Source organism: Neomonachus schauinslandi, chromosome 3 (assembly GCF_002201575.2).
Source record: "Neomonachus schauinslandi chromosome 3, ASM220157v2, whole genome shotgun sequence".
NCBI classification, from domain to species: Eukaryota; Metazoa; Chordata; class Mammalia; order Carnivora; family Phocidae; genus Neomonachus; species Neomonachus schauinslandi.
In genome coordinates, this window is record NC_058405.1 from 124,624,223 (window position 1) to 124,696,311 (window position 72,089).

Consider the following 72,089-nt stretch of genomic DNA (forward strand, 5'->3'; position numbering starts at 1 on the left):
ATCTCTTTGCTTCTGTGTCATTTGGCTTCTATTTATTCCCTTTTTACCTTCATTTTATCTTCTTTTTCCTCTCCTGCATGGAACACAGCATTCTACATGGAATGACATGTTTTGGTTTGTTTCTTGCAGTTATTTGAGTTTTGCATTTTGTCCCAAAATAAATGAGTGATAAAGATAAAACATCGAACTAAGTTGTCCACTAAAAAATTCAGGGCCTTAACTGATCTTTCTTCTCCACGAGGTTAGTAGCTTTCAATAGAAAAAACCATATAGTCTAATTAAACACAAGAAACATCACTCTTAGAGAAAGATTTGGGATATGCTTGTCAAATGAGATAAATCCCTTAAAAGTTGCAATTTTGAGCTCAACAGGTTATCACAATTACTAGCATAAATTGTGCAAAGTACAGTCATGAAATTATAAACCTGGGTAAAATGCTAAGAAAAAAAAGAAACATTGGTGTGGTATTGAATTGTTATTAATCTCAGGTGGGCAACCTTGTCCAAGATAACATAACACTATATCAGTTGTTTTGGTTCTTTTAGTACTATACAAATCCTTTCAGCTTGATGAATTATGATCATTTTATGGCCTGTTAAGGATTCAAAATTAAGGAACTAACCATCCAATAGTCCACTCATCCTATGTGTTTATACAATAAAATACAAGCATATTCATAAGAGACAGCAGAAGACAGGGTTTGAAGGAAATACTTAAGTTGAAAAAATGCTCATCTTTGGTTCACTATTATTTTATATACACAACCAAATTAAACACTTAAATTTCTCTCGTGTCAATATCATGCCCATTTATGAAATTAGTATGTAAAAAAATAATATGCTTCATCAAATATATTCAACTTAAATAGTGGTCCAAACGTATTCTAACAACTGCATGGTTAAACACTACTTCCTACAAAGTCTGTTTCTCTTCCCATGGCCCCATTTAGGATCTGGCCTTTAATTTGGATTTAAAAATTATGAACAAATAGGGCTCACAGCCAATTTCATCTTCAAATGAGATACTTACGGGATGACTAATTTCATGTAAAGAGGAACTTGGTAATACTCTGTGTGGAAAATATCTAAAAATTACAAAAAACATCTGTAATGCTTTCCATCTGTATTTCCTGTTTTATAACCTATGACCTAAGTAAAAGGTTTAAGGATTTAGAAACAAATAAAATCACCATTTGTGTTGGACAAAAATTACTGTTGACATGCTACAGCCCAATCTCTCTTTCTCATTCTTTTTCATTGCTGACCAGTTCAGTACAACAACATTGTCACATTATTCTTGAAGGTAAAGACAGAACCTAATTAAAATTATAACTACATAATTCACCTCTCTTACAGTGTTTTATGCTTTCAACATCTGCTTGTGACCTGCCCTCACGGTCCTTTGGAAAACCACTTCTTACTCATTTAGGTGCTGCCTCAATGCTTTACAGGCAAGATGTTTGTATAAACTGTAAACTATTGTATTTTAATTTCATATGGCCTGAAATGATCTCAAACTTTTGGTATAAAACCTTTACAGTCTTCTATCCACAAGGTTGGCCAATGATCTACTGGCTTGGAAATGCCTCTTGTTCTAAAATTTCCTGACACTTCCAGGCTTTTCTTTTCTTTTTTTTTTTTTTTTTAAGATTTATTTATTTATTTATTTGAGAGAGAGAGACAGAGAGAGAGCATGAGAGAGGGGAGGGTCGGGAGGGTCAGAGGGAGAAGCAGACTCCCTGCCGAGCAGGGAGCCTGATGCGGGACTCGATCCAGGGACTCCAGGATCATGACCTGAGCCGAAGGCAGTCGCTTAACCAACTGAGCCACCCAGGCGCCCCACTTCCAGGCTTTTCAAACCTGCCTTGAAACGCATGACTCCAGCCAATATACCTGTCCTGTGAGACCCCTGCGATGCCCTTTAGCAGATACGAGCTACCTTCGAATGTGTAATGTGCTTGCCAGGTATTTAGTTCACAGCTGATATTGCCACAAGTCATTAGACAAGTTCTCCAAATGAAAGCAGCCAGGGAGCCAGAAGCATAGACTAGGGCAATGCCAGAGTTGTAAGGAATCTTTGACACCACTTAATCCAGTTGCTCATTTTCTAGGAGAGGAAACACAGGACCTGTGTGAGATGAGGTTGCCCAAAGTGCGCCAGCCAACTTAAGGTTTTGTGGGGATGAAAACTAGACCTTAGAACTCCAGGTTGATGTCTATATGTCATGAGCATATTCTGTAAATCATCCCCGAATATTCAAAGTATTAAACTGTTCAGTAACGTTCGATCAAAATGCTGCAATTATTACCTGCACCATAGTTTGAGCTTTCAGGTATCATCACATGTTAAGTTTTATACTATTTGAAACACGTATTTTAAAACTTTGAGGTAGAAGTAACACTTCTTTATTGAAAAAGAAATTACTGGAAAACACAGATGAAAAAACCTGATATTTGTTGACACCTCAAAAACAGTCTACATATGTTACAGTAGTACATTTAGCTATTTTATGCATTTGGTTTCCTGCATAGTTTCCAAAATGTTCTAGAAGACAGCAATACTTTAAATGGAGTCAGCTGGAGTTTTTAAAAAGTATTTTAAGAAAACCACAATCTTCTTTTGTCCTCTTGCATTCCCAAGAGTTCTGATTGGTTGATATCCATCTTTGTTTGGTTCTTATCGACAAGAGCTAACGTTAGACTGAATGTTAATGAATCCATCAAAACCACAGAAGAATTTTCTTTTCACTCCCTCCAACATTTTGTTTCTCCTTAGTCATAGGAGGTAACACTTTCCATGCAGCAGACCATCCGAATAAGTGTGGGTTAAAATGGTCAGTTGTGGCTCTGTGTCAGTCATGTGGGTCTTCATGCTAAAAGCGGCTACTTGTCTGCTGGGAGAATGTCTTGAAGGCTGGGCCCTGTGTCCGTCTCCAAGTGGTCGTACTTAGTTGGGAAACACTGAAAATATCACAGTCACAGAGTGGTTACCCTTCTACCTGGGGTTAGGGACAAGAGGAGGTAGACACTCTCTCTTTATTCTCTAGTAAAATCCAGCATCTGCTCCCTGCTAAATCCTGGGTGAGCCCTAGACATCTCCACTGACAGGTAATCTTCCTTGAGCACAGTTTTATGTTCATGGAGGGAAAGCTGAAAAATAAGCCTTGAGTTACCTGATGCTGCTGCTTCATAATACCTCACCTTTGAGGGTGCTTCATATTTTTCAAAGTGGTTTCATATGTACACATATATCATCACTTACTCACAAAAGCTGGACAAGTGGTGGGAGAGGCAGAATTCTAAGATGGCCTCCAAGATTTCTGCCTGCTGGTGTATATGCCCTCAAAATCCCCTCACTTTGAGTGTGGGCAGAACCTATAAGTATAATGAGATAGTCACTCCTGTGATTCCAGTCAGGATTTTCTTAGCACACAAAAGAGAGATTGTGCTGCTGGTTTTGAAGAAGAAAGCAGCTGTGAGCAGGCCACATGGTGAGCGCAGCCCTCGTTGCTCAGAGTGATCCCCAGTGGACAGCTAGCAAGAAAACTGGAATCCTCATCTTCAGCTACAAGGAGATGACAGCCAACAGCCTGAGAGAGTTTGGAAGTCATTCTTGGCCCAGTGCATCCAGATGAAAACATCACCTGCTCCACAACTTGATTTCAGCCTTCTGAGACCCCGTGCAGAGGCCCCCATCCAGGCCTCTGACCTACAGAACATGTGTAATAATAAAGGGCTGTTGTTTTAAGCCACTGAGTTTGTGGTAATTTGTTGTGTAGCAATAGAAAACTAATGAAAGCCAAGGCAAATAATAATACAACCATTTCACCAATAAGGACACTGGTTCAAAAAGATGAACTGATTTGGTTAATTTTATTTTGAAGATTGGTGACAGGACTGATAGCGATACCTTGGATCCTCATTTATACTCCAGCATTCTTTCCACATACCGTAATGCTCCACACTAATTATTATTGGTGAGTATTCTTTATCCCTGCCCACCAACAAGATAGATTCTTGAAAGCATATTATATTATCTTCCTACGTGCAGCTCAACAGAGAGCAAAGCAATGATTTTATTAATCCTCACATCAGTTCTGGAGTATAGTAAAAATGTTATATCAGTATCCTATTAAATGTTAAGTTGATAATATTTTTAAAGGTTCTCAAATCAAATGTCAATCTTCATCACTACACAAACAATATTGTGAATAGTCAAGATCGGGAAATGTGATAGGTAATTCTACCCACTTTTTGTATTGTTTCTTTGGTGTATTATTTTTGAAAACCACTACAAAATTCTTTATTTTGAGACAAGGAAAATCTAAGCCTTTGTGCACCATCATCGTCCCCCAAGCCTGAAAAACAGAAGGGAGTGAGAGGAAAAATTAAATGCACATTCAATTAAGGATTCCTTTTGGCCAAAGTGAAAATAAGCACACAGCAATTTACTCACTTGGCCACATTTTTTGCAGATAATCTCGCCATTTGTTTGATAGTCTACAAATTTCTTTCGTAGTGCTTTGTTTTCTCTCACAATGTAGAGTTCCCTAAAATTATCAAGAAGTAAAAAAAAAAATCTCTGAGAATTTGCAATGGACAAATACGCAGCCTATGGGTATATGCTGTTGGATCTGAAGCTCATCTGTAGGCGTGCCCATCCCACATCTTATTCCTTCTCTCCTTTCACCCCTGCGGATCATCAGGCAGATGTCCCCTTTCCACACACACCTCCCAAGGGTCATGTTGCCTTTGGTGGCTTCTTCCAAGTCTGCCTATTATTTTAATGAGACTTAAGTTGTCCAAAACTCTGAGAGCACATATGAGTATACACCAAACTAATGTGCCTTGGATCAAAATGGCTTTGGGTCTTAACACTTCTCCCTCCCTGCCCCCGTGCAGTATTTGAAAAAAAAAAAATGACACTTGAAATGGGGATATGATGTGGGGGCTAAAGGAGGGGAAGTTCTGAAAAATGATGAGTCTCATTTGTACTATTTTCAAAGAACATTCACAATACAAGCTACTTCACCTCCTATAAAGAAACTTAAAATTGAGTCTTCCTGGACTTACTTGAATACTGGTGTCATGTTGACGTGGTGCATCCTCTCAATAACGTGGATATCTTCTCCAGAGCAGGCTAGCACACTGCAGTTTTTGCAGAGGAAATTTATTAATGATGGGTTTTCCTTGCAGTGCTTTGCAATACTTCTCTTGATTTTCATTTTCTTTTCCATTATACTTTGCATCTGTAATTCCAAAATCTGCATTGAGAAAAAAAACAAACAACGTTTCTTTTTTTCCCCATAGTTTGACTGAAGTAATTCTCCCGGAATTCAGAGATCTTAGATAGTTACGAAAATGTACACTTGGCCGTAGTCTAGAAATAAATATAATGAGGTGATCTCCCCCAAAGAATTTAGCATATAATCCTTCCTTATGATAAGAAAATGTGGAACCCTCTGGTGTTCTGAAAACAACCTACCCCATTTTAGACAAGTTCTATTGTGAGAAAGTCCTTAGCAATATTCCACAAAAAACTCACCCTCTAAACTCTCTACCTTACCATTACTTTTAATTCTGTCTCATAAAACAAGTCTAAACCTTCTTTTACATGGAATATCTTGGAAGAACAAACAGTGCTATTACATTATCAATCATCTTCTCTTACCTGAGATAAGCTCCCCAGTTTCTTTACGCTTTACTCACACATAATTTCTAGACCCTTCGCTATCTTAGTCAATCTCCTCTTTACACATCTGTGGCAGAAACTACTGGCTTCCCACCCAGTTTCCATTCTTACTGGGAACAGAACTATAATCGCATCCTGGGTGGGAATATACTAGCTAAATGACTACATTTCCAAGCCAGTGGTCAGTGAGACATAAGAATAGAATTTCCAGAAAGACTCCTTAAGTATCAGATAGCTGCCATATGCACTTTTTGCCTTTTCCATCTTCTTCTTCCTGCCTGAAATGAGCATGTGACAGCAGAATTTCAAAAAACTATCTTTGACCTGGATAATGAAAACCAAATATTAGGAGGGCAAAAAAGAGAGACAGAGAAGAGTCTTGGCTTCCTCACGACATCATGGAGCTATCATATGGGTCTAGATTGCCCACATTTCTTATGAGAGAATAAGTCCTTAAACCCCTGTATTCCGGGCCCTGTGGTTAGTGGCATAATTTATTTCATAACAGAAACAATGTAGAGACACAAAACTTGAGATAGGCACTGGCCAGTTCTCACACTATATCAATTAACAGTAGGAAAACCTGGTTCTTAAGTAATTTACCTCTAAACTGAACCTCTCTCAGATGGCAAATTTATATTAAATTGTGGAGGAAGTCATTGTTTTCCTGAAGGCTAAGGGGAAGTTTTAGTAAATGCAAACTATCCGTGCTGATGAACAAAGCCGAATGGTCCAACTTTGACTCTCATCTCTGTTTTGGGCTTTGATTCAAGATAGCCATATTTAGTACAAAAAAGAAAATTAAACCTTGTGAGCAACCCATGGGCCATATAATAATCTAATCGGACAAGTACAAAGACTGTCATGTAAATGATAACAGTTAGGTTGTTCTTGCAAGATATTTATAATTCAGTGAGCTGATAAAAGATGATTTGGCATAGGACCACATACATGGCGGGCAATCAAGGAACACCTCTAGGTTTGACAGGAAAAATAAAAATAAATCTAAGGTTAGTGTATGGGTATGTATCCAGGACACCAGGAACTAAAGGATTAGTTCCAAAATAGTAAAGAATATGAAACAATTACAGGGGCAAAAAAATAAAACAAAGCATAAGAAATATATGGGAGGCACAGCTGCAGTGAGTCAAAGTCTAAATAAAATGTAATGATGTGGGAAAAGTTGTTGAGTCATTGTTAGGGAAAATGCTTCAAATCTTCACATTGTTTCTAGAAGTTTGATTTAAAGGCTTTCAGTTAGGTACAAATTCTGTATAAGGCATGGAAAACAGACCTCACCTTCTGTGTCAGTGCTCACCATTTATTAGCGGCTGCCTGAAAATTGTGTTGAAAAGGATTAACTCAGAAGAAGGGAGTGCTGGGACCTAGTAGCGATGTCTGCTGTAGAGATGTCTGCCAAGGGAGCCAAACAGAACAGTAGTGGAATGTGCCCCTGCATCATTGCCGTCCCTGCTCTGAGTTTGTCAGCCTGGAGTAGCTTTAGGAAGGCAGGTCTCTTAGCCAAAGGAAACCTAAAAGGTAGTTGATTCTGGGGCCCCCAAAGAGACTGTATCTTACTGTAGGCATAATCTGGAAAATTTCGACTCATAAACTCTGGAAATGGCCTAGAGTTTACCCAAAATACCTCGTCTTGAAACATCAATCTTTGAAAATATTCACTGGATTAACTTTCCAGTGACATTATTTGGCCACAGATGTTTGATTTGACATTACCAAATGTTTGGTTTGCCTTACATTTAAAGGGGTTTTAAAATATAAGTTTGTGTAGAAACCTGGCCAGGAAACCTTGGAGTTGGTTATAGCAATGCACACCAATTTAAAAGCATCCCTTTCGTGAAACTCTATTTAGGGTAGAGCCAATTCCAATGTTAAGAAACTAACATTCACACCCATATGCAAGGGTGTGAATTTTCTTCTAAATGGATTGTTTGCTATTATAGTAGTTACAGTCTTTAATTCAGTGGTATGGGGGATTTCCTGAAATATTGTAGAAATGCATTCTTCCTTCACTGCATTCCTCTTGCAGCTCAAATGACTCTACGCTAGTAAATTGAGATGAAGCCGATGACATATTATGTATCTAGCCTCAATGTCGCTCCTTCTAAGAGACTTTCCCCAAATACCCAATCTATACAGTATTCATCTAATGACTTGTTTCATATTGTCTTATTCTAATTCTGTAGCATTTATCCTTGTGGGATGCATTTCTTGCTTCATTTCTGTTTCTTGTTTCTCCTCCTCAAATCTCATTATGTATACTCTATAAGCCTCATGCAGCAGGGATCTGTCTGTGTTATTTGCTACCATGTTCTCTCTTTCTAGAACATTGCCTGGCACACAGAAGGCACTTCATAAAGATTTCTGGAATGAAAAACTTGTGCCTGTACAAACAGATTGAACCAAACCAAAATTACCAGGTTGCCTTGAGTGGGTGAGACATACTAGTCTTTCTGATCAAGGGCAGACTAAATTTATATCATCAAAGTTTATGGTTGGTTTCACTGGAACAGCAGCCTGACAATTTCTGCCCATCACAGATCTTGATTCTTTGTATGTGAATCTGGACTAAGCATAGCTCATCCCAACTGGAACTTAAAATTCAGCACAATTTCTGTCTTGAGACTTAGCCACTTAGCTATCAAAGGCAACCACATGCAGCCACTTTAAAGTGAAAAATAAATTCAAAGGGCCAAAAACAATACCTTACGAGCATACTCCTCTGGGTTCATATTTTGAACATGGTCTATAGCTTTATACATCATTTTCTCTCGGAAATCGTTAACTATCTCACGTTCAATAACTCCTGAGTTACTGTGGGCAACCAGGACGTAGGTGCTCTCATCAGCTCTGGCTCGACCACGGGCCTGAGAATATAAAGAAATCAAGTAAAGGAAGGGTTATGCCTTTCTGTGAACTCTCTCATTTTTGGCCTGGAATGGTATTCATTGCTCAGTGTCCCAGCCTTCAAGTAATTTCTCTATTCTCTGTAAAGTTAGTTATTATCCATTTTTTGTAGGTCGGTTATTTGAAATTCAAAATGCACTTTAATGAACAATGTTTGAGAGCAATGATGTTTAGGTTACCACCCCAACCCTCAAGACCCTCAATTACACAAGACCATCCTGTCAACCCTTTTTGTTCCCAGTAACCTGCTCTCAACCCTGGGAACCAGCGTCATTGACTTGGACTGGGGAGGCACTCCTCCAGCCTGGTAGGAGAGATGGATGGCAAGAAGGAGCGTCTCTGACCTTGACACCAGGGCTGGTGAGAAGGCATTCTGCTCCTGGTAGCAACATTGGATTTTGAGAACATTTCCCCATGAAAACATGCTCAACATGGTGATAAATTTCTATAGTCCCCTTTAGAAATTGATCTTTAGGTACATTTTGAGTAACAGAAAAAATGTTGTGACCTGGCCCAGGAACCTAACTACCAACTATAATATGATCTGTATAAAAATGCATTCAGTGTTATTTATAAACTGCTAACAGACTAACTCTTGAAATATAATTACTTCTTAATTTGGTGGTTATCTGGTTATCTTGGTCTTCCATGACTTCCATGCAAGGATGCAATTTAATGCATTTAAAAAAGAGATTTAGGGGCGCCTGGGTGGCTCAGTTGGTTAAGCGACTGCCTTCGGCTCAGGTCATGATCCTGGAGTCCCGGGATCGAGTCCCGCATCAGGCTCCCTGCTCGGCGGGGAGCCTGCTTCTCCCTCTGACCCTCCTCCCTCTCATGCTCTCTGTCTCTCATTCTCTCTCTCTCAAATAAATAAATAAAATCTTAAAAAAAAAAGAGATTTAGTTAATATTATAGGAAGAATATTATTTATATTAACCAGCACGACTCCCATACATACTCAATGAAAGGTAACAATTATATTGTTAAGAAAGTGTGGGTGGGGGGTCGCCTGGGTGGCTCAGTTGTTAAGCGTCTGCCTTCAGCTCAGGTCATGGTCCCAGGGTCCTGGGATCGAGCCCCGCATCGGGCTCCCTGCTCAACGGGAAGCCTGCTTCTCCCTCTCCCACTCCCCCTGCTTGTGTTCCCTCTCTCGCTGTGTCTCTCTCTGTCAAATAAATAAAATCTTAAAAAAAAAAAAAGATACTGTGGGTAAGAGATAAAGTGAAATTAAATGGAAATTAGGACATTTCGTTTTTGTTTTGCATGTATAATTCTGCCTCCCCCAACATATTATTATGAAAAATTCCAAACACACAGAAAAATCTCAAAAATAGGGAGGAAAATGCAGAAATAGTAGTGCTCGCTAAGGTGTGGGCATATTACTTTGTCAGACATTTTAGGGACACTGCACTTCAAATTCCTGGTCCAGCTAGGAGCTCACAGACATCCTAGGGATGAGGAGGCCTCTTTTGACTCTTACAGATGGGCCACTGTCCTGTTTCTAAAGAGTTTTGGGACACAGAAATAACAAACAAAGAAGGGTTGTTTAGAAATACAACAGTTATCTGTTGTCATATGAATTAAGCGACACCATAAAAGGCAGTAGTATGCAGCTCTTCAAGATTTCTTTTTCTTTTAACTGAGGTATAATTGACATATAACATTGTATTAGTTTCAGGTGTGCAATATAATAATTTGATATTTGTATATGGCGCGAAATGATTTCTCTTTTAGAAGGAGAATATATTTTTAAAACTATTTGTGCTGTTTTGCTAAAAGAAAACAAACTGATACCACAAAATCAAAGATTCACATATTAGAGGTATTAAATGTACCTGGACCATGGCTATTTCATTAGTGACGAGGCCGTAACGAATAACGATATTACATTCTTTAATATCCAGACCTTCTTCTGCCACTGTGGTAGCGATGAGCAGATTTATTTTTCCTGTGCGGAATTTACTAATGACTTCTTTTTGTTCATTCTGTAGAAACAGTTTAATAAATTAAATTTTGTAAAGCTAAACACATTAAAATCTTCTAATTAGCAGAAGAAATAATAAATTGCAACTGGTCAGTGCAAATCAAAGGATTAGATCATACACGGATCCACTGCCATCTGTTTTTGGCATTGAACAAAGACATGATAGTGAGACAACATTTGATTTCCAATCTGGGATTACCACACAATAACAAAAATATTTCCATCATCCAGTCTGGAAGTGGGAAGACCATTATTTATGCCAAGGAAACAAATTGATGGGTGACTTGGGAGGGAGGAAAAAGGAGATGCTTTCAGTGGAGAGGAGGATAAGGCAATGAGAGACTAGAATGGGCTTTGCTTTTCACTACATTAACTTTAGAATATTTAATATTCAGAAAATAAGATTCAGTGACACTTTTAAAGATCATTGAATTCTGAGTCACAGAGAAAATAACACACTCGATGCCACGTCTGGTCACCGTAAGAGTCATTCAAGCAGGAAACCTATGGAATATGTCTGGAAGGACATGTGAGAAACAGAAAACGTTGGCTGCCTCCAGGGAGGGAGCAAGAAGACTGGAGAGCCGTGCCCTGAACCTTATTAATTCGGAAAGAGGTAAATATATTATGTGTTCAAAGAGAAGTTCAATAAAATGAAATAATAAATTATTAAAAACATAATCTTAAAAACTATAATTAAATGAAAAAAAGCTCTGAATTTTGAAACTTAATATAAGTAAAGAAATTAAAGAAGCACTCTGGCCCTTGCATAGGAGGAGTGGGTAAGCATAAACCTAGCCTGATAGGGTCAGGGCAGTTTTGTTCTCAGACTCATCCAAGCTGTTGGTCCAGTTGGCCTCTGGTGCACATTTATGCTATCTTTTACCCCCAAACATTAAACAAAAACATTAAGCATTAGACAAAAATAAACACGTCAGACCAACGGTGTGTTCTCCCACCCTCTTTTTCTTCTTAGAGGCAGTGTGTGTCTTTTTTTGACTACTAAATGCTGGACAATTGTGCAGAAAAGCCTCTCTCCAGTCTTCTCTGATAATTTCTCCCTCTCACACTCATGTCCACTAATAAAAGCTTACATGTCTTTGGATTTTAGCAGAAGATGTCTGTGCTATTCAAAAGAGTAACTTAAGGGGCGCCTGGGTGGCTCAGTCAGTTACGCATCTGCCTTCAGCTCAGGTCATGATCCCAGGATCCCAGCTCCCTGCTCAGCGGGGAGCCTGCTTCTCCCTCTCCCTCTGCCCCTCCCCCCACTCGTGCGTGCTTGCTTTTTCTCTCTCTCAAATAAATAAATAAAATCTTTTTAAAAAAGTAACTTTAATAATGAGAATTTCAGACAGGGTTAGACCCTCAAATCACATCAAATAAATGCTGACTCCCTCTCCCAGTGAATAAGTCCAACTCTGTTCATAAGGGGAGGGTGTGGGGCGTAAGGAAGGGGTGTGTTCTGTATTTTGGCATATAGCCCCCAAATCTGAAACGGCTAAGGAGCAAAAAGTAGCTTGACAACATACTTTCCTTTTGTACGTCACCTCTTTTCAGAAAAGGAGCTGAGGCCACATATAACCAAAGTGAAAATACTAAAGTTAATATAACAGAAACTTAAAAACAGGAGTGGAAGAATACAGATGTACTATTTGTAAGGATTAACATAGAGGCAGTGAGACTGAACTTTAATTTTGCTTGTGAGCTTCCTGAAAGCTAGGGCAAAAAGGAAACTAAGTAAACTAGCTCTCATCACAAAGGAGGAAGTAAGCTCCTTACCCAAGGAAAGCAATGCTTTCTTTTTCTGGCATAAATTTTAAAGGCAACTTTAACTGCGTACAGGCAGTTAGTATATTGAGCATTATAGTGTAAAATTTCAAGAACTATTTTTTTTAGCAAACGTTAAAACAGATTTAATTTGCTCCATTGCACTGAATTCTGATGACCATGACAGAATTGAAGTGTCCCCTTGTCCAGCAAGACTCAAGGTCAATATGACTTCAGAAGAACAATTTTATTCGAACAAGCCATGCTTGTAATGTCTACAAGTGCCTTTTTTCTCTTCCATGGGTTTTACTGTGCACACGATAAGTAGTATAATGAAATGAAAACAAAGCAAAAATAATCTTAAAAAGGAAAAGAAAATCACTCATAGTCCCAAATCTCTAACACATGAAATGTCTTCATTTTTCCAAGTTGCCTTACAGATCCCATCCTATGCAAACGTATTCTACATTTTTTCTAATTGTAATGCACATATTTTTGTGGGGGTTTGATTTTTCCACTTGATATTATGTCGCAACCATTTTTCCACTTAGTTACTAAGTTTAAATGTCAATTATTTTTGCAAAGGAAACTCAATTTTGAAAGTTCCTCCAAGTATGTGAAAAAAGTGACTCCCAACAATGCTTAGCTTATCAGACACCACAGATTAGATTGCTACTCAACTCACATTTTATTTTAAGAACAAGCATTCCATAAAATTATTTGTGGAGTGGCAAGAGAATTGATGGAAAAAAAAAAACTACAACTAATTTGGGAACAGTAATAACAGGATAAGGAAAGCAATTTAGAAGGATGTTTTCACCTGTGTCATGGGCTTGAACTCACTGCTGTGTCCAGCTCCAATCAGATGATGGGCTTTGACTCCTACTTCTGCAAATTTTTTATTTTCAGTAATCCACTGAGAAAGGGCATATGCACTCTGTCGTGTTTTTGTGAAAATTATTCCTCGGGCCGATTCCTCAGTCCTTGTATATTGTTCCATTATGGTGTTTCTTAATTTGGTCAGCTTTTCATTTTCATGTTTTGGGTTTTCAGCCAGCTTTTTCAACAGTCTCCTGTTTTCTTTAAGAAAGAATTAGTTTGAATTATAAAACATGTGAATAAATTACACTGGGAGATTTTATGTAATGAGATACCAAGATGTAGTTGAACTACAGTTGATCTTGTGCTATCTAATGATCAGGCTAGCTTAATAAATAAATGTATTGCACTCTTGTTGACAATAAAACCAGATGACCAAATGACTGTGATTATACAATTTATGGCTAATCTGAGCCCATCAATTGGAAAAAGCCCCAATATGAATGGGATTTCTTCTTTCAAAATGAAAGATGATTTTAAGAGGGACTTTTGGAAGCAGCAAGCTCACGCCAAGAGGCAAATGCATGAAGTACGCAATCAACATAACATTGATTCTTACCAAAAAATAAATCCATGAGAAATCTATCTGTCCTATCCAGGCTCAAAGGTTTCTTTTCATCATCTTCATCTTCATCACCATCACCATCACCATCCTCACCACTCTCATCACTATCATCTTCTTGGACTGCATACTTCTTCTCTTTCTCATCATTATAGAAAGCTTCAAGGTGATTATATGCATCAATTGTTCGAATTGTATCATTAATTTGTAGGGCCTCATTATACTTCCTCAAATGCTCTGCACAAACACGTTCTTTGCGATTTCCTTCTCGTGCAGCTATGAAAGAATATGTTACGTACAGTGAAATCATGGTAGAACACACCCCTTAAAATTGTGCTGTGGACTTGAATATGTCTATGATACTGACTCCAAAATCGGCTTCACGTTGTTTTTGAGATGGGCAAGGTAAGGATCAAAATGTGCCTTGAGCTCTAAAAGTTTTCCAAACCCTAGACTGGCTACCTGAGCTCTGGATCAGCAAGAACACAGACCTGATTCATGCCGACTCAGAGGAATGGCATGAAAAACATTTCAGTTGAGTTTGCACTTGGAGACAGAAACATAATATTTATCTTAATATGTTAAACATACAATAAGTGAAAGACTCTGGAAATAAAGAGAAAAATGGATGGATTGGTGCTTCTTTCCTTAGGTAAGGGATTAGAACATGTTCATCCTTATACTACTTCGAACACAGAAATTCCATTTGATATTCTATTTGCTTTCAGTTTGGTTGAGAATATATGACATATCATCTGAAATCTTGGCATAAACATGGAATAAACTAAATGTTGGGTCAAAACCCAAATTACCTTTCTTTTCCATTTGAGTGGTCCATTGTTCATAGGGTTGAGTTCCAAAATCTGACATTGGACTCATTTGGCAAAAACTTTGAATCTTGTTCATTACTTCTAAAAGCTTATCTTTAAATGGATCCTAAAAATAAATTATACACTTATTCTTACATGCTTGTATTGTTAAAGAAATAACATTATCTTTGTTAAAAATAAGTTCCATGTTATAATAAATTTGATTCAGAATCTTTGTCTGGACAAAGTAACAAGTTAATCTCTGACCACCTCTTTGTACATTTATTTTTTATCAGTAATCCACCCTTAAGCCACACACACACCAACACCATGTACCGCTGCTGGAATTTCCATTTTAAAAGTTTTACAAAAATAAAATTAATGGATAATATGCACCTTGAATGCTAATTGTAATTTAAAAATATATGTATTGGGGCACCCAGGTGGCTCAGTCGTTAAGCTTCTGCCTTCGGCTCAGGTCATGATCTCAGGGTCCTGGGATCGAGCCCCGCATCGGGCTCCATGCTCGGCGGGGAGCCTGCTTCTCCCTCTCCCACTCCCCCTGCTTGTGTTCCTGCTCTCCTTGTCTCTCTCTCTGTCAAATGAATAAATAAAATCTTTAAAAATAATAATAAATAAAATATATGTATTAAAGCAATGCCCCCATTATTTAGAAAGCCTGTAATGTAATTTAAGAAACATTCCCTTTTGAAGAACTGGTTTCAGTATTATTTCTACCAAAATAAAAAGTTAAAAGTTAGACTTGTAATGAGCACCAGGTGATGTATGGAAGTGTTGAATCACTATATTGTACACCTGTAACTAATATAACACTGTATGTTAAAACACACACACACACACACACTGTATGTTAACTAACTGGAACTTAAAAAAAAAAGTTAAGAGATAGAGTTTAAAAAAAAAAAAAAACAAAAACCCAGACACATAAGAGTGCATACTATATGATTTCATTTATATAAAGTCCAAAGTCAGTTAAAACCCACTTTTGGATTAGAAGTCAGGATAGTAGTTATCCTTGGGGGATGAGTGACTGGAAGGAAGAATAGGGGTTTTTGGGGTGCTGAAAATATTCTGTCTCTTAATCTGGATTTTGATTATACAGGTGTGTTCATTTTATAACAATTCAGCAATCTGTACACCTATGAAGTTGCACTTTTCTGCATGTCTGTTATACTTCAATAAAAAGTGTACCAAAATTAAGTAAGTTAAAAAGTAAGATGGTAACTTCTTTTAAAAATATATCCTGAGGATTTTGTGGGGTTTTTAAAAATGATTATGAGTAGAAATATGCATTTAAAGTTATTAAGTATAACTGAATAAGGAACAAGAAGTGAATGAAAATAAAGTATATTCAAATGTTCTGGTTCAGCTGGAATAGATAGTAGTCATCTTCAGAATTTCCAAAAAATTGATCTATGGAGATTAGTCAGTAACATTGGGTTAGTACCTACTACATTTCAAATACAATATTGCCTATTATACATATTTCATGTTATTTAATCCTAATATCCTATGAGGTAGATTTTCAATGATTATAATTATTATCAAGTACATAGAGCTAAAATTTATCATGCTTTTTATATTTTACAAAAGAAAGTATTGACATAATATACTGGTCATAATGTCCAAACTAACATAGTTGGTTTTTATAATCAGTGAAAATACTCATTGCAAAAGCATCATTAAAGTAAATATTTTACTTCTTTACCATGTCAGTGTTCTCTTAAGGAAGTAAATATGCAAATTAAGTAAGATTTCCATTATCATTACCAACTGTAATCTGGTAGCAACAAAATGGCTCTGCAAAATGTCAGAAAACCAGTGCTGAAATTCACCAAGAAAGTAAAAAGAATAAAATGAATTACAGTAATCACTCTAGTTTAGCTATACAACCTCTCTACCCTCACCTCCATGCTCACATGTAGTCAAGCTACTCTTCATATAAACTGGAAAACTAAAAGAAGGCTGGAAGAGAGAATTCACAGCAGTGCTTTGTTGTCTAACAATTAAAAAAAAGAATAAACCTGTAACTTATTTTGCTAAAAATTTAAGATAATATTCTTCAGATGGTTGGTATAACATAATCTTTGCATCTTTCAGTTGAGTATGGTATTATAATGAATTGTTGAACACTACATCAAAAATTAATGATGTACTGTATGTTGGATAAATGAACATAATGAAAAAAAACAAAAGAACAAAAAAATCTAATAAATATAAAATTTTAAGCACATACTTCTCTGGTGTCATCTGCAATTGCAAACTTTTTGCATGGCTCTTTTATTTGGTCTTTGAGTTGATCAATATTTTCTTTCACAGTTTTAATGGTACATGCATCGAGATTGGCACATATCTGGAAAAGAGATTTTTTTCAATATTCAAATATTTACTTTTCCTTTTCAACTGATTCAATGTAGAATTATTTTTCATATAACAAATAAGGACCATGACTAACTAAATATAGCATTTTAGTATTGCTCTACTGTGGATCTGATTAACCAATACGTTTATCTCTATGGACTAAAAAGAAGCTTCTAAATCTTGTTGGTGGATAATTCCAGAAAAAGAAGTGTATTTATTTTCATTCCTTAAATTCCATTTGCCGGCTGGAAAAACTGACATGGAAACAATGCAGCAAATTACAGAGATTGGCAGAGAATGGTAATGAGATAACCCTATCACATAAGAGATTTTAAAGGTCATCTTGACATCCCTGGATTAGATTACCACCCTCTTCTACACATAACGAGGACAATGTAAAGCTAGGAGCAGCCAAAGCCTGGATGTGCCTGGATCTAGACTGGTATTAGTTCTTAATCCCATAACAAATTATATCTTGGAACAAATAATTGTGCCTCTGTCTGTTCTACATGATTTTTACTGAATTCAACTTAAAAGTAAGGGACTTAAAATATAAATGCAATTGCCTTAGTGGCAACATACTTCTTGCGTTACTCTGAATTCACTGAACAATTGAAATCAACAATAGTACTTTATGTGGTGTTACCACTTGGGGTCAGCTGACAAGTAGTACAACCGCAACTAAAGATTCTCGTATCTCCATTTTCTCATTTAATTTGAATTACCCAGAATCTGAGAATCACACAGAACAAAAAAGGCACAGAAAAAAATACGCAATTTTGAAACTCATGGAGTATTATGAAAATTAGAAATTTTCATAGTTTGTGCATATTTCTATATCAAATGGATCATCAGGTTTAACAACAGGAGTAGATATTTAAAATAAGGTATTTCATTTGTCCCAATTTTTCATTGATTCTATCCATACTCCATAATTTTTGTGATATTTTTCTGTACCATAGTAATTTATTAGGGCATGTTACTGTTTTGTAGAAGATTGAATATGTTTAACTAAAACATATTGATTTCACTTAACTGATGATCATAGAATACCTTCTTTTATGGACTCCATGGCACTTGGACCTAATCTTACTCAAGAAGCCCAAGAAGCTCTGGCATTTGCTTTTAGGGTTTTTTGTTGTTGTTGCTATTGTTGTTTTACACAAAGTTAATGGCTTACTTTTAAAATGTGTTCCTTGGCTTCAGCTTGCCTTTTGGCTCCTCCAACACCTGGTGAAGCTGTTAGTCCTAGTATCTGAGGTAGAGGAATCACTGGTTTGCATTCTTTCTTGAGTTTATTGTTTTTCAACTTCTGTTTCAAGTAACGCCTCATGATGTTATTATAGACTGCTTCTTTGTTGGTGTGATGGCATTCATCAATGACGATGAGGGAAAAGTCTTAAAAGAAAATCCAAGTGGTTCATTTGTCCATACCAGCAAGGTAGAGTGAAAAAAAGTACCTTAAAGGTAGTAAACTGCGCTGTGACGGGGATATCTTTTCTTGAGCAGAATCCTGGCACAGACCTCTCACTTTTTAAGAGGGCAATAGGACTATGTTAGTCATCTGTACATCCAGAGGTCCAGGTATATTAATTATGAAACTATTATTGTTAGTTATTATCCTTACTTAAGAGATTAATTTCAGAAAGTTTATAAAGGTAAAAAGTGTTACGGGATGGAATTCAATCCCTGCCTTATTCCCCACAATTAATCAGGATTACATTTTTGTTCTTTAATAAAACAATTTAATTTTAAGTTGATGAGGGTTTATTTTTATGTCAAATAAGAACCATACCATTTAAACAGAGATCATTTTGCCTTGTTTTAACACTGCATTTAATTATTACAATTATTATAATGATTATTTATACTTCCTTCCCTTTCTCTCACTTTCTCTTCCCTTCCCCTACAAAATAGAAAGGATTATATTTCATTCTATGGAAAAGATGGCATATCTAACAGTAGCCATTAGCATATGAAAATATCCTGTTGGTACCTAGAAATAAAAAGTAAATGGAAAGTCCAGTGAGTGCTTGATTTAATACCATGTTCTTATGTAAATAAAGTGATCTAATTGAAAATGTATCATAATTTTTGTGTTTCCCCAAGAAAGTAGAAGAGTTTTAATGAAAACTTAAGCAATGGAAGACAATCTAAATCAGAGATAATCTTTTTATTTTTATTTTTATTTTCTTTAAGTAGGCTCCACACACAGCGTGGAGTCCAACACAGGGCTTGAACTCACGACCCTGAGACCAAGACCTGAGCTGAGATCAAGAGTCAGACACTTAACTGACTGAGCCACCCAAGCGCCCCTAAATCAGAGATAATCTTTTTAAATCAGCATTTTAAAAATATATAACTAATACAGCCTCTGTGCTATCATCAATATCACTAATTCTTCTTTTTCCAAAAATAAACACTTCGACCAACCTGAAAGCTGGACACCATCATCTTCTCCTTTTTCTGAATTTAAAAGGGAGTTTTCAAGGATTTGAGCTGTACTGATGATAACATCATAGGTTTTGACAACTTCTGGAAATGATATTTTTAATTGGGTATCTCCACTTAATCCAATTGTATGATACCATTTCTTCAAAAATGGTTCAAACTCTTTGCGGAAGAGCTGTTCAACTAGTGGCACCTTTAAAAATGACAAAATTAAAAACAGAGAGAGAGCATGGTCAAAGAAAAAGGAGTATTGATCAAAGGCCTACTACGTGGCAAGCATTATCAGAGGTGTTTACATTATCAGTTAATTAAGCATAACAACCTATCCATCATTACATTCATTAATTTGTCAATAAGCATTTACTGAATGCCTGTTAGGTGTAGACATTGTATCTGAGACATAAACATGTTTAAGATATGGGTGACAACTTTGAGGAACTCAGTCTAGCTGAGCACATAGACTAAGACTAAGCAACAAAAAACCAGAAATTAGTAAAACACAGTGTAATAATTCTCCCATAGAAATATATACAAAGTGACAGCAAAAAGGCAGAAGTAACTGAGTACTCAAAAGAAGGGTTGAGAAAGAATTTTAATTTGTAAATCATGAGTCAATGACAAGATAAATTAAAACCAAGGCTGGATAAGAAATAAATTCTGAATTCACAGATCAGGGCCAGGCTATAAAGGGCTGTGAATAACATGCAGAATATTTTAAATTTAGTATAATAGTTATAGGACCCTCGTGAGTTGTTGATTTATTCCTGCTGTTTGTTTTGGGATGGGGCCAGAGGCAACATGCCTAAAAAACTGAAAGGAGCAGAGAACCAAAAGTGAGGAGGTAAGACACTGCCTAGGAGAGCAGATGTGAGATGAAGGGGTAGACCACTAAAATAGCTTTGGTGCCTGAGAAAGAACAAAAGAGCAAACAGATTGGCAAAGTAAGTGGAAATCTTTCAGAGGTGACTGGCATTACCGAAGGGAGTAGTTGGCATTGAGGTTACTCGATGTAATTGGCAAGTCACAGTATCTTTGCATTCACTAGCAAGTCAAAATGCAGGTCTTCATGAAGATCCTGACCTGTAAGACCATCACCCTGGAGGTGGAACCCAGTGATACCATGAAGAACGTGAAGGCCAAGACCCAGGATAAAGAAGGCATCCCCCGTGGCCAGCAGAGGCTCATCTTTGCAGGCAAGCAGCTGGAAGATGGCCACATTCTTTCTGACTACAACATCCGGAAAGTGTCAACCCTGTACTTGGTTCTCTGTCTGAAGGGTGGCTATTAATTCTTCAGTGTTGCATTTACACTCCCCAGTGATGGCATTACCCTGCATTATGGCCATTTGTCCCAATTTAAGTTTAAAAATTAAATTACCTTATTTCGCTCAGCATAAAAAAAAATTAAATTACCACTTTCAGTTATAGCTGAACCTGTTGAAAATTTTAATAAAGGTTTTGTTGCATGGTAGCAAAAAAAAGTCCTTTCAGCTGGCTCTCTGTATGTCACAGTGCCTGCTGAAGGTGGTTCAGTTGACCCATCAATGCTACACATTACCAGTCATTTTGAATACCTCCTAGATTAGGGAAAGGAATGACCAGGCCATCTTGAATGTTATATCCTCAGAGAATTTTTCCCACGGGAGCCTAGGGCTGTATAGTGTGGCAAACACAGTTGGCAGGAGGAGTTTCAAGGGCCAGCATCAAAGAGTAAGCATTATACTCCTCATAATATAATTACCAGATAATGTGATCAATGGTTATCTTTCCACTGGTCTGTAGAACATGTGTTATTCATCTTTTTACTTGAGGTGAGCCCCACTTATGTGTACAATGAGGGCTGGCTGACACCCCTGGCTGAAAATAGTGTACAAAGAACAATGCTTTGTATCATTGTTCAGTATAAATAATGAAGTTATTTAAGAGTGAATGTGGAAAAGAAAGGGGTAAAGTGGAATCTATGAATTTCAACGAAACAGTGCAGACCCAAAATCAATAAGCAAGTTTGGTTAAGTGGGAGAAAATAATACAAGGTGAGAAAAATAAGAAGAGAAACTTTCCATTAGTGTTTTTGTTTTTTGTTTTGTTCTGGTTTTGTTTGTTTTTTGTCAAAGTCAAGTTTCTGGTCCATCTGCCACACAATCACTTGAGAGATTTGGAAAATGCAGACTCCTGGGCCCCACCAAAGGGTCACTGAACCTAGGGACCATCTTTGGGGACACAATTCTGTGTGCATAACCTGCATTTAACATGAAACCTCTCATGTGACAGTAAGTCTTTAGAATGTGAGAACCGCAGCTCTTCTCTCTCTTACACAAAGTCATTTCTGACATATTTTTCTAGAACTATTCTTTTCATTCTACTTACACGAGACAGAGGAAATAATCTGAGGAAGAAGTAAGAAAGACTCTGAAGTAGAGAATGAAAATTAAGCTTAGTGGGAAGAGATAGCAAGATCCAGGGGAGAGAAAGTCAGCCCTGAAAACGACTCCAGCCACTTACTTATTATGTGACCTTGGACAAGTTACCGAATCATTTCAATCATTTCAATTTCTACATCAATAAAATGAAGATAATGTTAACCTATGGTAGCACTGTTGTGAAAATTAAATGAAATAGAGGCTGTCATTTTTCTGGTCCTCAGAAAACTTCCCTGATATTTTGCTGATCCTTTTATTCCAGCAGTATAGTGAAAAAAGAAGGCCAGTTAGCTTCAGAAGATAAGGGTTCAAGTTTCAGCTCTGCTGCTTATTGGCAGGATGAGCCCCGACAGACCAATTAAAGCCTCAGAGCCCCAGTTTTCTGATGGGTAAAATGAGGATAATTACGGTTACCTCATAAAGTGCCTGTGTGGATTTAATGAGATACAATAAAAATAATTAATATTGTATAATAAAGTGCAATACAATATTATCATATTATTAATAAACATCTCTCATTTCTTAGAGTGTAGATTCCTGAGAATAGGATCTGCCTTTGATTTGTCTTTAAATCCCCTCATGCTGCTGAATGATTTAAGAATCTCTATACCATGGAGTGACATAGCAATCTGGGGTTCTGCCCATAAAGGATGAGTCAAGACCTTCCAAAGAAGCAGTATCTTCTGGTCTACAGAACAAAAATAAGTTTTCACAGGAGGTAGCAGGTGTTGGAAATCCTGATACTCACTCTGGGTGGCGTTGACTTCCTACTGAAGGACACAGAGAAAGCCAGATGCAAGTCTGACATGGCTAATTGGGAGGTGTGTGGTCCTCTTGGAGCCTTTTCCTGAGATGTGACAGAGTGCCTGCCAAGACTAATCAAACCCAACTGCTACCCACTTCTGCTGAATCATATGGGGCTGCATTATAGCATCTGAAGGAACCTGGGATTTATCTCTCGTGATGTTGAAGCCCTAGATAGGAAATAGAAAGTCTGGGAACACAGGTGGTGTTTTCATTTCTCCCTGCATTTGAAGGCGATAACTTTGGAAAGCATGGAGGCAGGGAGATGAAAGTAAACGATGTTAGAGGGGACAGGATTTCTCTTTTCAATATCAAGGGTTACAATACCATCTATTAGGCTAAATATAGAACTAAGGTTATGTGACATACAGGGCCAGACTCAAATGAAGAGAACTGAAGCTCAAATTACTTTAAAATTGAAAGAAATGGGATGATAAAGTAAACAATTATGACATATATGGAAGAACTAGTGGAGAGATTTCTAGTAATTCCTAGGGAAAAACAATAGAGAAGCAGATGATGAATTAGACTTATGTCCTTAAGTGTCTACACAACAGTGCAGTGAATACGAATAATTAGTGAGGATAATTTAACATTTAAACATGGCTGCAAATGTGGATTTGTAAGAATTACCTAGATCCAATGAGATGAAAGATTTGTGATGAGCATACAGCACTGGAAGAAGGAGTCATTATAAGAACAAGTTGCATTAGATGCATACAAAAACCTGAGACCTGCAATGATCAATCAACATGCATAAGATGAAGAAATGAACGTTTGCATTTGGAAATTAACTGCACAAAGATAACTTAAAAGAATTTTAGTTTAGCAGATTTTCAGACAAAGAAGAAACTGAGGCTTTTAGTTTATGGCAAACTCCAGGTGAGTCCTTGGGTGCCGGCACCAGTGAAAAAGGCAAACCTGGTCATGGGCTTAGAGTCACATCTCATCTCTCTTCCAGTCTGCACCAATAAGACTGTATCTATAGTATTTTACCCAACTCTGGATGCTGTATTTGAAAAAGGTCCTAAATAAATGTCTCAAAAACTATGGGCACTCAGGATGATGAAAAATCTGGAAACCATGTTATATGAAAAATAGTTGAAGGAACTGGGAATATTTATCCCAGGGAACAAAAAGAAAAATGACTTAGGAGCCACATTGCTGCCTTCTCTATGTGAAGGGCAGTCATGAGGCAGGAGAATTAATTCTTACTCTGTATAATCACACTGGAAAAAACTCTAACCAAATGTGGATTTCTGAGAAACAGATTTCGGTAGGGCTTTCCATCAGTGCCAGTCATTCAAAGAATGGATCAAGCTATCTTATTAAAAGCAGAACTTCCTGGATATCCCAGCCTATTCTACTCAGCAGAGGTGAGAGATGAAATGAGAGCTGGATGAGAGCTGGATCTTGAAGTCCTCTTTTAGCTCTAAGAGTTTATGACCCTGGGGCCTGATAAAAGAAGGGAAGGAAATAGATGAATTAAAAATATCTCCTAGGTGTTGAGGCTTCATGCTTTGGAGGAGGGGGTGTAACTAACAAAGAGACAGTTAAGGAGGGAAAGAGAGCCTTTAAGGAGGGAGATGGTGAAGGCTCAGTTTGAGGAAACTGCAGAATACTCAAATGGTCTCAAGAACTCCAGCTGAAGTATCTTCAAATCTGGTTAACTTTGTTCTTTTCTGTAAACCTGGCACTTAAGACCCTGTTCACTGGTTAAGGGGTTCCACTTAATTAGTTATGGAGGTGAGGAAGAGGGAGTGGGAGAAAGAACTAAAACTTACTGAGTCATTCCCAGGCTTGAGATAGGTTATTTAACTTAAATTTCAGAGCAACTATATAGGGTAGTATTATTTTGTTCATTTTACAGATGAGGGAACTAAAGCAAGAAGTTAGGATTTTGTCCAACGTCAAACTACTGCTGGGTAGAAGGTGCATTCAAAGCTAGACTCCCTTTATTCCAAAAGATAATGTCCTTTATAAAGAGAATACGTGAAAGGCTATTCACAAATAAATTCTAATGTATCACTATTGTCACAAGAGAAATAAAACTGTTTTAATAGTAGGCATTCAAGTATAAAGAAGAGGTTTTTCGACTTAGCAGATACATACAAAATGCATTTGGAACTACATGATAGAAATTACTCAGATCATAGATTCTGAGTATGTTTCTTTGATACCAAAAGGCAGGTTGCAACTAAAACCTTTGGCATAATAGAAATCCAAGAATATAGAAAAGCTGTATAGTCTATTACTATATATTTGGTAAAGGAAATGATGAAACTCTAGTTATTGTAAGTAATAGAAAAAAGACTATGTCTGACCATGGAAATGTATACTCAATTTTACTCCACAAAAGTAAAGATTAATCTGCCCAATATACACATTTATAAATTAATAAACTCATTTATCTGAGTAAAGCTCAAATAACTAGATTTTGTTTTGCAGTGAAGAAGACTTAAACCTGTTTATGAAGATTGTTCTTTAAGTACTCCAAAATATAAATTATTAGAGGAAAACCTCAGTTGCATTTCAAGTAACATCTATATATAATTCTTGAAAGTTAGTTAACTATTTTCCTTTTTTAAAAAAGTATTTTATTTATTTATTTGTCAGAGAGAGAGCACAAGCAGGGGGAGCGGCAGGCAGAGGGAGAAGCAGGTTCCCCGCTGAGCAGGGAGCCCGATGTGGGGCTTGATCCCAGGACCCTGGGATCACGACCTGAGCCGAAGGCAGACACTTAACCTACTGAGCCAACCAGGCATCCCTCTATTTTCCTTTTTAACTTGATTTAGATCAGCCAAATAGTCACTTAATTTTTTCTTTGTCTTCAAACAAATGATATATATTCTGGTAAGAGGACTTGCCACCTTTGACTAAGGGTCAACAGTTAAAGAGACTCCAAAAAACAATATTTGATCCTAGATTCCAGTAATATTTTGAAGTCATTCATGTCCACAGACATGATAACTTAAATTAGTGCCAGTTAACCTTAAAGAATATCTGGGTAAATGTATTATTCTTTACACATAAATAACAGCTATTTGATTTATGCTCTGGTGTTATGAAAAAATTCATTTTAAAAGCTAATAACTTGGATATTACATACATCTGTAAGAGCAAAGATTTAAAATAAAATAAATTACTTATTTTGACATTCCTCTTAATTACATTAAGTCTGCGTGATCCATTGTTATATATGTCATTTTACAAATGCGTCAGAAAAATAAAGTGAAAATAAACACTGTGGTATTATGTGCTATTTGGATACCTTATTGACAAGGACTATAACTTTTCCAGGTTCAGATGCTTTTTTCTTCTTGTCCAAGTGATCCTTGGCAATGTAAACAGCCACTCTGGTTTTCCCACTCCCTGTAGGGAGGCATATAATGATATTTTTCCCCTCCAAGGCTGGTTGGGCGACTTCCATTTGGTAAGGCCTGAGATGCAGTTCTGGCTCAGAAGATGCTCTTTCTGCCACATTCTCTTCATCTGAAGGAAATTAAAAGGTAGAAAAATAAGGGAACGGGCAATAAAATAACTAAGGCTAACAAGTCTAAAACCCAGCATAGGCTTCTTGTGATTTAAATTCCTTTTCATGTGTCCAAACCAATCCATTTTTCTATTTTCTGTACCATATGGGTGTCAGCTCTCTGTTGGCATCTCCAGGGTCGACCCAGGCACCCCATTCTGGAAGTAGCCTGGGGGCAGAGGTGCAGAGGGAGTGAATTAACAGGATGAAGAACAGGAGGGGAGGCAACATGGGAGAGTCTTTTCACAGAGTGGGCAAAGCCAGGGGAAATTGCAAGAAAGGCTGCTGTATAGGATTGGCAGGAATGATTCTTTTTTTTTTTTTTTTAAAGATTTTATTTATTTATTTGAGAGAGAGAATGAGATAGAGAGAGAGAGCATGAGAGGGGGAGAATCAGAGGGAGAAGCAGACCCCCGCCGAGCAGGGAGCCCGATGCGGGACTCGATCCCAGGACTCCAGGATCATGACCCGAGCTGAAGGCAGTCGCTTAACCAACTGAGCCACCCAGGCGCCCCTGGCAGGAATGATTCTTAGTGCATCAGGCTTTCCAGTTCTTTGTTGAGCCCTTCTGCCCTACTTGTTTCTCTATAGTCTTGCCACCTACGAATCAAGAGGAACTGGGAAAGAATGAGTCATCGTTCTGTATCACCACTCCCCTTTACTTTTTATTGCGAAGAAGATATTATAGCTAATGGTACTTTCCCTCATTTGAAAAACTTTATCTGACAACCAAATACCCAAAAGCCTGGCTATCTATCTATCTATCTATCTATCTATCTATCTATCTACCTATCTCAAATATCTAAAATGGCAAAACAAAACAAAACAAAATCCTATTTTTGCCATGTGAGATAGGTAGATTAAACAGAAGCCATATTTAGGGAGAAGGGGAAAAACTTCTCCCATGTAAGCCTTTAACTGATATGTTTTCATTAAAAGATGAAAAACGATTCTGTTGATTTAAACTGACTTGTGACTAATTTTGGCATTTAGTTTTAAATTGCGATCTTTATCACTTCCTTATATGTATTCTCCACGTATTCATATTTTCCTGAAACTCAAAGTGTGATATATTAAAAATATTTCCAATTAACATAGATTTCTAAAGTTAAAATTCTCATAAAGTACTAACATGTATTAATTTTTTGAACATTAGAATAAAATTGTTATAACATACCTTGGTTTAAACATACTTTGTTTAAAAGTGATCATATTTATCTGTATTGGCCAGGGGAAAAAGATCTAAAAATGTATAATCTATCATGTGGAATGCAGTAAAATAAATATTATATCAATTTAAAAGCCCATCTTTTGCTTTATGTAATCATAAGAAAAAATGAAATGATAGCACTTAGTACTTCATTACACATGAAGTGTCCCTTCTCTTATCAATGATTGCAATAAAACTAAACTAACAAAATCCCATTAACTTCACAAAAGCTGCTGATGGGTCCATTTCAGCAACTGGATGATTCTATTTAAATGGGTTTTAGCTTGTTGTGACCGCTATCTGCACAGGTAGGAAAATTCACACCAAACATCACTTAGTAAGAGTCATCTACTAACCTGGCAGGAAATTTGCCTTCTGTATGGATGAGTAAACAAAGAAGCAATACATTTAAGTTATCTTTGGATCATCTGCTGATTCATTTAATATGATTTTCAGGAAAAACCCATTTCAGATCACCAGCATTTAAAGAAATACATTTACAAGTTTGCTCTCCATGCTTGCTTTGAACTCTACAGCAATCATAATCATTCATCGTCTACTATATTTATGTAAGGTTCAAATTTATTTAAGAATATCTTTACTTCTCTAAGTGGCTTTTATAGATTATCAAAATCCTAATATTCCACCTATATTCCCAGCATTGATTACCTAACTTTTCCCAAAGAGCAAGAATATTTGCAAAGGAAGATGTACTTTAAATTGTGTTTAATACCAAGATCCAGGAATTTACTTTTGCTAAATTGATATTTAGTTTAGGAAATTCCTTAAAAAAGATTAGCAAATTCCCTTTAATTTCACTCTCGGTATATTTTTGCATGGATTAAAAAAAAATAATAAAATTCTGCTTCCCTCGCAATAGTTGCAGGTACCCCTTTAAATAATCAGTTTCCTTTTTTGTTTTTCATGCTTACTACTATATCCTTGGGTAACACAAAATAAAAAGGGAAACTTAGAGCAATTTTCTGTCTCTTCCCCAAGTAATCAAAGACGAAGTCAAATGAGTAAAACATCGATACCACTTACGCATCTTAGATATTTATTATACTAATACATGTAAGATGAGTTAAGATGTTAAAAGGGCATTCATGTTCAAAATTTGATTCTGGAGCCAAACTCATGCTGTTTCTCTGCTACTTAACTCATCATGTACCACTAGTTCATTCTGCATCAAATATTTACGGGGTACCTATTACATGCCATGCAGTCCCAGGAATATAGTCCTTGTGTCCAAGGACTTCAGAGTCTAAAGTACTATAATGCTGCCACTGAAAATGTCTGGCTATTAGATAGATAGCTCAATTCGCATCTGTACTTTTGAGTCAAGTCCGGGAAACTTGATAGGTAGCCCCAAGTTTAAAAGGGAAGCACAGAGTGAACATAGAAAAAAAAAATGAGAGTTGGATTCATTGTGAGAACAGCATCCAAAGAAGAGCTGGGTGAGTGCTAAATATTCAGCCTGATTCTTGCCTTATCACATCCTCTGACATAGGGATGGAAGAATTTATCCACATAAGCAATGAGAAGAGAATTTTCTCTTCTCTGTCACCAGAAGGAGAGAACTGAGCTGGTGTCAATGAGCTAGGAGCCAATTTCCTTTATAAAAGAAATGTTTGGGTTTTTGTTTGTTTGTTTTTTTGTTTCTCTTTGGCTTGCTTTGAAAAAGCAAAATCAATTAAATGCAATAATGAATGTGGTATTTAAAATATGCACAAGCTTTGAATAACATTGTGCCCTTCCTCTACAACAAATATTGATTGAAGACCTGGAAATTATACTATGCCATATAAGTGGTCAAAAAATAAAATCAAATAGGACTTAAATAATAACATTTTATTGGAACTACACCATGTGGCACATTTCATTCTCACATTGATTTTGACAGCTGAGTTATTCTTGGAGAGAAAAGGTCTGTCACTGCATGTGTTTGAAATCGACAAAGTATTCCTTTACCTATAGTATGTAACTACGGAAAAATACGCCATTCCAGCTGGACAAATATTAATAGGTACTACCTCGAAATAGTAAGGAAACACTTTCTACATATAAGGCCAATGTGTATTGCCAAAAATATTGCCACTTTGTGAGGTGCAGCATATCTCTCTAAAAATGAGAAACAGAAAAACAAAAAAGCCTTCCATAGCATAATGAGAATATTTAAACTTTAAGAGCATCATTAATATGTTTTACTATGATGTAACACTGCCACAGAGGAACATAATGTTATGGTAGTGGGTCACATCCATGATCCTTATGTCCCACTATGTAATTGTTGAAGGTGGACAAAGGACATATGGGATAGAGTTCCTTTGATGTCAACTTCAAAAGTTAAAATATTATCCCAAACATTGTAATGCTTTTCAGAAATTCAACATATGTTTACCAGTTTGCAATTTATCTAATCCTTTTTTTTTTGCATTGATTTCTACTTCAGTCTATATCATGCACCTGAGGGAAAAGAATTTCATAATTTTATAAATGCAGAATTTTACTACCCACTATGCAAAGTAATTCTTTGTTTCTAAGCACTGACCCCATCTAGAACATCAATGGGTGTCCTCTGAAAATGTGTTTGTCTTCAAATGTATTTGCCTTTGAAAATGTATTTGCTTTTTAAAAGTAGGTTGTGTTCAGATTTATCACGTCTTTCATGCCACATTGAGGACTGAAAATCAGCAAATAGTTACATTTGCTAACAGCGCTAAATAGACAAAATGCCCAGCACATAGAGGATACCCATTTAATATTTATTGAATGAATGAATATTGTTGAAAAGCCCTTACTTAGACAAACAAAAATTAGGATGAAGTCCAGAAGCTTAAAACAACCATAAAGACTTTAAATATTAGCTAGAGCATATTTTGAGTTCTAACATCAATAAAATTTAATAGAAATGTTAATTATTAAATGTAACAACTGTATAACAAGTATGGAAAAATCAAATACAACCCACAGAAATAAGCACAGGGCAATAACTTAATAAACACTGAGTGCAGTAAACAGAAAATGAATTAACCCTTTAAAATCCTGGAAAGCTTTTAAGGCAGATGACCACTTTTATGTAAACGATTCTGTCCCTTAAGGACTCCCCTAGCTAAATTTCTGTAATTCGTCTGACAATGCAGGGGAATCTGAAGTACACAATATTCTCCAAGTGTTTTCTACAACTCAATCAGAGAACAAATGAATAATAAAGTAATTTGTGTTTCTTAATTTGCCAGTTTCCTACTGATTCTTAGCTGGCCACATTGCAAAGCATTTTTTGTTTGTTTATAATTTGTTAATTCTAATTATGAAATAGTTCAAATGCACAGACAAATACGGAAAGGTGTATAAAAGATACCCAAGGATCTATCACCTCTTCTTAGAAAATGTTAACATTTTAGTTCAGTAGTAATCATTGGAATTGCACATTCAAACAACAGGAAGAAGCAATAGGAAATCGACCAGACTGACAGAATTTAGGCACTCTGATAACAGGAAGTATTGCTGGAGTGTGGGACTGGGAAGAGGCACTCTCATTTATTGTTGGTGTGATATCCAACTAATAGAGTAATTTGGGAAACACTTAATAAAGTCCTCATTTAATGACAAAAATATTTTTTGGAAACTCTACTTCTATGCAAGAGCTATTTAGACAAATTCAAACTCTTTTAACTACATGTGTAATTTTTTAGTTTTTCATTTTAAAAGGACTCCTGTTAATTGGGTGATGGGCATTAAGGAGGGCATGTGATGTAATGAGCACTGGGTGTTCTATGCAACTGATGAATCACTAAACTCTACCTCTGAAACTAATAATACGTTCTATGTTAATTAATTGAATTTAAATAAAATAAAATTTAAAAAATAAAAAATAAAAGGACTCTTGTTACCTGCAGTTAATCTAGAGTCACAATCTTCTTATTGACAGTATTAATTTTTTTCATTTAAAACGTATTTTGATTAAAAAAAAAAAAGTAGGGTACGGGAACACACGTACCAAACCGCATTCATGACTTAAATGCAGTCCACTTAACTGAAACAGAGGGCATAAAGAAAACGGACGACCCGACTCTATGGAATGTGGCATGTGCACATTCTTATCTACACCAAAAAAGATAAGGACTGGACCAAAAATGAGAGAGCTTGAGTCTAAGACTTTTATAAGTTGTACTTTTAAAGAAAGTGAATGGCAAAGTTCCAAAACGACTTCAACTGTAGAAAAGAATTGCTTTAATTGCATAAATCCATCAGGGAGGGTACGAACAGCCCCCATGCTTTCCACTATATGGCGTCTTATTTCACAGTTTTTAAGGTTTACACAACAGTTAGGCAGTACCTGAATCACTTCCCATGGTGCCTGAATCACTGCCCATGTTGCTGTTATGTCCAAGACTTTCATCTAAGCAGCTGACACTTCCTTCTGCCAAACTTGTGTCTGATTCTGCAAAGGAAAACATTTTAAAATATTTTTAAAATATTTCTGAGAATAAACGTATTTTAACTGCACACCTCTACAGCACACAGTACATACAGTTCAGTGCAAGTGGAAAAGGCGCACCCAGACGATTATGAAGAAAAGGTAAGAGTTTCTGGCAAGCAACATTTAAAAACCCCACTATGGATGAGCAGCTGCTGGGTAGTGAATTAAACGCATATACCTACTTTAATGCACGTCCGATATGAGAGTAAATACAAACTTGTAAACATTTATCACTTTTGTTGTCCCCCCACATGGAAATTTTGCCCAAGAAAAGAAAATCTAGGCTTTGAAACACAAAGTATTATATAGTAACCACTGAGTTATTTTAACATAATCTGATAGGGAATTAATAAAGTATAAAAAATTAATAAAGTACATGGTTCTGTTAATCGGTTATGAAAATAACAGTTCAGTGATAAACATAACTTTAAAAATCTCAAAAAGAATTTGCTCAAAGAGAATCTCATTAAAGCCTAGCATTGCAGTTGTAGTGGAAGCTTATGTGAGGTTGGAAATAAATGTTTTCCTTTGCTACAATTAAACTAAGCTTCCATCAAAAAGTTACAGTTAGGATGAACGGCAAGAGAATTCTCTTAATTTGTTAATCCCGATGTCTGGTTTTCAGTACTCAGTATCAGTTCCTTTTGAAAAATCTCTCTTTTTTTTTTTCTCCTCTAGGGAAGACTTCCCTCTTTACAGTATATTGCCAAGGACTTATGCAATCTTATCCACAAGGATCAGAACTATTGCTAAACTGGTAAAAGTAAATAAAAGATGGCAACAAACATCGGCTCTGGAATCAGGACTTAAGAAATTTGCTGTTGAGGTTGCTCTGAGCCTGGCTCGCCATTAGTTAAAGTGGGGCTGTTACAATTCGCCTCCTAGAATTTGATAACCATTAAGTAATCTTAGGTACAATCAGGTCTTAGCACTGTAGCTCAATTGCTGATGACTGGAAAATGAAATAAAAATCAAGGAGTTGGCGTATCATTAGGGCACGAGTTCCATTAAATAATGTTCTTCTTACAATTAATAACATTTCATAATATTTATACTTGTTACATAATTATCACTTCATGCTACAGCTCCTAAATGCACTAAATAAATTGCATTAAAGTAGCCTTTAGCTACTTAAAACTAGTCTGAGTGTCACACATTCAGGGCTAGAAATAGAAATGGTTGAAAAACGCACAAAGTATATTTTCAATAAAACTTCTCTGGAGAGAGACAGTGTACAACTCCTCAAAACTACAAGTATCTTCTTTTTCCTTAACCAGTTATTTATTTATTTTTTTTAGTTGGTGCACTGAGGTATAATTTATCCTTTTATGTATCTTTATAATCACTATTTTTAGGTTGTTCTTTTAGGTAGGTTTAGTTTGATGAGTCTGACAAATGTACACAGTTTGGCAACCACCATCACAAGCATGATTTTTCTATCACCTCAGAAGTCCCCTCAGGCTCCTTTGCTGTCATTTCTCTCCTGCTGCCCCCTAGTAGTCCCTGATTTAGTTTCTGTCCCTACAGTTTGGCCTTCTCCAGAACATCTCATAAATGGATTCACACAGTATGTAACCTCTGTTTGACTTCTTCAACTTAGCATAACACATTTGAGATGCATCCACGTTGTTTCTATCAGTAATTTGTTCCTTTTTATTGCTGACTAGTACTCCCCGAGCATCGGAGACATCTGTGACATCTCCCTTCCGACTTGAATAAACCTAGTCAGCGGGAAATATAATGGCATTACAGCCAGCGCCAATCAAATATGTAAGACATCTTTCTTAAAAGTTAAAAGAAAGCTGATAAGAGATTTGTAGAAAAATTCTCAATGGACATACATACTGTTTAAGTATATTAGCACAACATAAATATACTAATGTGAAAATACTGTGCCTACCAGTTGTCGTAGATTAGCTCTCAAACTCAGATTTGAGGAATCCCTTATGATCACAAGGGAAAACCTGTATATCTCACTGAGAGATTTTAAATATGGCACTTTGCAATTCCCAGAGGTATGCCTTGTTAGAAGCTTAGAGGCGAGTGTGGGATAGAACTGTCAAGCAGAAGAGTGTTTTGGGCAGATGTACTGATGAAAAGAGAATATGATTTATAAGGAAAAGGCAAGGTGTAAAATGAGATGGGGAAAATGTCATTGCAAGGATAATTCTAGATCTAGAAATATAGACTAAGATTTCTGAAGCAAAAAAGTAAATTTTGACATGCTTTTCATATGTTGTTTTAAATATGGTATGAGAACTGAAGGTAATACCAAAAATACTAAAAAATACTAACAAGTATTATCTAAAATCTAACCCTGTATCTTTACATTTCCCACTAAGTGTAATACAAATGGAAATTACACTTGATTTTCATTTCATTTTCTATTCGCTAGCAGTTAAACAACAATCTTAAAAGTACTTTGTATATATGTAAAGTCAAGGTTTTCCCCAAGCTTTGCTTTAACATATGTAAGTTTGGGTGAGTTGTTTAGTGCAATGTGCATGATTAATTTATAATTTATAAATATTAAAGAAAGTTGCTACCAAAAATTGGGTATTATTAAGTGTATTACATGGATTATTTTGATCTTACAAACAAATTTGCAATGTGTCAGGAAAACACTGAGCTCGGTGCCTTCACAGATGTAAATTACACTTTAAACCTCAACATCCTATGTGGTAGATATCCTTAGTTTTACAGATGACACAGTGAGGCCCAGAGATGTTAAATGATCTATCCTGATCACACAGCTAGAATGGAGCCGAGCGAGAAGTCCCCATTTTCTGAATCCAAGCCTGGTATTCCAGTGTTTTCTTGATGATTTGTGCGAAGCTTTATAAACAAGCAAACAATCCTATAGCCAAGTGTTAAGTGAAGTGAAAGTTGGTTATTGTTGTTGTTTTAAAGCATATGGACATTTTCATTGTAATGTCAAATTTTCTATCAATCTTGAAACAGTTTATCTTCCCAAGGCGGGGGGAAGTAGAGAGATTGTCTTATTTTGCTAACATTTCTGATTTCATCAATAGACTTTCATTTACTTTGTATTTAAATATCCACACAAATTTTGAAATTTACTTTTCTGCACGCAAATAAAAGGAGGAACACTCCCATCCTTGTTAAACAAAATTAATTGGAATAATTTTGCTAGAGATAATTATAAAAATGAAAGTGAATATATAGAGGTCTATTTCTTTGTCATTTTGAGGATATATAAAATCTCCACTTTCTCAACACAAAAATAATTTTGTTTCCTAGGCAGCGAATTCTTATGCATTTGATATAATTTTTTTTATTTCATAGAAAGAGAAATACTAAAGGAAATAACTTTAATAATAAAAGAAAATATATTGAATCTCCCATAACATTAAGAATGTCTTCCCTAGAGATTTTCTTCCTGCATTCACTTAAAGAAGTCATGTTTTAAAAATCACACAAACACACACACACATAAAGTCAGATCAAGTGATTATGTGATGCCAAAATTAAACCAGGCTATTGAGTTTATAAGCCAAGAATTCCTGCCACTGATTTATACAGGATTATTTTGTTTTATTCTTTGCACTTTTCACAGTATGTCAATCTGGACTTATGTCCTGATGAAGAAAGTCATGTCTATGATGTTAAAATAGATCAGATAAAATAGAGTAGTCACTTGGAGGCAGGGTGTTACCATGAAAAGAACACTGTGCTAGGAGTCAAGCAGATCGGCCTCCAGATCTGAGCTCAGCCACTGCTAACAAGTGACTTAACCTTTTTTTTCTTAAATTTTTTTTTAATATAGGTAGCAGTTTCTACTTTCTCATTTATCTTGAGAATGATTCCGTTAGATAAAGGAAATGAATCATGAAGAGAAACAAATCTTAAATTCTCATGAAGTTGCTACTTAAATGGTCTTTGAATATTGGAGTTATATTATATAATAAGTTTAGTTAACTTTTATATAGGTGTCATTTCCTCTAGGGAAAATATCAAAGCTGGCTACAAAACAGATTAGAAAATGCTGGTAATTTCTAACTGTTAAAAAAAAAAGCAGTTATTTATATCAAACTCTTTTGGAATGAAAGAAAACGATACTCATCCAATTAAAAGATAGGATTTTCTGTAATAATTTTGTAAACAGCACAAAAAAAGAACAGCTCTGTGTACAATGATAGTAAGTGTCTAAGACCAGTCCATAAGCCACGGAAAAAAATGCCTCATTTTGCAATCACAACTTGGAATATTTTACTAATAAGGCAGAAATATTAACTGGAATCTGAGAAATTTCACATTTAACATCTTCTAGACTTTAAATACTTTAGAATATTTTTAAACCATTTAGAAACCAAAAATATTGAAGTTAAAAAAATTCAAATGAAAAAAACCTCTTGGTTGAAGGCCTTTTTAGATCTATTTCAATGTAAAGTATGCCCTCTGCTGGAAAATGCTATTATAACAATTAGTTGGTAAGTACATCGTTTACTCAACCTAAGAGCTAGGCTTCCTTAGGTAAAATACAAATTGGTTCTTACTTCTATCCCTGCCAGGTAATGTCCCCCCTATTTTCAACCTAGATGTATTTCCCACTCCACAGAATATTTCTCCTTTTTCACCCCTTGCCTCGGGCTGTCATACATTCTCTTTGCTGAAAAGTGGTTTTGCTTTAAAACAGGAAGCAGTTCAAGGGGCCAGGGCTTCTACGCACATTGAGAAAAAAGAAGGGCACCTGCAGATCTCATTCACATGAGAGGTAGTGCTTACAAGGTCTGCAAATAGTCTAATTTCACTTGTCACCGTACTTTCATGTTTATTCTAGTTCTGACCTTGTGATGCATTTTAGCTTCACCTATTTAGCTATTACCCCTTGCCTGGCTTCGTAATCCCCGCAGCCTGGAATGCGGAAGACTACAGTAAAGATCCGAACACAGGTACACTTATGGGCACTCCCACAAAGATCGCACGGGCTTCCTAAGTGTGCTTGCTTTCGTACCAGTAATAATACCCTTTCTCTCTCTCTCTCTCTCTTTCTTTCTTTTTTTCCTTCTTTCTTTTTTAGGGTCCTTTTTTGATAGCTCTTATTGATACTTAAAAATGAACAACAGTTGGGTATTGTCCATATGGAAAAAGCAGGCTTTTTGTGATGAGTACATTTGGGACTAAGACGCATCTTTATCACCCTCTTTCCTTTCCCTTCCTCCTCTAATGTCTCATTGAGATATACTAGCCAAGCTCTTCAAGACCACCAATAAAGTTATTTTGGACTCTTCTCCCACTGTGGGTTCCTTTGAATCTTTCTGTGCTTTTCTGTGGGCTCCTATAATTGGATCAGACACATTGCTAAGACCTCTTGTCTTTTTTTTTTTTCTAAAATGCAAAGTATCCTAACACTCAAACACTCCTTTTCTTTTGAAATAACTTATCCTTAATCTTTTTTGAGAGGAAATAGATGACTTTTATTTTCAGCTCTATGTATATGGATTTGTGCGTGTGCGCGCACACACACACACACGCTCACATTTTTGGTCTGTCAGATTCTGCTCTCCGTGCCAGGGAACATGTGTTCCCGCAGAATGGAGAGAAGCCACCTCCACCCACCTTGCATATTCTCTCCTGGATCCAAGCTTCTAGGAAATGAGTTCCCCAAAGAGAAAAAACTCTCCTAGAGCCACAGGCCCACATGGCTATCCATGGAGCTCCTTGCTCCTGTTTATAGAATTTATCCTGCTGAAATGTTTCAGTCAGAATTAAATTTGAATTGTGTGTAAGTAATAGTGTTGGCTTGAATTGTATCATGTATGCCCTTCAGCCTTTGGACTTGGATCTCCATCTATAAAGATAGTTATTAGAATACAGGGTTGTGGGGATAATAACCATACTCACTAGAGTGACCTAGTCCGTAACAGAGACCAAAAGTCTCAGAGTAAATCAGCTACGAGTAAAAAGCCAGATGACCACCTGGGAAGTGAGTCTTGGCACTAGCAAGGTTTAGGGAAGGCAAGATAGAAGACCAACTGGAAACTTCTTTGGCTGGTAAGCACCCCTCAGGAAGAGCTATTCAAGTTAGGCAGGCTTAAGCAAGCCTGAGGAGAGTATGGGAAGAGACACATTTAAAGGTGTCCTGGTAAATACTCAATGGTTGACTTTTTGAGGTAAAAACAAAACAAAACAAAAAACATGATTTCAAAGTGTCTGCTAATTTCCATGGTGTAAATATTCCTGCCAGGGCTGATTTCAAGCTACCAGCGTGACGTCACAGAGTGGAGCTGGGAAGAAATGGGTGCGTCTGGCTCTGGCAAGCTAGTGGCAGCCAGCTCCAGCTCCCCCGGGTACACAGTCCTCCGATGAAGGACTCTCCTACGAACATCATCTGAAATGATCTGGTGCACACTGTGCTAGTAGTTCATCATTGTTCAGAGTATTTTGTTTCCTTAGGGAAATCATTTGTAAAAACCATACAGAAGCCCATGAACTCTGATCGATCTGAGAAGTCTTCTCTCCTACCACTGTCCCCGCATAAATGCTCCTCTCTAATCAAACTGCTCCCTGATACAAAAGTACAGTATCATTTTGCAGTGTTTACTACAGCTGGATTTTGATGTGTTTATTACAGTTTGATTCATCTTGTATAGACTTTATTTTTCAGAGCAGTTTCAGGTTCATAGCAAAATTGAGTAGAAGTACAGAGACTTTCCTTAAAAGTCCTGCTCCCACACATGCAGAGCCCCCCTCATGGACACCCCCCACTCTAAACATATTTTGAATCTTCCTACAACTACACCCTTGCTCATAGTGTCCATGCAGTCTGAAATGCTGCTTACCACCTCTGTGCACAGATCCAACACAGGACCGGATGAACGGATGTCTCCGATTCCTCCTTAGGGAGGCTGTCTCTAGGTCTTCCTTCCTCCCAAGTCTTCCCTCCTTATCCTGTAACATGGTCTCCTTCACTCTGGATAGATAACTGTTTTTCTCTGGGGGCCTGGAACTTGTTTTCCGGAACTGGGTTATAAACTCCTTGAGGGTGAGGGCAATACCCCAGTACTTGGTTCTCTCAATAATAAGACCTGACTAACTCACTCTCTGGCTTCTAGTCCTCATTCACATGCCAAAATAGAGAAGGTAAGGCCTAAGCATCAAATTAAAATTAAAATTGTCGTCTTTGTTAAAATGGTGCTAAAAAAAAACAAACCAAAACAAAACAAAACAAAAAACGCTTGAGGTTTGTAGCCCTAAAAGGATGTCATGAAAATAAATCCAGCACGTCTTAGCTGCACACCGGGGAGATTCTTTCTGTCAAAATACCTATGTCCTCCATCCTGAGAGATGAACAATAACCCTCATAGAACTATTAAGCAATTGGAAGTCATATAACTAACCTACATAGTTCCAGGGAGGTTTCAAATAAAATACAAACCTATATTAACTATTAGCCAGCACTGACATCAGCAGGGACAGCAGCTTATCTCTCTCTCTCGCCGGTTCTCTCTTTTTCTCTTTTTCAACTCAAATTAATATCTGCCTTTTGGATTGCCTCAGTAGTATTTTTGATTCCCAGTAATTAATGTAACTAAATGTAGCAAAATATAGAAGTGAAGGATGGGGGCGCCAGGGTGGCTCAGTTGGTTAAGCGACTGCCTTCGGCTCAGGTCATGATCCTGGAGTCCCGGGATCGAGTCCCGCATCGGGCTCCCTGCTCAGTGGGGGGTCTGCTTCTCCCTCTGACCCTCTTCCCTCTCGTGCTCTCTGTCTCCCATTCTCTCTCTCAGATAAATAAATAAAATCTTAAAAAAATAAAAAAAAAGAAGTGAAGGATGGTTACCTGAAGTCAAACCAATCCTGTAATAGTGTGGGTAATTCTGACACCATCTTATATGCTGCTATATCAATTATCTTTTCCACTAAGGTCTCAAGTGCTATATGGTAATTTTTTTTTCTAGAGATTCTAAAAATCTCTAAATTTCTAGAGGCTGGTGCTATAAAACATTATTCTGGTCCTCATGTGCAAGGATAAATTTTGTGGCATTTTTACAGAAATTAGTATAGACCAAATCTAAGATTGGACTTTGGTCTATAAAAAGGCAAAACAAAACAACAACAAAAAAAGTGCTATAACAGATTGGGCCAGGGAGAAGGAGGCTGTTTTATAAAGGTCAATTTTTAAACCCCTCCTACAGAACATGATCTATGCAAAATATATCCACAATATATTCCAAAGCATAATGTCACCGGATAAACCTAAGGAGTGGAACATATGGGGGAATATGAAAAAGAAGGTATTAAAGTCTGAAAACAAGCAGGTTGGTAAGCTCATTAGCTGGGGTGGAATTTTAAAATCTTCACGTGAACGAATATATAAATCAAAATATACACATGCATTCACAGTCATGCGCACTGTATATTCACATATGGCACACTCTACAGTTACATTATAATCTTCCACCCTGGAACCGTGAATTCCATTCTCTTTATAATGTAAAAGCGCCCTCTGCTGGCCAATCTCGGGTACTTGCACTTTCTCGTTTGATAACAGGAAGATCCAACATAGAACGATAAAAGAAGTCTGAGAGATTTTATGGGAAACTCTTCATCAAAGTAAGTTCACTGCAAATAAAAGTTTTATTTTGTTTTGAATCTCTTTTGCTTTGCTTTCATTTTATTCTAAGGCATTAATTCCTAAAATAGTGTAATGTAAAAGTCGGTGTAAAATAACTACTTACTTGCTTTTGAGAAAGCAATAATAGCAGATTATTAAATTAAAAATGATTGTACAATCAATTCTACTGTAAGCACACAGAATTAAAATGATCCAGATAACCTCGTATTTCCTAAAGTTATTTTCAACAGAAGAAAATGAATGTGGCTTTTTTGTCCCTCTGATGTTTTCTAGGGAGGTGTCGTCTAGAGAAACAGCACAGATTTCCAATATTTTCTTGTTATAAGAGATGACCAGTGACTTTAGAAAGCAGAACTATAACATCTAGCATTAAAATTCTACTAACTGTCTGAGAACTATTCAAACATCCTTTAGAAATTATTGTGTTAATTTAGAAGAAGGCAAGTCTTAAAAATTGGTGTATCTTCATTATTAACCACTTTTTAATGGGAAGTAGTTGGAAGGAGGAAGGAAGAACAAATATCAGTCCCCAGGGTGGAGGCATGACAAAAGCACTCTCCAGAGCTGCCTCCTAGGGAATCCTGATATATCACCCCAAAAGTGAAGGAGAAATGGGTTTAAAATTGGTTTCAGGGCAGGCGACTGTTACTAGTGGTAGCGTATTTACCCATCAGGTGTGTTAAGGAGTCAAAGGGGCTAAAAAACAATATATAAGGAATCTTTGCATTGAAACTATAAATAATTACCCCTTGTATGCACCAAGACTATTATGCGCTGAAAAAAAATTTTAGAAACCTGTTCAGAAATAAAAATTAGAGGAGTCAATTTAAAATTAGAAATAATTCGAGTTACATTTTTTTCCTTCTGCATATGAAAATTCATATTTATAGAATGTGTGCAGCTTAAGCAATAAGTTTCTTTCAACGTAGCATTGACTATATTTGAGATATATATGAAATCTTAACCCTATATATTAGAATTCAAAATAAGGATTATACATTATCAATACCAATAAGATACGCAAACAAAATTATGCAAATGCATAGTACAGACTATGGGATATTTTCCCCTTTATTTTGACTGTTAATTCTATGAAAGGATGCCTGTAGGGGCAAAATCCTTCTACGGTAACTTTTGCAGCAAAAACTTCAATCAAAAGGACACCAGTAACTTTCTTGGGCTAATGGTACTTTACAAGTTATTTATATCTGTAATTCTTAGTTCCGGAGAGCAATAAGGAAAGAGACAAACACTTGGAATGACCCATAGATCTATCAGCAGTGGTGTCTAAGACCTAAAGCAAAGGAACTACATTTTCATAAATAAGTTACCTTTTGTTATTGCTCTGAAAAGGGCCAGAATGGATTGGTCTGTCTGGCTCTCAAGTCCACAGGGAAGTCCAGACATCACGAGGATCCTACAGACGAGAAGGTCATTCAAGTCTGTGAATTGGGTGGGGTCCTTATCACTGTACAGTGTACTATACTTCCACATGTTCTCAGACTGGTATATATATTTTAATAGGCTGTCCTTGCATTTACTGTATGAATGTTAATAGCACTTACTGTGACTATGCAGTGACCACTGGTTGACTGACATGCCCATCAGTTGAAAGCTCCACGGGAGCAAGAAGCCACCTCCGTTACATTCCCCCACTGTCTTGGCAGTACTGAACACTGAACAGTACATGTCTGGCATGTAGTAGTTAAATAAATATTTGCTAAATGAAAGAATCCAAAGGAACAGGGGGCAAATGGGAGAGAGGGAGAGAGGGAACACAAGGGGAAAAAATCCCTTTCTGTCCTCTAAGGCCATTATTGAGATCTAGATTTTTTTTTTTTTCACAACATGCAACTTTAAGTTTTACATTAAGTCATAGAAAAACAGAACATTTTTAAAGTTTTGCCTTTAATTTTGTTCACTTTAAGACTCAGAATCCTCCATAGAGACATAAGCTACAGGCTGATGAGATGCATTGCTGGCAACCTTTGATGAAAAACCCTCATTCAAGATACAGGATCATCTTCCAGCCTCAGTCCTGTCTTCAATTCTTTCTAGTGTGGATTTAGAAAATAGCTGGTAACCCACAGAGATGTCAGGTGTCCTACCAAGGAAGTTTATTAAAATGTGACAAATCCACATTCAGATAGTGATTTTGGCATTCCGATAAGATCATGATTTCTGAAAGAAAGCGCAGCTGCTCAAATGAAAAAAAAAAATCCCCTGGAATTCAGGTATTTGCTATTCTGTATATTAAACCTCACTACTTAAAGTGTGGTCCAGGACCAGCAATACAGCATCACCTGGGAGCGCGTGAGAAAGGCAGAATCTCGGGCTCCACACAGGACCTACTGAATCAGAATGCATTTCATTAAGACCCACTCCTCCCGATGGTTCACATACACAGTAAAGCAGCAGAAGCACTGCATAAAAAACAAACAAACAAACAAACAAATGAGTGAGGCACAAGCCTGAATAGCTGGCGAACTATAAAACATATTGGGACTATTTATGACAAAGGAATGCTATCCTGTATATTTAGGTACTTCACATAAATCAGCAAGAAGAATATAAACACCTTAATAGAAAAATAGATAGGGAATTAGTAACAACAACAAAGAGAATAAACTTACAAAAAGGTTTTCCACCAGAAATCAAAAAAATAAAATTCAAATAGCAAAATACCAAACTGGCAAGGCTTGAAAATAATGATATTTTGTAGAAATACCTGTTCTTGTGGAAGAGACTTCAGGGCAATAGGCACTCTCTTATACTACTAAAGGACACCTAAATTGGTACAAGTTCCTGGAGTTAAATTTGACATTAAGTGTCAAATGTCTTAAGATTGTAAACATCATTGGATCCAGAAGTTCCAATTATGTAGTATGTTTTTGAGAATTAAACTAAAACATAGATACGAAGAGAGCTATTCACAACGTAGAAATTTTTAAACATCCTAAATATTTAACAATTGATTTATTAATTATAAAGCACCCAATGGATGGAACTATTATTAAGTCATTAAAAACCATGCTATAGAAGACTACCTAACAAACACAGGAGAAATGCCATCGTGTATAAACATCCACTTATGTTAAAAGAGCAGAAGGATAGATACCCAAATGTTAAGAGTAATATATCTACATTGTGGGATGATGAGTGACTTTTTCTTTGTATGTTTTCACATTTTCCAAATTTCCTGCAATGCAGCTACACTACTTTTCTGAGTAGAAAATAGTAAACTTTGGAAGCGCCTGGCGGGCTCAGTCAGTGGAGCATGTGACTCTTGATCTCAGGGTTGTGAGTTTGAGCCCCATATTGGAGGTAGAGATTACTTTAAAAAGAGAGAGAGAGAGAAGAAAGTAGTAAACTTTGCAGTGGTGTGATGGAGTCAGCTTATATCAGCTCACAAAAGCCAATCGTTAGATTTTCAGGGATTTGTGAGCAGGTTAAGCACATCCATTTAAAAAATTAAATAATATCGATTTACAGTTAAATAAATTATATGAAAGCATAGGTAATGAATACTTAAACTCATCACTTCCTGATCGTGTTTCTGGATTTCGCTATTATCTATGTCCTTGAGGCTGTTAATGCCCATTGTATCTGCATAGTGGAAATGCTAACACGATGGTGACTTAGTGCTTCTCCCTTTCCAACTCAGGGACGTTAGGTTGGAGGTCTGACATCAGCTTCAGTGGGAGCATTTGCATCGTGAAGGTTGGCAAATGCTACAGCTCAGGACTTCCTTTCTTTCCTCCGGAGAATTACTTCTTCAACATTTACCAGCACAGCACAGATTTTTAAAAATTGTTTCTTTTAAATGACTATTTCTTGTGAAAATAGAATGTGGCCCTTTGGTGGGGAGAGGGGAAGAGAGGATTTTCCTATCCAGTAAATTAGGGAGGGGAATGTGATTAAATTAGTTTGATCCTTCCAGGAATGTTTCATATCAAAAAAGGTGGTCATGGTGGTGAATAGTTCACTCACCACTTAGTTACTGCAAATCAAGCCAACCCCAGTTTAGCACCTGTCATCTTCTTTGCTACAGCCTTGCGTTTGGTCTCTACAACCCAGCTGAACCTCCCTGAGACATCCCAGTCTATAAAATAAAGAAAAGATAACGAATGGCCTTTTTAATCCTCGGAGCTTGGGATGAATCAAACTAATTCATATATTTGAAGGTACTTTGAAAACTATGAAATATAGGGTATGCTTATAATACTTATCACATCACGAAGACCATGGGTATCTTCTTATAAAGCAAAATTAGAACCAAATGTGTTCCTATTCATAACATACTAATATTGCATTAGTTTTGAAAAACATTTTTAGCCACAAAGAATTCTTTTAATTTAAATGTTTCTAGAAATATGAATTTTAATAAGAATGCTCACAAAATCCCAAGGCCCAAATTTTCTCCCTGTGTTTCACAGATCCCGATGTCATCAACTGATTTTTCGGGAAGTGGCAATTAGCAAAATATGGAATCTATGCGCAGGTTCCAAATACCTGAAACAACAGAAGAATCCACCAAAGACGATTCCAGCGAATCACTCTCCTCGCCCCAGCCCTCTCTCTCTGGACTTGGCTGACCTGTGGCTAAAAGAACTGCCTCTTGAATGTCGGGGCCACCTTCTTGGGATAAGTTCTCAGTCTCTGTGAATAAAGCATTAGAAGGTAAGTAGTAGTGCAGTGCAAGCTTGTGTAGAGTCTGCATCACTGCAATTGCTATTCTGCAAATGAAACAGGAGTTCCTAATGGACATTTACCGGAATATATTGAAGTACTTTGAAATCCTAAACAGAATGTAAATCGTTAATGCAAGTTTTTACACAATATAAGTAGATATCATTGCTATTTTGAAAACCAAGTGGAGGTTCCCAGTAGAAATCTGCCTGAATATACTTTTGTACTTTGACATTTTGAAATGCTAGGAGCATAGTTTTTGTTATGATACGGTATTTCTATTTTTAATATGGACACAGTGAGTAATTCTTTTGTAATGATTACATTTTATCTAAAAAGACATTATCTAAGTATCATGGTAATCACAAAAACAGTCTGATGATTTCCCATCTGACCATTACTGGTAGGAAGTAAGACACTTATTTAGTGACACAAAGTTATATTTAAGGCTGAATTATGAAAATGCAAATTTGGTGGTGGTTTTTCTTTAGCTTGCGCTCTTGCCATTTTGTTCCCTCGCTGTGCGTTCTACATGAGATGTACATATGCTTTAATGTCAGCCTAAATTCATGTATTTTGAATATCTGGAGATTTTTTAGGAATTCAATAAAATATTCTGCATCCTTCCCTTCCCCTTCCCTCCATTTCTCCCATCAGCCTTTCTTCCTTCAACCAACAAGTATTGAATGTTTTCTTACGGGACTATGTGGGTTACAAAGAAAAATAAGAGTTTCTGTCCTCCTGAAGCTATCATCTATCAGAGAAGACTGATTCCCTAAATAAAGTTTCTTAAAGTATCATTGTGTATGAACCCATCTGAAAGAATAAAGGGAAAGTATGTCCTGCGTATGGAGAATTTCCCAAAGAAAATTGTTGTGACTTTGGACTCTGTTGTTGGACAAAATGACTTGACAATGTTTGCAGGTACACATTAAGTATGTTTGGGGTTTGTAATCAGAATCGTCCATTTATTTTGTGCTTACCATACAAGTGCTATGGAAATGTTGAATCATTTAATCCTCCAAAGAGCCCTAGGTAATAGGTAATATTATTTTCCCCAGTTTACAGAGGAGTAAACTGTGGCACAGAGAGGGCAAGTGCCTGCTCAAAGCTATACAACCAGGGAAGTAAAAGAGCCAGGATTCAATAAGCATCAGTATCCAGAGCCTAGGCTCCTCTACCAGTCAGCTCAGGCCACAATAACAAAATATCATAGATGGAATAACTCAAGCAAGAGAATTTGATTTTCTCATAGTGCTGGAGATTGGAAGTTCCCGATCAATGTGCCAGCAGGATTGGTGTCTGGTAAGAGCTCCCTTCTAGGGTACAGAAGGCCACCTTCTCATTGTGCCCTCACATGGTGAAGAGAGAGACAGAGATCTCTTCCTCTTCTTATAAAGCCACAGTCCTATCAGATTAGGGCTCACCCTTCCGACCTCATTTCACCTTAATTATCTCCTTGGAGGCCCTATCCCCCAGAAACAATCACAGTAGATATTAGGGCTTCAACATATGAATTTTAGGGAAACACAACTTAGTCCATAGTAACTCCTAATCACAAGAATAATCACAGCTAACTTTATTCTGGTCATTAAGACCCACCAGAAAAATTCTTAGATCCCCATAAAAAGAGGTATAGTTCAGCAAACAAAATTTAAATCCCAATCCCTCTGATTAGATTTTCTGAGGAAATGAAAAAATAAGCCCTGCTTTTTGGAATGAGTGGGTCAGGAGCAACCTGCCTGCAGGTAGGGGTGGTGGGGAGTCCACAGATGTTGCCCCAGCCAAGGATTGGAGATTTTCTTCCACTCCTCAAAGGAAGCTCAGAGACCCCTTTCCACTCTGCTCCCTGCCGTCAGAGAAGCCCTCGTATCTGGGTCAATGCCCATCATCACTCCCTTTGGTAGAATGAGGGAGAAGCCCCAAACATGAGAGGACCCTGCTACGGGACAAGAGAGGGGTTTGGACAATTGGTGCCCCTGTTTTTCTTTCCACAAGGCCTTTCCCCCTTTTATAAAGTGCCTGGCCTTGGCCAGCCAGGATATGTGTGTGGGCTGGGGAAATTGTGGATAAACTAGTCCCTAAGCCATTCAAAAACAGACACATAAAGACCTAATAAATTTATGGCATACAGTAAAGAAAGTGAAGAGGAAAGCATGAAAGTACTAGATGTATGTGATGAGTGTGTTACAATGTAGGTATTACCTGGGATGTACTACACTACCTACATTGCTCTTGTTCAAAGAATTATAATTTTTAGAATTACATTAAACTTCTAGAGGCGACTGCATGGCTCAGTCGGCTAAGTGTCCGACTCTTGACCTTGGCTCAGGTCTTGATCTCAAGGTGCTGAGTCGGAGCCCTGCACTGGACTCCTTGCTGGGCATGGTGCCTACTAAAACAAACAAACAAACAAACAAACAAAACTTCTAACATAGCATCTGGGGAAGAAGAATTTAAAAATATTTTAGAAAGAGGGGTGCCTGGGTGGCTCAGTGGGTTGAGCAACTCTTGGTTTCCACTCAGGTCATGATCATGATCTCCAGGTCCTGGGATCCAGCTGCATAGGGCTCTGTGCTCAGCACAGAGTCCGCTTTCCCTCTTCTTCCCCATGCTCCTCACCCCCACTTGCTCTCTCTTTCTCTCTCAATTAAGTGAATAAAAATCTTTAAAATATATATATATATTTTTTTCTTCTAATATATATATATATATATATTAGAAGAAAACATGGCCAGACATGTTGTATATGTCAGGAGAATCTAGAAGACACTTTGGAGCAGATCTTCTAGACTCCATCCTAAACAAGTGTGCCACCGTACACAACTGTAAAATGGATAGGTACCCTCGAATTTGAGGGACGGATATGACAAGGTCTTGTGACCTAAAAGGTCACCTTTCTAATATTTCTCATTACACTGAAACCAAAACTTCTCAGGGAACAACAACAACAAAAAAATCTAGACTGCAGCCATTTTCTCTTCGAAATTTAAGCCCTTGAATGTTTGTCATGGATGGAAAAGGTTCCATGAGGTCCTGAAAGGGAACTCATCATGGGTGTGTGTTGTGTGTGTGTGTGTGTGTGTCTGTCTCTGTATATGCATATATATACACAGATATGTGTGTGTGTGTGTATTTCTTACTGGGCGAAATTAACCTATTTCATAAATAACATAGAATAAAAAATAATGTGCTATTTATTTTAATAACTTAGTAACTTTTTATTTTGCAAAAGCAACTGAGAAAAGTGTTTACTGGGTATCTTCTTCCATTAGAAAGTGGTATGTGGCAATAGGGACTTTGTGTGTCTCACTTAAGTCCATATCTGCAGCATTTGCAACAGTGTGTGCGGCACTCATCACACGTTGTTCATTGAATGAATGATGGGATGGCTGGATGAACAGAAGAAGTGGAGTAAGCTTGAAGTGATTGTAATGTTTTTAAATCATTTTATTACCAATTAACTTTCAATTTGTCTTACATATGAGATTTTTGAAAACATAAGATACACACCCTGAAAAGAAAAACAAGATGGCAGTTTATATTAGATTTACAAATAATATATGTGAAGACTCTAAAATGTTACTTTTATTATTATAATTGAAGGAACAAAAAAAAAACCTCACAGGTAGTAATATTGAGATATGTTGGTAATTATAGACCTTTTATCAAATGTTTAATAAATTCCTTAAAAATTGATATAGATGACCAGAAGACTAGCAGCACAGTTGTAATAACCACTAAAATATTTTCTTCCAATTTATTGGTTATCTAATCAATGTATAAATTATTTTGATAAAAATTTTAGATAATCATCTTGTCTTCAATATAAGATGAATAGTGGAAGGAATATTAGAATAGGGGTCAGCTGCCAATATAGCTGCCAATATTTGGCAGCTGCATAAATATATAAAGCTGTCAATAGCCCAGTTTTCTGAGTTTTATGATCTTTGGTAAGTTAATCTTTTCCCACGCAACAGTTTCTTCATTTGTAACAGGGAAAAAAATAGATGATTTCTCAAATCGCTTCCAATTTTGAAATTTTGATTCTCAATATCTTAGTGTTTGACATTGTGTCTACAGGCTTCGTTAAGCTTTCAATCACTAGGGAAAATGTACAAACTCTTTTTTAGTAGAATTAGATATACCTGCATTGCTTTCAAAGCAAGTGGTGCCTGTTAGCTCTTGGATAAGGGCGTGGTTTTCCGTTTGATGCAGAACAATCAGAAATGCAGAAAACCAGTTTTCTTTCTGCACGATCCTTTTCAGTAGCTCTCTTACACCTGATTCATTTCCATTGCTTTCTGCAGCAGAAATCTGTTTTAAGAGAAAAGCAGAATTAAAAAGATCACACAACTTCTGAACAATTTTAAACAGGAACTAGCCTTTTTAAAAAATGAGCAATTAAGCGTAGTAAGTATTAGTAAAGGCTTATATCTAACCACTAAAGAAAAGAACAACGTCACTTACAGTAATTCTGGATTGTAGCTGGGACAAATCTCTGGGCCAAACCCCCTTTTAAATATGAACCATTTTTTAAAGCCACTAAGATATTCAAAACTTACACTTAGGAAATAAAGGTTCTACCTTGGTCATTCTGAATAATGGGGACAAAAGAAAATGCCTTTTATTTCTAGTTCTGTTATGTCTATTTGCATCAATTTCGTTCCGTATATCTAGGGTTTGCTATTTCTTTTCAACCCATGGAGTCTATAAATAGGAAGCCAAATATTTCTTCCCTGACTCCTCTTTCTTGACTATCACTACTATTAAGTAATTACTATCAAAAGATTTATATTCTTGTTTACTTAGTATTTGCAATATGTATTAATGACTATAATATTTTCCTAAATTTGTGTTTATTTAATATTATGAGACTAATTTATTTATACATATATTCCTTAAAGTATGGGGCAGAATCATTTAGTCTTCCTTTGACTTCTCTTTTAGACTAAACTAACAAATCATTTTAAATGTAGATCATTTGTGTAATCATTATCACAGTGCATCTCCCAGTTCTTAATACGGCACCAAACATTTGGAGAAAAGACCAATACAAGCCACATTTAGACCAGAAAGAAATGAGACAGGGCATCATCAGCCTGCTGTGCCTTTGGGAAAGGCTTCATCCCTCTGGGCTTCAACTTCTGCATGTGCAAAATGAGGCAACTGAAAGGAAATTTCAGGGCTTTTCCACTCTACCTGCACATTAGGCACACCTGGGGAGCTTTAAAAACACTCATGTCTGGGATCTACCCCCAAAGATTCTGACTTATTTTGTCTGTGTTGGGAAGCCAGAATTTTTTTTAAGGATCTCATGATTCTAATCAGCAGCTTAGATGAGAAATACTGACTTACCTCCTCTCAAAGGCCCTTCTGAACATTCGTCCACCTCCTACATGTAGAATCTGGGTTGATTAGCTAGATTAATTGTTTCCTATTAAATTTGTGTATTTTCTAGTCCTATAAATATATCCTATAACTTTTTAGTGTCAGGTATTTGCTTGCATTTTTGAAACAGCGTCTGACACAAATTTAGTGTTAGTTGTTTTTATGGATGACTGAAGAAAGCATCTACCTTTATAAACACTTCACCAGTGGACACTACTTAGTACAGAAGTATGCAGCATGATTTCTACCCAGTGGGTATGTTTGTCTTACTAGATAATACTTAATAATGTTATTATAAAGGCTTTGCACCTGTTAACCCAGAAACCCTGAAGAAGGAACTAATATTAACCCACTTCGCAGACCAGAAATCCAAGGCACACAGAATTCCAGTTACCTCCCTGAAGCCAAAAAGCTAGTAAATGGCAGAGGTGGCATTTCATCCCAGGCAATTGACTTTGGAGGCCAAATACTGCCTTCCTGAGCTATAATTATAGCTACTAATTGTCTCCAATTTTAAGCATATTTTCTGACAAGAAGTGGATAAGATGACTACTGGACTTAATAAAATTTAGGTGATTTCAGTCCATCTCCCTCACAGCATTTTCTAAGCAGATTCTTGCTCATTTTCTACCTTTTGTCTAACTTCATTAATCTCCTAATGGAAACTTTTTTCTTCTCCGGTGTTTGTAGCATCTTTATTATTATCTGCTAACTTAAAACTTAGTTGCTAAAGACATTTAGTAAGACTGGTTTGAGCACCTTCTTTCAACTCAATCATTTCTATTTTTAATTACCTTACTCTTTAATCACCTTTAAATCCATCTGACAGAAGTAATCAGAAAGCATTTCTCTAAAAAGATAAGTGATACACTGTAATGAATATTCTGACTAAAAACCTAATTATATTATAGGCATTAAACTTTCATCCACTATTAATCAGTTAAGTTGATTTTAACTGTAAAATTACACTTGTCAAGCTTTCTTTGTCCTTACTGGGTTCAGGCATTTGAGGATCATTATGTCATTATTTCCTATGAGTATTTTTATTATCTGAACAGTGGAACTACATAGAACACCAGTGCAATTTTAGCAACTTCATCAAGATTCTGAATTTTTAAGAAGCCTTCTGAATTTGAGTGCTAGAAAGTACCTTTGAAACAGCCATATATATATATATATATTTTTTTTTTACTTAATCTGTTCTCCTAAAACATACTAGAGACATTAGATCCCAGTATTAAACTTGATTATAAAAATTGAGAGGTGAGTATTTAGACTTGAGACTTCAACAGGACATGTAATGATTCTCACTCATGTTCCTCCCTCACTGAACATTTTCCCTAAATATGCAGTTTAAAATATTTCTGATACATTGTTAACTAATTTATGGAATACAAAATAAATATGAATTTGTGGGTAATACAATTACATGCTTTCACATTCTAAATTCTTTGATCTATGTTTTTTCTTTCCAACCGAAATCAGTAGAGAAAGCAATGATATTTCCATTAAGCACTGGTTTGCCAACAAAATTGCTTGATAAAAATGTTTTCACTCCTTCATAAAAACCTTAGATAACTATTTAAATATAATGGTGATTTTTTTTTAACACAACAGAGCTCAGCTCTCATCCCAGTAACTCAGGAAGCAAAACTCATGTTAAAAAGAAAGAATTTTTAAAGACTAGTTCCTCATAGGAAGAGAAGAAAAAATAAAACAAGATGAAATCAGAGAGGGGGACAAGCCATAAGAGACTCTTAATCATAGGAAACAAACTGAGGGTTGCTGGAGGGGAGGGGGTGAGGGGATGGGGTAACTGGGTGATGGCCATTAAGGGGGGCACATGATGTAATGAGCACTGGGTGTTATATAAGACTGATGAATCACTGACCTCTACCTCTGAAACCAATAATATATGTTAATTAATTGAATTTAAATTAAAAAAATAAATTTTTTAGAGAGAGAGAGAAAAAAAAAAAAACTAGTTCCCCATAAAAAGTTAATGTGTTTCTAAATGAATATGTATCAGCACACTGACATAACTGATTTCTTACTAGTACTTTTTCTTGCTAATAAAATTCTTACACATACTAATTTACCTGACAGTACAATGAGCTGGGGAGACTGACTCAGCTTCTCATCTTTATGTAAGGACAACTGGACTTGGTTTCTAGCTGGACCGAACACACTATCTCTGGTTCTCCTATGTAAATGAAAGGTATATGGGGTCTTCCTGGACTCTGGATGTTTAATGCTTTGAACTGGCCAGGACTGAAACAGGAACCTCTCTTCAGCTGTTCAGACTGATATTAAGTAACTATGGAAATGTTTATATGGTTACCTCTTTTCCAGAGTTCATGGCTGTCTAAGTTAATGGATGTGCCAAGAGGTCACTAAGTGTCCTAAATAAAAGCAGGTCAGTCCAGGGGCAGCCCCTTTCTATTAGGGATCATTATATTATAATGATCTATAAAATGATTCTTCTATTTATTGTTGACTCCCCAGTATTTATAATAGTGCCTTGCATATGCTAGACATTAACTATTTATTAGAAGAATGAATCAACACTACAACATAAGCTCCATGAAAGCACAGACAGTATTGGCATTATTATCCAGTCTTTTCACCACTGGCATGATGTCTGCCACAAGATGTCACTCCATAAATTTAAACCAAATGAATGAATAGTCAATCCATTAAAGATGTTTTTTTTGGGTACTTACTGGACACGAAACTAAATCTAGGATAATTTCTGGAGGCTCTGATGTATGAAGGGCAGGGGTTGCAGGGATGGACATAAGAATCATAAACTAAAATGACAGACCAGTAGAAAATGTCTACTAGAAAACAGGAAAGGGGCGCTTGGCTGGCTCAGTTGTTAAGTGTCTGCCTTCAGGTCATGATCCCAGGGTCCTGGGATCAAGCCCCGCATTGGGCTCCCTGCTCAACGGGAAGCCTGCTTCTCCCTCTCCCACTCCCCCTGCTTGTGTTCCCTCTCTTGCTGTCTCACTCTCTGTCAAAATAAGTAAATAAAATCTTAAAAAAAAAAAAAAAAGCAGGAAAATAATTAAAATAAAATATTTTTTTGAAGCCCTAACTTCTTATTCAGATACTACTTTAGGCTGTCAAAAAAGCAGATTTGGAGATCTTATGTCCATCATCCATCCATTTCCAAATGCCTGGCAAGGCAATCCATGACATCATGCGTTCTTATCCTTTATCCCAGACAACTTTTGGAAATAAATTCGATCAGCCAGTTAATACTTATTAAGTATCAGTTCTATACCTAGTCCTGGCTAGGTTTCTAAAGATGAAAGACATAGTTTTTCCTTGGAATCACAGTTTAATCCAGGGGCTTTAAGAAGATCTCAGTTTCAACGTGGTTGATTAACCTAAATTTCTGAAACTTTAAATTCACAAGGAAAGGTAACCAAATGAATGATGATAAAATTCATCATCATCATCATCATATCAAAACAACTCTTTATTATTATTATTCATTAAAAAGCTTTTTCATAAACATGATCTCTCATTTGTATTCACTAAAGTACCATGAGTGAGAGGAGACATTATGTCCATTTTCATGGGTAAATTTAGGATCAAGGAACTTAAATAACTTGACCCAAAGTAACACATAGAGTAAGAAACAAACATAGATCTCAAATCCAGGTTTTCCCATTCCAAATTCTCATGTTTTCCCCCAGTACGATTTGCTATTTTGAGATAAATATTCATCAATGACCCCCATATCAATATAGATTCTTCTAAATCTAGTGCTTCTTTCCAATAGCTTATTTTTCCACTGTCTTCAATAGCTTTGATGGCACATGTAAAATGACGTGTAGACATGATTCCAGAATCGCACAGAGACACTATTCCTCCTCAGAAAGCTTCAAATGCATAGCTCCTCCATCTTTCAGAGGCTCTTTTGAAATATGAATTTGAGGGAGAGTTTGGGTTGCTTTGGCTTTAACTGCTACCCAGTACATAAATGCCCCTTTACTCTACATCTTCTTTGTGTCAAATCCCTTGCATTACTGCTAGCTGCCTCCAAGCTTGCCAGAATCAAGAACTTGGATAAAATCTAGCTGGCGGAAATTCAATCCAGGCAAGACAAAAGTGATGCTGATAGGCAGAAGTATTTAGAGTAAATAAGGAGAAGTGCTGTTTCGTTGGCAATCGGGACATCATACCCACCAAACATAAACAGCTTTGTGGTGTTACTGGACTCTGTTGCTTCTGGACTTCCTAACAGCTACTGTGGCTGGAAATGCCATCTTCCATCTCCAGCTGGCTTGAAGGCTGCATACTGTCTTCCAAATTAAGATTCTGCCACAGTGATGTACACATTTGTCATATCCAGCTGGACTACTATAATGCGTTCTAGCTGGTTCTCAATACACAAAACTACATAAACGTTACAGACAACAGTGTAAAGTAATTTACTTGTTGGGAAAACCAGCCACCAAAATTAGATGCATGCTTGGGTCTTTGGACAGCCCTATGGCTGTCAAGTCTACAAAGGTCTAGTAACTTTACTCACTAAAGACTAAGTTACATCACAGGCTAATGTGAGGCCAGTGTCCAGAACTTTGTAATGAAGATACAAACAACTGGTGAATCCAAAAATAAGGAAGAAAGGAAGAAAGAAAGACGTAAAGAAAGAAAGAAAGAAAGAAAGAAAAGGAAGGAAGGAAGAAAGAAAATGTCAGAATCATAGCATGTTAGACAAAGCCTTTGACTTTTACTCATGGGTTTGTTTATTTGCCTACATGCCTTTCAAAATAAGATTTTTATTTACTTACAACCCTGAATAAGTCATGTTCAAATAGGTCAGCATTTCTATACTTCACAGTACATCCTTGTTCATTAAAAAACAATGAACAATGAAACATTACATTAAGTATAAAGTGCCCTATAAAATTCACCCTGTCAAAATGCCACCTAAAAAATCCACTACTCCTTTAATATGAAAAACTACAATTGGCAACATATTTTTTTTCAATGAATTATCTGCAACTTTTAATTCCCAGAGAATGTCATAACTTTGATTAAAGAAAAAAAAGTGTGTGTGTAATGTAATTTCTCCATTTGGACCAAGATCAAATGGTGTACATATAATATAGGCCAGAGATTGGCAGTTTTTTCTGTAAAGTCCAGATAATAAATACTGTTAGCTCTGTGGGTTGTATGGTCTCTGTTCAACTGCTCTTAAAATGCGAAAGCAGTTATATCATGTAAATGAATGAGCACGGCTCTGTTCCAATAAAACTTTATGAGCACTGAAAATTTAAAAAATCTAAAAACCATTCTTAGTGTTTGGGCCTGCAAAAACCACTAATAGGCTGGACTGAGCCCATGGGTCATGGTTTGCTGATACTCGTTCTATCGAACTATATAAAGTAAGGCGCAAAATTGCACACCACCAGGACCTAAATCCCTAGGTCTGCCACTGCTTTCCCGGGACACCTTGGGCAAGTTACATAACCTACCTCAGTTTTCTCATCTGTAAAACAATGTTAATAACCTTAAAAATCTTAATGCATTATTGGGAGCATGAGCTCTGATAATAAGTTTTGCAAATGATACTAAGTGTCTATAGTAAGTGCTCAATAAATGTTATCTATTAGTACACATTACTATTTTGGAGGTAACACCTCTTTTGGCTTATTTTAGTGAAAGGATTAGAAAAAGAGCTTTTGTTATATTCCAATTCTCAAAATTATGTTGTTAAGTGCCTAACTATTCTCTTCTCAAGAAAGGAGGGAACCAAATTTACCCAGAGATGTCAAAGAACATTTGGAGTGGGGCAAAGGAAGGAGCAACCCCGAGTTACAAAATCTGCCTCCAGCTGAACTGACACCTACCCGATTTCTGTCTTCATTTGTCAACAGTTCCTTCTCCACACACTTATCCAAGATATCTCTAACCAGAAGTTTGTCCACCAGGGTGGGCTGGAGGAGGTTCATTAGTTGGAGACACTCATCATGAACGTCCTCAGAGGATGGAGAAGGCAAGTCAGTGAGCTCTGGGTTCAGGTAGCGGGCGGCTAAAACGCTGCCTGCTCTCTGAAGAGCCACCAGAAATTGTCTGGTCCAGCCAGGGGGCCAGCCTCCCTTCTCCAAAGTGCTCAGAAGTTGATCAGCTGCCTGCATGTTCCCAGCGTTGATGGCCGTCCTCTGAATCTGCTCCTTCACCTCATCGGGCAGAAAGTTCAGGTAGTCCAGTACGGGCTCCACCTGGATGTACGTTTTCACTCTGGCCCTGAAACACGAGATGAGATAGCAGAAACTCTTGTCTGCCGAGTAGCCATTCGACATCTTTCGTTCGTGCTCAGCAAAGGGAGAGGATTCTCCCTAACAGACCGACAGCTTGCTGTTCTCTGCTCAACAGGTGAGCTGTGTGTCCCGCGGTCGGCTTGGAAGCCCGCAGGGTCCGCAGCTCTGGGCCTGACGGAGCGGGTGGTCCGCAGGACCCCCAGGGCGGCGCGCGGGGGTTCGGTGGGTCGCACCTGGGCAGGGGGCGGGTGGTTAGGTGGCGGGGCGCGCCGGCCCGGGGACGCGGCGGCGAGAAGCTGCGGGCGGCGGGCGGACAGACGGGCAGGCGCGACTCCTCCGACTCTCGGCTGCGCTCGCCCCCGCGGGAGACCAAGACGCCGCCTCTGCCAACTGCGGTGGGAGCTTTGAGCCCCGCTTTCCGCAAGGCAGTTCTTGTAGTTTGCCGGACTTGGGTTTCTGTTTCGATTCTCTCCGTCTCCCTCAGGCCTTTCCAGACGTAATCCGCCGGGGCGGGGAGTGTACGTTTCCCAGAGCAGGAGACACCCTTCGGCCGGCTCTGGCAAGGACAGTCTTTCGGTGGCAGGCACTGTGGGAAACGGAAAAGGAAAGCGAATTCGGAAAGCAGCGATCCAACAATGCTCCTCCTGCAGGTATTTTGACTTTTTTTTTTTTTTTGCAGGGTTCTGCCTCAAAAATCAGACTTCTTTCCCACAGCCGTCTTGCATTACCCCCGTCAGCGAAAATGTGGAGGGCTTGAAAGCGCGTGATTCGGGACTTCCCGGTCCAGAAGTGAAGAGAAACTGCCACAGACCCTGACGCCAGCAGGAAGGACTTACCCTTAGCCGGTGACTACAGGTAGGTTCTGCCCCACCCCCAGCCCCCTGTCCGCAGATAAGATGGTAAGACTGCAGGGAGCAGCTGGAGAAAATAAAGCCAAGAAGACATCTTTCCAGAGAGGTGTGAACCCCGAGCCCCAGGATGAATGACCTTTGCACCCTCTCTAGAATAAACCTGACTTCCTGTAGGTCCCCGCAAACCAGCTTTTTCCTCTGAGAATTTGTGGGTTTGAAAAAGAGTGAATAATGATAAACGGTTTATTTGACTGCCTGGTGCGTAAATTGTAGTATTTATTTGGCTTTGACCAGGGCCTGGCGACAGACGCAGAGGGACGTTAACCACCAACTCAGCTTAAGAGGAAGCCAAGAATGAAGGTTTTCTATCTCCCAGCCTGTAAATTCCCCATATTCTTTAATATACAACTTTCCTTTAATAAAACAAAACAAAATCCCCAACAACTTATTTTTGATATAGCTGCCATTCTTTTCTTGGATTCAATACAGAAAGTTTTGGCTGAAGCAGTGAGGAACTTAATTAGCAACTAATGTACCAACTTGTAGTAAACATCAACATTTGTCTATGTCATGAAGGAAAAAAAAGACACCCACACTGAAAAATGGCAGCTTCGGTTCAGTACAGAAGCCACATAAAAGTGAGTCCTTCAGGTTGCTACTCATATTCTGCAGCCAGGGGGAACTGTGGGTGGTAGTGTGTATGCTTCACTGTGAGAACCTCATGGTCTAGAATTATATGGAGGATGGAGGGGTCAGTTAAGCCATTAAAAAGATACATTTAGGAAAAGTGATCTCGTAGCAAAGCGCATTCAATGAAGTTTAGATAGGACAGGGACGCCTGGTTCTGCTTTGGACTGGATAAGAGAAATACAGAGTCCTTGTTTTTATCAGAGGCATACAAAATATTCAGTAGAGCTCTTTATAGCATCTCGTCTTGTTTTATGCTTTAATTATATTGTGTAGCTAAGCTTTTTTCTTCCCTGTAGGATTGTAAGCTGCTTGAAGAGAGGGCATATTTACACACTAACCAGTACAATACAAACAGTAGGTCCTAACCAGTAGGTCCTTGATGATTACCCTCAGTGGGAATTTTATTTGCTTTGACCTTAGCAGTTGGTCTAACATCAAACACATAGTGAAAGTTACTGAAGTGAAATAAAACTTTGGTCTTGCAGGTAGACCTGCTTTATATTATTCTTTTCCGTTTCTTCATAAAATACTACTATGTATTTACTTAATTTTGGGATTTGACCTTGTACCTAAAAAAAAAAAGAGAGAGAGATTAAGGGGAACCTGGGTGGCTCAGTCGGTTACGTGTCCCACTCTTGATTTCAGCTCAGGCCATGATCTCATGGGTTGTGAGATCAAGCCTCACGTCCCGCTCTGTGCTCAGCAGGGAGTCGGTTTGAGGTTCTCTCTCCTCTCCCTCTGCCCATCCCCCCACTCACTCATGCTCTCTCTCTCTCAAAATAAATCTTAAAAAAAGAGATTAAATTAGATGTTTCTGCAAAAGTATTCAAATTATCAATTTTAGTTATTGGGTCTATGAAGATACCTTTTAGGACCATTCCAAGAAATTCCCTCCACCCCTGCCCTTCAGGTGCTGGCAGGTTTCATTTAGTACATTAAAACAAAACCAACCAACCAACCAAAAACCATTCCGTCCCCTGATACCCATCTTTCTGTCCTTGAGCTTCAAACACCGGAGGATACAAAGGAATTGATGGCTAAATATGGGGAAATAATGTCAGCATCTTAACATCATAGAATTGCTGTTTGGATGACAGAGGGTCAAAAGTAGAAGCTTACATGTTTGGTGTTCAGATTATGTCATTCATTCATGCAATCATTTAAAAAATATTTATTAAGTACCTGCGATATGATCAGTGCTGCTCTTGTATAGTTAATAAAACTGAACAAAACTTCTATTTTTATGGAGTTTACATTCTAATGGGAGTGGGAAGACAGATACCAAATAATAGCCAGAAAGTAGGCAATGTTCCAGTGGAGAACAAATGCTATGAGAACTATAGTAAGATCCATTCCTAAGTATTTTGTTTTGTTTGATGCTATCACAAATGGGATTGTTTATTTCTTTTTCAGATAATTTGTTAGTGTATAGAAATGCTACTGATTTTTGTATATTGATTTCATATCCTACAACTTAACTGAATTAGTTGATTAGACCTAATAGGTTTTTGATGGAGTCCTTAGGATTTTCTCTGTATGAAATCATGTCATCTACAAATAGAGACAATTTTACTTCTTTTTGTCCAATTCGGATACCTTTTATTTCTTTTTCTTGCCTGATTGCTCTCGCCAGAATCTCCAGTTGAATGTTGAATATGAGTGGTGAAAGTGGGCACTCTTGTCTTGTTCCTGATGTAAGACCTAGATAATAATGTACATTATAGTTTCACCAGCTGCTTTTCCATATAGACACCCTCCTCTAATTCTCACCATTAGCATTCCATAATATCTATCAATAACAATTCATATTTACTCTCTAGTAAGAGTCACTTTGCTGGATGAGGATTGAATGATGAAGACTGAGCGTGAGTGAGAACACCAGAAGGAAAGTAGAAAGGAACCTCTTTTTTAGGACTCTTCCATAATCTTGATAGGACCCTTCTGGAGGAAGGAGAAGGGGCGGGGGGAAGCCAAGCCACAGTCTCTCAAAGTGTGTCTTTTTTCTTTATCTATAATTTTGCATTGTGATTTAGTTTATTTTCTACTTTTTGTTTGAATAGATGTTTTCCTCTGTCAAGCTTCCTCTGATAACTTTCACTTTCATTCTCCTTTTTGTTTTCTAAATGTTAAGTTTCTATTTCCTTTATCCTTTGAGGTAGGAAATCTTGTCAATCTATGTCTTTTCCCTTTCTCTAGATCTGCCTTTTCTTTTTAAACCCAAAAGAACATTTCAGTCCCCATCAATTTTAAAAAAGTCACCTGTAGCATTTTGTTCTCTAAACAGTAAGTCAGGAAGATATGAGATAACAAATTCCTGCTGTTATCCAACCTTTCATCTGAGTTTTCTACAGTTGAGAAGCAGTAAAAATCATAGCTCCACTTCTTTGACAAACTAGAACTACAATGTAATGGCAGTATGCTTTTCTTCTCAATTAAATTACAATAAATCTAGTTCAATGAGGAAATCCTTCTAAAGTTGTTTTTCTGTTCCTTCATTTGTTATCAGCTTGTATTAAGAAAGAGACTACTCTGTTTCATTTAAAGCTAGGTGTCCTTAACCTAGCAGTATAGTGCTCTGATTAAGCATGGTGACCCTGCGCCGGGATTTCAGGACCTACATCTCAGCACCGCCTCTTAGTTGCTGTGTGGTCTTAGGAAAATCACCTAAAGTTTCCCACTTGTGAAACAAGAATGATACCAGTACCAGGCCATAAGGTTGTTCAGAGGCTAGACTGTAAAGCACTTAGCACCAGCCCTGGCATTTTAGGTGTCCAAGAAGTGACGACAAGCAATGAGTAAGAGACGGTGTTACCTCTCAAAGAATGCACAATTTATAGTGGAAATAAATTAGTTATGTATATAAACCTATATAATAAGTAGCCAGGTAACTGAGTTTTTAGGTAGGATCACTTTTTTCAAGAAACAGAAGCTAATAGACTGACTTAGCAGAAAAATTTATTGAAAGGTACTATCATAGATTTATATTTCAAAAACATAAATCCAAAACAGAAAAAGGAATTTTAGCTAAGTTTATTAGATCCTAATACTCATTTCTTAATTATTTCCACCATTTCAGTTATAAAATTCTGGTTTTAAGCATGTGCATGCAAAAGTGTTTCTATATAACAAACAATGTTGGGAAAAAAATCAGGAATCAGTGAAAAATTTTCCAAACGTCTACTTTTCCAAATGCTTCCTCTATAGCTTAAACTTTCAAAAACAGTCACTTGGGCATGTTTTTGTTAAAACCTCAAAGGCATAGATTGGCTATGCTTCTTTTACTTTATTTTAAAATTAATGGTTAAGAGCAAACTACAGTCAAATGTGATTAGAATGCCATTGTTTTTTCCTTGAAATTATGGTTGACAGCTAGTAAACACTTGGGGTCGATGTCTAAGCCTGTGTTCATTCTGATTGAAGGGTTACTGTTCTAATCACTTAATACTCACCCTTATACAATTAATTAAATATTTTTATTTCACCTGCTCATATTATAACTGACAATGTTTTGAAGTAGAATGAGTTACTGAAATCAAGCATTAAGATAAATTGAATCAATCTTTTTGATTTGCTAAATGACAAAGGGTTAAACTAAGATTTTTTAAAAGTAATAAAGCATTATCGATTACAAAATATCTTTTATTATTAATGCACTGGGTTATATCAGTTACATTGAACAATCTTATTTCATCTTCATCTGATGCCTTATTATTTAATTTTTGTTTGTATTTTATGATACATTATTATAGTAGTACGTGTAAAGATTTTCGAAGTACATATACTTTTATTAGGGTTCATGTTCAAATATTTTTACTGATAAGGAATCAGGAACAAAGTACTTGGAGACCACAGCTCTAGAGAGCCACCCAAGGGCTAAAGGTTGTGATGAATTTGAGGAGCGGGATTAATAAGAATAGAAGAGGAAGATGTATAGGGGAACGGAGAGTGAACTCTGGGCAAAGACGGGGAATTTAGCATTTAGATCTTGAAAGTACAACATTTCAAGTTACTAGTATTGCTTTGTGACAACTGTTAGTATACTAAGTTAACACATGGAAACTGAATATATTTCATATCCTATTGCCAGATATGTAGTAGGATATAAAATATATTCTTGAATTTTTTAATTTTTTAAAGATTTTATTTATTTGAGAGAGAGGGAGAGAGAGAGAGAGAGCACAAGCAGGCAGAGGGGCAGAGGGAGAGGGAGAAGCAGACTCCCCACTGAGGAAGGAGCCTGATGCAGAACTCGATCCTGGGACCCTGAGATCATGACCTGAGCTGAAGGCAGATGCTTAACCGACTGAGCCACCCAGTCTCCCCTTGAATTGAATATTTTAATAAAAGTCATGTTCTATTTAAGAAACAGTTCATGTTCACCATAGAAAATTTGGGTGGGGGGTGGAAATAACACAAATACTGAAGAAGATTATATTAATTACTTGTAATCCTATCACCCAGAGATAGGCATTATTAATATATTTTTTTAAAAGATATTATTTATTTATTTGAGACAGAGAGAATGAGATACAGAGAGCATGAGAGGGAGGAGGGTCAGAGGGAGAAGCAGACCCCCTGCCGAGCAGGGAGCCCGATGCGGGACCCGATCCAGGGACTCCAGGATCATGACCTGAGCCGAAGGCAGTCGCTTAACCAACTGAGCCACCCAGGCGCCCCGGCATTATTAATATTTTAAGTGTATTTCCTACCAATATTTTATGGTGTAAATATGGGTATATGCATGTGCGCATTCAACATCCCTTCAACAGAGAGTGAACTGAGATGGTCTCAACTGTGAGGAAGAGATTGCCAAGGAAGAGATCTCCGTCGGAGATGATGTTGACATGCCAAGGGGAGAAAGAGCCTGGGGAAGATTTCCCTACAGCAGGGATGGCAAGGACATTTGGGCAGCAATGCCTAATATTGAATAACAGGTTCATTTTTTTTTTTCTTTTTAAAGACCTTATTTATTTATTTGACAGAGAGACACAGCAGAGAGGGAACGCAAGCTGGGGGAGTGGGAAAGGGAGAAGCAGGCTTCCTGCTGAGCAGGGAGCCCCATACAGGCCTCCATCCCAGGATGCTGGGATCATGACCTGAGCCGAAGGCAGACGCTTAACAACTGAGCCACTCAGGTGCCCAAGAAGTTCATTCCTGTGTTGCACTTGCTGTACTGACCCTTCTTGGTCCCAGATCATTCTTAAAAGTCCGCCACATATAACAGCTTTGTGTGGTGGTGCTTTGGTTAATAAAGGAGAGCTGGTGGCCCCATGTGGTGGAGCAGAGCTGCGTAGAAAGAAAGTGTAGCTGTTGGAAGTGAGACAGGGAATGTGGATCAAGAATTCCATCCAAGGGTGACAATGAGAGCATAAGCCCTCTAGGAATCCTCAGACATCTTAGGAATAGCACCAGACTTACAATGCAGGATGGGAAGGGTCATCTCAGTAGGCATGCTTTCAGCCGCAAGATGAAGAATGCCTGAGTAAATGTGGCCCAGCCAGAGGGATTGCTTTTTCTCCCATAACAAGAAGAGTCAGTGCGTTCATTGTGTCAGAACTCTAGGAGGTGTCCTGTAATTTTCTTGGCTTTTCTCTCATGGTTGCAAAATGGCTACAACGGCAACAACCATTATTTCTACCTACAACCTCAGTTAAAACATGTTGTGGAGCTCTTCCCCTAAGCGGCCTGAGGTGACCTCTGAAAATGGTTCGCTATTCGCTTGACCCAGAAAACCCTACGAAATCATGTAAATCAAGGGTTCAAATCTTCGTGTTCACTTTAAGAACACACGTGAAACTGCCCAGGCCATCAGGGGTATGCATATCCGAAAAGCCATCAAGTATCTGAAAGACGTCACTTTGCAGAAGCAGTGTGTGCCATTCCGTCGCTACAATGGTGGAGTTGGTAGGTGTGCCCAGGCCAAACAGTGGGGCTGGACACAGGGTCGGTGGCCCAAGAAGAGTGCTGAATTTTTACTGCACATGCTTAAAAATGCAGAGAGTAATGCTGAACTTAAGGGTTTAGATGTTGATTCTCTGTTCATTGAGCACATCCAGGTGAATAAAGTCCCCAAGATGCGGCGTAGAACGTACAGGGCTCATGGTCGGATTAACCGATACGTGAGCTCTCCCTGCCACATTGAGATGATCCTTACTGAAAAAGAGCAGATTGTTCCTAAACCAGAAGAAGAGGTTGCACAGAAGAAAAAGATATCCCAGAAGAAACTGAAGAAACAAAAACTTATGGCCCGGGAGTAAATTCTGCAGAATAAATGCAAATAAAAATAAAAAGAGAAAAAAAAAAAAAAAAACATGTTGTGGAGGTGGCTTTCTCCCATTTGCTTCCTCTGAACCGTGAAGGAAGAAAAGATTCCAGGAGTCCCCCAGCAGAATTCTCATCTATCTCATTGGCCAGAACTGGGCTGTGTCCTCCTCCCCTAAAATAAAGTTATATCTACTCAAACATTAAACAATTATGATATTTAACAGTAAAGGAGCTTAAACCATTGTTTGTCATAGGAGCTTAAAGCGTTTTATTTGAATATGAAAGTACAAGGATGAACCAAGGAGGGCTGGAAAAAGGTGTTTTCAGGCTGCTCTCTGTAAGAGAGCACACACATTGCCCTTGGTGAGCGCCCCCAGTGGGAAGTTCCAAAGCTGACAGTGAGCTACAAAAATTGTTCTCAAGCCCAGCTAGCTGTGTATTAGACTCACATGGAAAGATGTATACAACTATCCATTGCATCCAAATGCATTGCATCCAAATCTCCACGATTGGAACTTAGGATCAGTTATTAGGATCAGTTATTTTCCCTTTCAGTTCCACTTGTGATTCCACTCTTCGGCCAGAGGTGAGAACGAGGGGTTAGGGCCAGCTGAGAGTACAGCCCAGGCTCATTATTCATGGTAGTTACGTACTATAAAGTTGTACTGAATTAGTGAACTGAATTAGTGAATGCTGCTCCCGGAGACATATGGAATGAGATCACACTCTGGTCACAACATTTCTGAAACTGATCAATATATAATCTTGTTTTGTGTGTGTGTTTCTGTTTAAAGACACCTAAATTAATATATATTGTTGAGTCATTAACATTGAACTCAGAGTTAACAGCACTATAACTCATACCTGAGTGATGCTTATCTAACACACATTTTCTCTGTGAGACACATCACGATTTTCCTGTGCTTAGAAACACCATATAACACTTCAGGACTATGCTCAGAGGCATTTTAAACAGTGAAATCACTGACAAAAAGCCCCAAAATGCAAAAAACTGGCACTAAATATACCACAAAAAGGACACTTGTTTACAGTTTGAGAGCTGAGACAAGAAGGCAGAGCTTCACCTTGTTTGACCTCAGCTGGGAACATGCGCATTGGGCAGCTCAAATTTTTCACTGCTCTGCACAGATCCACCAATGACCAAGCAAGCATCAAAAGTAATGATTTGGGAGTTACAAATTTTAGCGAGTAGGTAAATAGTTTCCTGGTCTAACCAGGAGAATATGAAAAACTCGTTTTTTTTGTGTGTTTTGTATACGTATTCCTAAATCATTCGTATTCAGTTTAGCTAAAGCCATGATATAAATGAACATATATTTTCAGTAATTTATTATGAGAGATGTTGTAGTTTGTAACATTCAGCTACAAAATCCATTGACTTGGACATTGTCAGATATTTGCTTAGGACAAATGGAACCTATTATGCATCACAGAAAATATATTCCTTCATGGCAGTAGTACTGTGAACACTTCAGAATGTCAATCTCCAGCAGATATTTGGAAAAATGGATCATATATAAATTCAACTAAAAAGGTCATCTTGGGGGGCGCCTGGGTGGCTCAGTTGGTTAAGCAACTGCCTTCAGCTCAGGTCATGATCCTGGAGTCCCGGGATCGAGTCCCACATCGGGCTCCCTGCTCGGCGGGGAGTCTGCTTCTCCCTCTGACCCTCCCCCCTCTCATGTGCTCTCTCTCATTCTCTCTCTCAAATAAATAAATAAAAAATCTTAAAAAAAAAAAATAAAAAGGTCATCTTGGGCGCCTGGGTGGCACAGTCAGTTAAGCATGTGCCTTCGGCTCAGGTCATGATCCCAGGGTCACGGGATCGAGTCCCACATCGGGTTCCCTGCTCAGTAGGGAGCCTGCTTCTCCCTCTCCTCCCTGCTCATGCTTGCTCTCTCTCTCTCTCTCTCTCACTATCTCTGTATCGCTCAAATAAATAAATAAAATCTTAAAAAATTAAAAAATTAAAAGGTCATCTAATGTCTGTAAACTTGAGAGAAGATAACAAGGGCAGAAAATCTGAATCTGAGTGACTTTAGAAGAATTTTTGCTTATCTTATACCTAACTGTTACCTAGGCTTTTGGTAGTTCTCCAACCTGTTGTTTCAGCAAAGAGAATGAGGGACAGAGGTAGGAATCCCTATATCATTTGAAAAACTATCTTCCTTATGATAAGCAATTAGAATTTCTTATACTTTGTTAGGCAGTTAGTTAGACACGAGCAAGGAGGGATTAAAGCAGGGGCTGGCCACCCCTGGGAGCCACCCCTGGGAGCCACCCCCAAGGGTTAACAGTGACACCTCCAGAGCAACCTCTAAGGCCTAACAGAACAGAAAAGGCTTAGCCACAGAGCTGGCTCAAAAGCCACAAGGGGACGTCTGAGAGCCATGCACACAAGGGTCTCAACTTGCCCTTAAGTACCTTCAAGATCACAACAAAACTCATTGTAAGTCCATAAATATGCAATACATAAATAAATATAATTATAACCAAATGCATCATGGGTAGGTGCATGTGTAGAGGCCAAAATGTTAAGTAACCACCAGCTGTCAAATGAAAATGTCAATCAAAGCTAAATTTACATGTACACAAAGCAGGCTTAAAAGGATGCAGCTAGAGCTTCTGGGGCCATTGCCGCTCTTACTCTGGCAGTGGCCCACTCTCACTCTTGAATCAAGTGAGCTATACTTATCAGTAGGTTGAGTATAAGGAGTAAGCTCTGTCTCCCCATTCTGGTCTCGGGTCTCCAATTCTTCGGTGCATCTGGGACAAGAAGAGAGCAACCAGGTAACACTTTTTCCCACCATGAAGAGGGAAATTAGGAAGATTATCAGGAAATCCAAGTTTCATACACAATAAAGCTCCATTGGGTAGCCACTTTTATTGCAAGTCTATCATACCCTTGGTGACCAATATTCAGACTGCAGTTCAAGGAAATTTAATGTGACATAGTGATACCTTAGAGGGGGATGGAGAGAGGCTCAGTGGGCGAGGCTCCGGGTCCCACCCCTACCCCAAAGAGAGCAGATCAATTTTTCTAAGTTTTATACTTTGGGACTGAGAGGGGAGGTGCACTTGGAGGAGAAAAGCACACTGGTGGTGACAGGGAGTCTGGTGGTGATGCCTGGAAACAGTACATGAAGATCTGCTTGTACCATCAACCACAGGAAGGGCTTTCCTCTGGCCCAAGGAATCAAGTTTCAGTAGAAGTGTTTTAAGATTTTATTTATTTATGTATTTGAGAGAGTGAGAGAGAGAGAACATGGAGGGAGGAGCAGAGCGAGAGGGACAAGCGGACTCCACGCTGAGCCCAGAGCCCAGTGCAGGGCTCCATCTCAGAACCCTGAGATCACCACCTGAACCAAAACCAAGAGTCGGACATTTAACTGACTGAGCCACCCAAGCGCCCCAGTAAAAGTATTTTAAGTTGATATTACCTCAAGTCTTTCTGGCATCCCTGAGGCAATTTCTTCTGAGGAAGACTAGGAAAATTAACTTTTGCCCTGAATAAATGCATCATTTTGGATATGACAGTGGCTAATCTCTTATCACCGCAGGGCCCTGACTAAATTAAAAAAAAAAAAATTGTCATGACAAAACAAGTCCATATTTTTCCATATATTTGGAAAAGCATTTGAAAATCTCTGTGCTGAAATATCAGATCATGATGTGTGAAGAATTCTTTAAAAATAACAAATATTTTACCAGAGCCTTCTTAAACTGTTTCCCAACAAGTAAAAAACACGAATGCAGGCTGGGCAGCTGCCTTTACCCCAACAATTTTTTGTAGGACCAAATATTAGCAGAGTTGGGCAAGTTCTGGAAACAGTACACCATATTGTTGACCGAGGGAAAGGGACTTCTATACTTGTTGTAAATGAAAGAATGCTTGCGTAAAGTCGGTAAATGAATAAATGACCGATTTACTCAGGCTGCAAATTATACCACATTTTAAAAAGTAAAATGATGCTAAAATTTATAATTATATATATAATTTGTAATTATTATTAAATTTTTAAAAATATTTTTAAAATGTTTTTGTAAAGTATTTCTTGATTACTGCTAAAATAATTTAATCTTTTCTCCTCTAAATTCCTAATTAGAATGTGCATTTGCCTGCCTACAACACATACCTGTGTTGAGGGTACACAGCCCAAGGGGAGCTTACACAGCCCTTCCCAACCTTTAGAACTGATACAAAATTTTGGAACTTATTTAGTGCGGTTGGCTTTCAATGTGTTGATTCTTTCTCCCTCGAATGCAGTGAAAGCTTCAAAAGGGACATATTGTACTATGTGAGAATTGCTTTTTTTAAATATAGAGTGGTCCAAATTATTTTATTACTACCAATGATCTACTTAAAAAATATTTTCAAGATGAAGGATTTATTATTTTAGTAGATGGGTAAAGGTAAATAAGGTTGCAAGCATGGATTGTGAGTAATATTTGATTTAATACTTTTTAGAAATGTTTTGTTTCTCAGGAATAGACTGGTTATGTGCACATAAATGTGCCATATGTTGATAAGGAATTAAGAATAATATTAACATTTACTATTTGTTGAATACCATGATGAACTGTAGAGACAACCTGAGCTTCTTCACAAAATGAATTCCAAAAGCTGACCCAGGTTCTCTGGGAACAGCCAGGAACTGCCTGTGGCTCATCATGTTCCCTGGAACTTTGATGACAAAGTGACTCCTGTGAGGAGCCAGCACACACAAAGCAGCGCAGCCTGAGCCCAGACGGTCAGTCCTGTGTCGCCCCTCTCAGGAAGGCACTCAGAAAGGGGAAGCCCTCCCTTGCTCCTTCCTCAGGCGGTTGTGCGCTACCTGCCTATCATTGTGTTGCCTCTGCTGCCCTCTTGTGGGGGTTTTACTATCAAATAGTAAGTAACTGTCAGAACTGATTTGGCTGGTGTCAAGTAAGTACAATTCCAACTATGAACAATATAGATTTTTGACAGATAACAGAAAAGGTAGGTAATCTGTATTTCCCATGGGAAGATAAAACCATGGCTATAATTTAGTAAAACCTTAAAGTATTATATTTTACAAAAGCCAAGAAAAACATCGAGGGCTCATTGTCCTAGTAGGGAATATCCCCATTTAACAAAGGAGAAACCAAGATTCATAGAAGTTCTATTACATTGCCCAGTGTCACACAGCCAGCAGATGAGCTTGGAGTCAATTATAAATCTCCAAAATACTTATTGCACAGTTCCTTCAAGAGTTAGCATAGACAATAATGGCTAGAACCAACTGTTTTAACATGTCCATTTTCTTATTTTTCCAGTATGGTGAGGCCAACATATCAGAGATGATTGCCATTGATAAAGTAGTTTATTACAATTTCTAAGAGGAGGGGGCACACCACAGCATGCAGGATCCCATAGAGAAACACCAGAAGGCAGCAGGACCAAGGGGAAAGCATGGGCAGAGCCTTTATTGTGGTTTCTATGGGAAAGGCAAGGCAAGGTAGGGTAAGCAGAGTTAGAATGGACTAGTTTGAATAATTTTAGAGGGCTCTAGGGCATAGAGGTTATCCCCAACTGCCTGTATCTGGCCCTGGGGAGATTAGTGTGGAGAAACACTGTCTTTTGGGGTGGAAGAGCCAGACAGAGGAGGTAGTTTACAGCAGGAGCTGTGGATTGCCTAGTTTACATATGAAAGATGAGTCATTTGTTATCTCCGAGAATTGGCTAGTCCTGGGAGGGCCAGTTTCTCTGTAGTCAGAGAGGCCCTAGATGCCAGAGCATCAAGAAGAGAGAAAATAAGAAAATAAAGTAAATACACCAATTAACACATTCTCTTGAACTCAGAATGTGTGTGTGAATGAATGAAATCAGTAGTAATAAAGATAAATCATCCTAACTCTGACATTGATATAAATTTATTATCTGTATGATGTGATTAGCTGATAGTTTTATATATATGTTACCAAATATCAATCAAGAAGAAATGTCAAAATTGATCTAAATATCAGCTGGGTTTTTTTTTTTTTCATTATTGGAAACTATAACAGGGTCAGAAGCTTCAAGATACATGTTTTCCTGAAAGGTTGAGATCATAATTACTTATTTCAAATTTATACTGAAAAAGATCTATTTTAGGCACATGCTTTTCCAGCAGAAATGAGTTTTGTTTCCTTCTAAACAGCTTTTATTTTGTATGCATATTTATTTAAGAAAATGTGCAGAAAGGTATTTTGTATCGGAATTTGAATTTAAAGAACCATTTTCTTACCCATCTACCTAGATATTTACTCTCTGTGTCCCCATTCAGCCCTTTTGGTAACTTCTCTTCATTTAATTATGCTTTCTGATATCACTAACTACCATTTTCAACAATTTATGAGCAAACCATTGTGTAAAGCTTCTGTTGCTAGGTTACATTCTCCTTTACTGGAATCATGGTGGCTGAATAAAAACCTAGGTTCTTGTTCTCTCTCTCTCTGCCCCCCACCGTCCCCCCCAACACTTCTATATAGCCTATTTGTTTAATCAACTCTTTGGATTTAATTCGCCATTCAATATAATTATTCTATAAATATTTACTGTATGCAGTTTACCTGCACTTTTGTCATACCTTACATAAAAATTAAATGGGTTGAGTCTCTAATTGAAAAGTTGTTGGGGCACCTGGATGGCTCAGTCGGTTAAGCGTCTGCCTTCAGCTCAGGTCATGATCCCGGGGTCCTGGGATGGAACCCCGCGTTGGGCTCCCTGCTCAGGGGGGGGAGCCTGCTTCTCCCTCTCCCTCTGCCTGCCGCTCCCCCTGCTTGTGCTAGCTCACGCTCTCTCTCTCAAATAAATAAAATCTTTAAAAAAAGAAAAAGAAAAAAGAGTTGTTAAGTTTTGGCAGGATTGTAAGTGTAAACTGTGGGATTTCTTTTTCTTCAATGTATATGATATTTCCCACTTGCTCCTAAAGATCCATGCTCTCTCCCCTCTCCTTTCCACTGTGGCCTGGGACACATTCATGAACATTCTTTCCCTCTGGCTTCTGACTGAGATCAGCCAGTGGAAGCACTGACAGGAGATCAGAGGCAGGGAAAAGAGTGAGGTTATAGTATTTGCTCCCTCAGCTCCCTTCTGTGCAGTTCATCATCGTGTATCCCTCTACTAAAGGTCATGTGTCAGATGACCCTCTCCATACAGTTACTGTCTGTAGGTTTCAACACTGCTTCTTTGCCTTGCCCTCTCATCCTAAGGGCAGTAATGGATCCTCCTTGTAGCTTGCACTGAGATGCTATATCACCCTTTATTGCTGCCTGTTAACTATGTTAACACCTTTGTAAATGGTGACTTTATTATTAGAGTTCCTCAATTACTATGTTTGAGTGTGCCATCTGCTGTTTTCTGGTGGATATGGCAGCAACTGAGTTTTTTGGATAAAGGTTGGA

At 37.6% G+C, this 72,089-nt stretch overlaps 1 protein-coding gene and 1 pseudogene across 1 annotated transcript; one reads left to right on the forward strand and one right to left on the reverse strand.

Annotated features, from left to right (window-relative positions):
• Positions 1-3,742: 3,742 nt before the first annotated feature.
• Positions 3,743-57,037, reverse strand: IFIH1 (interferon induced with helicase C domain 1). Its single transcript, XM_044913316.1, has 16 exons — positions 56,446-57,037; positions 49,336-49,504; positions 45,011-45,157; positions 31,756-31,860; positions 25,946-26,166; positions 19,434-19,644; positions 18,181-18,398; positions 16,876-16,992; positions 14,622-14,745; positions 13,807-14,085; positions 13,189-13,448; positions 10,453-10,602; positions 8,416-8,577; positions 5,074-5,264; positions 4,457-4,550; positions 3,743-4,358 (listed from the first exon to the last, which is right to left on the reverse strand). The coding sequence occupies exons 1-16, from the start codon at positions 56,896-56,898 to the stop codon at positions 4,179-4,181; spliced, it is 3,081 nt and encodes a 1,026-aa protein (XP_044769251.1). The 5' UTR covers positions 56,899-57,037; the 3' UTR covers positions 3,743-4,178.
• Positions 57,038-64,100: 7,063 nt separating this feature from the next.
• On the forward strand, positions 64,101-64,654 carry LOC110591911 (annotated as a pseudogene).
• The last annotated feature ends 7,435 nt before the right edge of the window (positions 64,655-72,089 follow it).

Excerpts from the sequence above, each read along its gene's own strand:
- IFIH1 (XM_044913316.1), bottom strand. The coding sequence starts at position 56,898 with ATGTCGAATGGCTACTCGGCAGACAAGAGTTTCTGCTATCTCATCTCG. Across the intron at positions 14,746-16,875 it reads TTGCAGATGACACCAGAGAA|GATCCATTTAAAGATAAGCT; the intron begins GTATGTGCTTAA and ends ATTTATTTTTAG. Across the intron at positions 10,603-13,188 it reads AGTTCAAGCCCATGACACAG|AATGAACAAAAAGAAGTCAT; the intron begins GTGAAAACATCC and ends CTGTTTCTACAG.